General features: G+C 39.7%; 2 protein-coding genes across 3 annotated transcripts; both read left to right on the forward strand.

Moving 5' to 3' along the window:
* Window positions 1-7,341: 7,341 nt before the first annotated feature.
* Window positions 7,342-15,585, forward strand: LOC308389861 (14-3-3 protein zeta-like). 2 transcript variants are annotated; one of them, XM_080871443.1, is made up of 6 exons: window positions 7,342-7,492; window positions 7,976-8,386; window positions 12,116-12,239; window positions 12,426-12,589; window positions 12,693-12,788; window positions 14,091-15,585. In XM_080871443.1, the coding sequence occupies exons 2-6, from the start codon at window positions 8,093-8,095 to the stop codon at window positions 14,154-14,156; spliced, it is 744 nt and encodes a 247-aa protein (XP_080727569.1). In that variant the 5' UTR covers window positions 7,342-7,492; window positions 7,976-8,092; the 3' UTR covers window positions 14,157-15,585. The 2 variants fall into 2 exon arrangements, with proteins under 2 accessions (XP_080727569.1, XP_080727570.1); XM_080871444.1 differs by having other exon boundaries at window positions 7,357-7,482.
* Window positions 15,586-16,597: 1,012 nt separating this feature from the next.
* Window positions 16,598-32,063, forward strand: adam17a (ADAM metallopeptidase domain 17a). Its single transcript, XM_080871692.1, has 19 exons — window positions 16,598-16,816; window positions 17,092-17,224; window positions 18,491-18,624; window positions 18,785-18,873; window positions 19,460-19,643; window positions 21,928-22,058; window positions 22,238-22,324; window positions 22,891-23,010; window positions 23,387-23,531; window positions 23,817-23,908; window positions 24,276-24,428; window positions 26,853-27,052; window positions 27,140-27,243; window positions 27,342-27,476; window positions 27,794-27,921; window positions 28,092-28,170; window positions 28,350-28,438; window positions 28,562-28,621; window positions 30,466-32,063. Exons 1-19 carry the CDS (start codon window positions 16,711-16,713, stop codon window positions 30,880-30,882), a joined length of 2,586 nt encoding a protein of 861 aa, XP_080727818.1. The 5' UTR covers window positions 16,598-16,710; the 3' UTR covers window positions 30,883-32,063.
* The last annotated feature ends 40,026 nt before the right edge of the window (window positions 32,064-72,089 follow it).

The raw sequence follows: 72,089 nt of genomic DNA on the forward strand, positions 1-72,089 counted from the left end.
GAATTCTTTGACCACATTATCATAATTACATCATCTTGTGATGCCGTGCCTATAATGTCAACTGTAAACATACCAAATTAGTTCACAGTTTCAGCACACCATGCCAAGATATGCCTAGTTATTGCCTAAACATTTCGACCTGGAGTCCAGATCTAAGTACAACTGTACTGACCTGAGAGAGACAGGATCATGGCTAAGCTGGAAAGCTGGACCCTCCGTGGCCACTTACCAGTACTACGTGAAGCACCCTCTGTAACCGACCAGCTGCAGCACCACAGCAGCAGTGATCACTGAGATACATGGCTACAAGATGAACACTCACAAGGAGCAGTACCCTCCATGACAAAGGAGACTAGAGAAGAAGATCAAGGCAGCAAGGAGGGACGCTGACCAGCTCTTCATACTGGAGACCCTTTCTTGGATGTCTGCCAATATGATGGTTACTGGATCCTGTTCAGGGAGGTTGCTGTGGTCTGCACTTACATCCACTAGCCACTGAGAATTGCTGTTATGGGTTGCATCCGTCTCCCAGATGCTCTTCCAGTATTGCTCCATCACTGTTTATGTTTCTTACATCTGGTTGTGCATTTTAGTAAACCTTTTTTTCACCTACAGAATTGAAAAGGGAGTCATTCTAATCAAAAAGTGGTCATCATGATCATCTACTTTAATCAATTACCAAAGCAAATAAGAAACAAGCATTTTTCAATGTTTTCTCAAACCTTGTCATCCCCATTATTTCCCTTTGATTCAGCAGCAGCTTTCTCTGCAGGCATGTTGTGGCAGTGTCTGTTTGCTTTCTGTCCCAGTGGTTGTGCGGTGCCCTCTGATGACTCATAAAAAAAACTCAAGAGAAAAAAAAGAAAATAAAAGGACCTCTGCGCATGCTTCTGCGTTTTGCATTTGTCTCTTGGTCAAAGTGTTGCTATAGTGTTTGCCACAAACAAACAATAATATTCATCCTCAGTTGCATTGCGGCCACATAGGATACAGACTCTGTGACAGTTTACAATTCATGCCTGGGGCACACAGCAGTGGGCCACTCATCTCACCTTTGGGTAAACCACAGGGAGTGGCCAGAATCAAACCAGCTTTAGTAAGTTTCCATTTTAGTTCATTACAGTTGAAGAAGAAAAAGGCCCGTTTGATGTCTGCGCAAGTGTATTTCTTGAACTTTTAATGCGTTTAAAAATTTACTTTCATAACATTAATTATGCATACCTAACATTTCTGCTCAACATTTTTGATGAACAAATACAGAACAGCTTATTTTTACTTTTTCTTTTAATGACAATTTTCTATCAATCCTTTAACTGCATAAAAGCAGCTTAACAATCACAAGAATACAGACTTGATGCTCACTGTGTTGAACTACAAATCTCTAGCAAGATTCAAGCAGGATGTGATTGGCATGCTAGACAAAAATTCCCAGAATGACACATCCAATGCATCCAAACGAATAATATGTTTATACAGGAAGCATATCGGTCCAAGGATTAAACAGAAGGTGGATGTGTACAGAAAATACTTTCATGCAGAGCCTTTGGTTTGTGGTACAACTGAAAAATATATTCCTACTAGGACACCAACGCCTCTCCCCTAAGAAGACACGCGTCCTCGTAATCGCACTTCCTGGGAGAAAGCATTCACTCTCTCCTCTGCTTTCATTCTTGGCTGCATTCCTGTGCAGAGTTGGTCACGTTTCAACTCAGCAAGTCGACACAGAAGCCCATCAGCCCTTCTGTCTCCTCTCCTAAGAATATGCATGCAGGGTGTTGGTAGCTGGGCGTGTACCTTGCAAACACAGAGTAACAATGCTTTTTACACAGATAAGTAGATGTTTGTGCTCATTGTTAATACCATGTGCGTGTTTCCAACTTTCCATGCAACAATAAAGCAAAAATAAATGGATGAAAAAGAGCCCATGAAGATGAAACAATGAAAAAGAGACAGATGGCAACTGGGAGAGAAAGAGGAGCACTTCAGCCTACTCTTATCTCTGTTTCATTTGGCTGAGTCTTCGGTACTGTAGCACCCTGGGTGGGAGTTTTTGGAAGCCCGCTTGTTGTGTAACACCATTTGCTTCCTCCACACAATCTATACTACAGCAAGGTTGAATTACACCGGCTTTAATCTTTATGGGGAAGGGTATTAAAATGTTTTGCTGGCTTCATGCTATCCCTTCCGACTTCCTCTTTAATACAGTGTAAAAGGGAATCTACAAAATTCAATGAATGCATTAGTTAGAAGGCCCAGTGTGTGAAATTCTTCCCTTTTCAGTCCATCTACCCTGCTGAATACACCGACTGACTGATTGGGCATTCTGATGTGAAATTACAGCTTCTCAATTTAAAAATACAATCTGTTCAATAAGTGCTGTGGGAGGACTGACAATTAGCCAATCAGCGCCATGGACAGTATCAATGTTGTTGTCAAGCTGAGTGCCAGACTGAGTGGACAATTCTGTGTGATATCAAACAAAGTCAGCCTGAATTCAAAATCAAAAACTGCATTTTTTACTTCAGTATGTCCGGGGAAGGTCTTTGTGCTTAGGAAGCACTGCAGACTGGGAGCGCTATGATCTCATTCTGAACACTGGGCTTGGATTCCCTTTGGCTGCTAGTCAAGGTCAAGACACCAGTTATCCTCTTTTTCATAACAGTCAGCACAACTTTGTATATATTTCACTTGGACGGATGATTTCTGCCTGCATCACATAAGGTTTTGAGAGGAAAAGTCTGAGGGGAAAAAAGTGTCTCTGTGGGATTTGAATCATAGTCTCTTGCGTAAATGACACAGATCACAGATCAAAGGTGAACTTTGACCACCGTTTCAAGAAATGAGAGCAACAGGAGCTGTCATACATTTTCTTGACTGACACAGCTTGGTGTGAACAGGGCTGCTCAGGTGCTATATCCTGTCATCGCATAGCAACAGTCAACTCTAAATCTATGCTAAAGCCTTATCGGGGATTCACTACACTAAAAGCCTGTTTGGACTAAAAAGACTTGATTAGATTTAAAAATTGCAGAAGTGACATATTAGCCTTGTAGTTAGCCTTGTAGTTAAGTCGCACTCACAGCACCTTGAATATATTACTTGTTTTCTGAAGAGAACTGAAGCTGAGGTCTGGTATAAGGCTTGGGTTTAAGTCTCAGTTTTTGGACTAGATTTTTAGAGTAATGAAACATTTCCACTACAGTATAGTAGTTATATTTTTTCCTAACTTCACATTGTGGCTGCTCGTTATATCGGATATAGCAACAGGAAATGTGAACCTGAGCAAGAGAAGCCGCCACACTGCAGGGTAGAGACAGCTCAAAACTAGAGCTGAAGCTATGGGAATTCCCAACCTTTTAACCAGTGCTTTTTATAGCATCTTGTCTATTGTGAACAGGAGACACTTCATCTAACAGTGGCATCTCTAAAGACAAAAATAGCCACCTTATTTGTCACCTACAGAGGCAATGCGTAAGTGTTAAATCAAATATGGACTTTTTGTTTGAAGGTCCATATTTATCTTCATTAAAGGGGACCAGTTGGGCTTTTTGTTTCCTGTCATGTGACAGAGTGCTCATATGGTGATTCGAATGATCAGTTTCAGGCAATTCATTTCCACTCTTGCCTCTATATGATGTCAATGAGGGCAGATATGCACACAGCCCATCTCCACAGTTCAAGCCAGAGGCAGCCAATCACAAGACAGCTGGCTTAAAAAAAAGGCGGTAGCAGGGGGCGGGGGGTTGTGGCACACTGTAGTGAGATAATGCTTTGAGGTCAGAGATTCATGACTGTGGTTACTATAGCATTTTGTATATGTGCGCATGTATGTATGGGTTGGACTGCTTGGGAAAACACAGTTAATAAATATTTTAACTCACACTTGGTGAGCAAAGAGTGATGAACCAGCAGTGTGATTGTTTTAGTCAGTACATATGTATGTGTCTGAGCATGTTTGACTGCTGGGCATCCCTGGAAAGGCTGAGTCAGTCGAGAACCACAGGGTGAGTGAAAACAGGGTTGGGAGGGAGAACAGGTACTGAGCGTTATGAAAGCAGAGTACGTGGGAAAGGGAAAAGAAACTCGAGGACACTGTGTGAAGGGTATGCTGCAACCTAAAAAAAGCCCTTCTCTTTTCTATCACGCAAATGAGAAGGACAAAAGCCATCAGTACATATCCCAAACTCCTCTTTAGCTCTTAATACAACACAAAGATGTGTTTTACATTTTTTTTATCCACATGGCATGCTTATCTTGAAAGACATTTCCTCTTCTTTTTCTTTCCCATCTGCTGCTGGTTCTAAGAACAGAGGACCTGTATAGTAAAACAGATTAGCTGACTTTAATGGAGTACATTTTCTACCAATAGCCTATTTTAGCACACATGTTGTGTTTAAAGAGAGCAGATGAAGGGCGAAGGAAGCTCTGATTGTCCAAAATCTGTGATTTTGGAGAACTAGAATTACTGTCATGTCCATCGTAAAGCACTAGCTAAAGAGCGTGAGTGACTAAATTTAACTGAAATCCTAGGTCCATCTGTTTGCTTAGCCCATGTTCACACCCAGCAGGCATGTTTGTGCAAATTATTTTGTTTTTAAGCTTGTGATTTTAATAGGAACCAGAAACTTTAAAAAGTACTCCATGAGGCATGCTGAAAGTGCAAAAAAACTATGAACAGTTATTACAGTTCTAATAAAATAAGAACATATGGATAAATTTGAGTTTAAATCTCATATTCACTATGTTTGCATATATGTCGATATTTTACATTAGCTGTAATAACATCTAGCACTGAAATACTCAGAGATTCAGCTATTTGTGACACATTCCAGAAAGTGCATTATGTTTTTATAAATGATAAATCGTGATCTTAAATCTTCCTTTAATCGCCTGTGACTCTATAAACAAGACCTCTAAAAACAAGACCTCTAAAAGCTAAGATTCTGAAAGAAAGTGTCTATTGCTCAATTGTTGTTCTGACCTTTTCCATTTATGTCTTGGATTAAAAGGCCCCGTTAGCTTGCTTTAGGTCTGTTAGGAGTGGTAACTAATGCATCTACACTAACCCACTCATATATATGACTAAGGTACACAGACTATATGTAAAAGATTTTTAAATCGGGATGTGACCATATTTGGATGAAAGGGTAGACCTGTGCAGGGTTACATAACTATCTTGATGATTAAGGTGCATCAGTGCAGTAGGTGTGGCGAGGAAAATCCCAAATATTTGGCCAATAGAGGGGATTTAATTAGTGTCTTTTAGCAGAACAAAAAAACAATGTTACCAGACTTTCATTCAAAACACACAATTGCTTAACAATGGAAAAAAAATGCACACATAAGTGTTTGTAATGTGTCACTCGGACACATTAAACTAAGCTGTCATGTAGTTTTGTAATAGTCTGTAGTTAAAGTGAGGTAGCAATTCTTGACACCAGCACTTGCCAGAATTGGGTTTGGTCTGAAATTTACCCGTTAAAACCTGAAATATGAAATAATTGCTAGAAATATTTGAAAATGGGGAGTTTATTGAACCATCTGACAAATTTGTTTTAAAAAATGAATTCAATTTTAATATACATATATGACTTAATTATATCATGTTTGTTATATCTGGCATTTAAAAAAAAGAGATCACACTGATGATGTAGAAGTCTAAAAAACTGTATGTATCAAATATGATAAGCTTCTATGTTATAGTTTGACATGAAAGTGATGAAGGAAATGCAAAGCAGTACACTGTTTCTTGAAGCCCCTGTGGGCGATGCAACAGGTTACCAATTTTTTTTTTCTTCCTATAGTGCCAAATCACAACAGGAGGCACTGCAAGGCACATTATATTAAAAGGTAAAGGCCCTTCAATAATACAGATAAAACCTCAACAACCAGACCCCCACTTGGTTACAGTGAGTAGGAAAAACTCCCATTTTACAGAAAGAAACCTCTGGCAGAACCAGGATCAGGGAGGGGCAGTCATCTGCCTCAGCCAGTTGGGGGTGGGGGGAGGGAGACGGGACAAGGGTTACTGCTGACATACAGTTCACCCTGGCTTAAAAGCTCAGTTATCTAGAAGCTGGAAATTAGTTTAAAAAAAGAAAAAAAAAGAAAAAAGAAACGTCTTTTGTTGAAGGCTTTAAACACCTTTAATTTTGCTGTTTAGTTCGGCATTGTAAAATGGAGGTTCATGAGATTTTCACTATAATTTGGAGCTGGTCTTAAGTGGTCAATTGGGAAACTGAAGTTTTGACATGTTACTGCTTGTCAAACATACAAGAAATCAAATCAACTAATACAAAGTAAGTAAGGAAAGTCATTTTTGACAGACAATTTGCACTGCAAGCCCAGCCCAGATACAAAATTAGAAGTATCAGGTAAACTACAGATCATAGTCATTTTTTAAGTGTCAGGGAAACTGAGAGAGAGAGAGCGAGCTGTTATCTGTTGTTATCAGCTGTCATACAGGTTTTAGATGAGAGCAGCCTCACAAGGTTTTCAACACATTACGTAAGCCCACTCAGCCTATTCTGTATTGTCCTCGACATCAAAAGCAAAGACACCTTTGCACTGTATCTTTGTATTATTGTATAATAATTAATGCGGTCATAAAAGTGTAATCCCATTTACTTCAGTCAAAAGCTGATCACTTTCTTTTACCATGTGAAAGCAACAACTTTATTTAGTTGCTGCAGAATAATCTCTTCCATTGTTAGAGGGCATTACTGGGAGTTTTAAAGATGATATTTAAATCATTTAAATCAATCCTGGTGACAGTTGAAGTAGCTTAAATCCAGGCAAAAAAGCAGAATGAAAATCAAAATAAACAAGGCTGCTGACTTGTCTTCATATGTGAAAGTGGATTCAGCATTGCTATTTGATTAACTGACATACTTATGCCTGGATTTAAAGCCTACTGGATTTAAAGCTGGATAGATTTCAACACAGAAATTAGCCACAGTAATTAAAATGTGCAGATATCGACTCAAGTTCTCAAGTGATTTCTTTAAAATAAGAAAGAACCAATGAAATATTATCCAAAACACTTAAAAAGGCAAATTTCTAGTCATGAAAAAAAGCCAGAACCACACCCGCCTACAGTGCCCACAGCTTGTGGAAGGCAAGGGCGTGATTGGATAAGCATCACCATGGCAATGCGATGACGTCTTCATCCCTTGGTCTCATTGGAGGAAACCCCGTGGGCCTCAGTCTCTGCAGCGTTCCGCTCAACCAAACTACCACCATAAGCCCGCCTTTTCCCCCCGCGCTAAACAGCTACAGGTTTACAGAGCTTACTATTCCTGTCAATCAAATGCGAGACGGACTTATGATTGGAGAGTCAACACTCAGATGACTTCCCCCCCCCACACCCCCCTTTATTTTAGCAGTTCAGTTGGGTTTTTTCTGCTGCCACCGCCGTTCTTCTCCTTTCTAGTCACTATCTCATAACGGAGCATTTTGGGGAGAAAATTTAGACTTCATTAGGTCAGCAACAGTGAGTATTTATTTTTTTCCTGGAAAATATACGGTTAGTGGTGGATTGCTTTAGTGACACGTTGTGGGTACGTTTAGGCTTTTCTGGAACTAGTGACTTTTTTTTCATAATGAAAGGAGTGGCCGTTGTAGCCAGCTAGTTCTTTTGCTAACTCGCTAGCTAGGTGCAGCAGACAGCTTTGTGGCGGGTTCAATTGTGAGACGGGCTTGCCAGTAGATCTCCTACTTCCGATGCTCGCAGCAAACCGCAGCTTTAAAAGAACCGTATAGCGAGATCAAGTGTCTTTACTGTTAACACTACAGGTTACTTATGTTTGGGATCGGAAATTTCTGTACGCTAAAGCGATTTAACGCGTTCAGTTTGGAAAAATTGTGCTATTTTAAACCCGTTTTTACGCCCCGTTACGGTTATCGTTGGGATATCTTGTCCTCCAGTTGTATATTGATATGTCCCATCGTACTAATTGTTAACGTCTTTCCGCAGCTTGTGGGGATTGCCACAGTCCATCCCATCCTACGGCCATTCTAAAGCGTAACAGTCCTCGACTGTCACTCACCTTCCCGGGATTTCTCATTTCTCGCTTCAATAAATATATAAACTATGGCTAAAACGGATCTTATCCAGAAAGCCAAGCTGGCAGAGCAGGCTGAGCGCTACGACGACATGGCAGAATGTATGAAGGCTGTTACAGAGATGGGAGAGGAGCTGTCAAACGAGGAGAGGAACCTGCTGTCCGTCGCCTACAAAAACGTGGTTGGGGCGAGGCGGTCCTCATGGAGGGTGATATCCAGCATCGGACTGAAGACCGAGGGTTGCGAAAAGAAGCAGCAGATGGTCAAAGAATATCGCGAGAAAGTGGAATCAGAACTGGATGAAATCTGCAGATGTGTTTTGGTAAAGTGTATATATATATATTTTTAATTGTACTTATTTTTTTTTTCTTTAAATCGCGCAGCATAGCGCATGTTGCTTATATGTGAGATGGAGACCACAGTCTTGGAATATGTACTCTGGAAGCTAAGCTGTAATGTCTTATTGCTGACTAAATTATAATTATTGTAACCAACTTTAGTTAGTGGTGACTAAAACTGCAGCGTTTCTTTTTTTAGAATCTACGTTTGCTCTTGAGGGGAGTGGCAAATGCTTGATGTGTTTTGTTGTAAGGAGAGATTTCCACAAGATTTTTTTTTCTTTTAAGAATGCACTTAATTAAGCAAATAGACTTTTTACCTGAGATCTAAATATGATACGCACACACATTTTAATTTTGCATTTTAAAATTTTTTATTTTTTTTTTTTAAATTGAATTCAATGCTCTTTCCTGTAAGTTGTCCTGTAAATATGGACTCTAAAACCAGTGGGGACAAGGAAGTATTATGTTGTCCTCCCACTGTTCCTGTCTTTTGGGAATCTGGATTTCAAACAATGGGCTTAAACTTGTGAGGGTGTGCTGTAACTGAGGAAAGGTCAGATTAGCTGCACCAAAAAGGTGTGTCTAAATGGGTAAAGGCTTAACCTAGGAAATGCACTGCATGTATGCTGTAGATGATAGTCAGTGTAGTCTATAATATTATTGGTGCCATTTATACATGCAGAAATGCCTCACTCTTCCTCAAGTTCAGCTTGATTGGTTTAAAAAAAAAAAAAAAAAAAAAAAAGTCATCCTTTGTTGTGCAGATCCACCTATTAAAACCAGTCCAATTAAATACCTTCTCAGACTTTGCTTGCTGCATTTCAAGGCTTATCATTACAAAGTTGCTGGAGTATGCTTTACTACTTAACCCAATGCTACATCACAGATTGGTTCTTTACATTGTTTCTAGCTGGCCTTGATAATGGATTAGAGGGGATCAAAGTGAAACCTTAGTTATAAGATTGAAATAATTTTTCTGAGCTGATGCCTTTTTCAAATGTGTTGCAAAGACGTAGAAAGCATTCATTTTCCACCATCTTCCATGCGTGTTCATGAGGATGTGCGCTTGCATGGCAGTGACTCAGCTTTCAGCTTTCTCCCTACTGAGTCTTGACTGAGGGTCTGTCAGCAGAGAAGGGCGTGTCAGTGCTCATGCCTTAACTTGTCTGCTGAAGCCTTACAAGTTGGTAATGCACCCACAAAGAAGAGCAAAGACGGCAATAGACGAGTAAGCTGCTTATGTGCCGCCTTATTTGATTTCCTGCACAGTGACAAGTGCTAGACTTTTCACTGTGCAGACAGCAGAGGTGTGGAGATGCTTTGCTCCGGTTTTCACGCATGTGCATTTAGAGCTTTAAAACACAACTATAGGCTTGTCAGCTGAGCAGATGCAGGCTATTGAAAAGTTTTAAACCCTAAATTGTACACAGTCTAAAAAAATTAAAGCCTTCAGCAAAACTCTTAATTTCCAGCGTAGGCATCTTTGATATTCTAAAGGGAGGACACAGACACATTGCGTTATTCTGCCTGATTAACCTTTGCTATGTAAAAAGTAAAGGAAACACCCTGCAGCTAATAGTGAAATGATAAGGGATCCGCCCATACTCTGAAAGCACATCAATTCACATTAAAAATGTGAAGACACTTGCACAGTTGGGATTAAATGTAACAACACCATGCTGTGTGTGTGTGTGTGTGAGCACTGGTGACTGAAATCAGAGCTTTGTGTGAAAGCTCTGAAGGGAAATGCACTCCTCTTCTTGTCTATTGTGTAGAATATGCAATGAAAGAGGAACGCTTAGCACTTGTGTGTTTCAGCTGAGCGTGTTTGGAAATGGCGGGTATGGACCTTTTTGTTTGAAAACGGTTTAAATTTGTAAAACGGAAGTTGTAGGTAAAATTGATGTTTGTCTGCAGAGTATCAAGCTTTTCATTTAGTCAAACAGTTAATCTGCACTTTCAATCGGTTAAGCCATGTGAGTTTCACTGACAGATTAGCCAAAGTAATCCTCTGTACATATCCACTCAAAGATGAATGACTTAGCCTAGCTTAATCATCACGAAGTTGGGGAAAATACTGTTAGGTGACCGAAACGTAACAGTTGATAGTAATTTAACTTGGAAATAGAATCTAGTAGCTAAATGCAATATTTGCACAAAGCAAGGCAATTGGTAAATGGAAAAATACGCAAATACAAATTTAAAACTAACAGTTTAAAAAGCTAAAAATAAAGTTTTAAGTAAAATGTAAGCAAAATGGCTAGATGTGGTTGGTAAGACTTTCTACATTGGTCTTTGTTGCAGATGGATGGTAAAAAGGAGTCATTTATGTCTTAAGTAACTAGTTATTTACTCAAAACTGCAAAAAGTAGTTTGCAAGTACAGTTTTTAAAGCTTAAGATGGTTTTACAACCAAAGCTTATTGCTCTAGGCAAGTAGTAAGTTAAAGAACTTTGGCTTTATTTATAAAAAAAACCCATACGAAATTAGAAAGGAGAAGGTAGCTGTAAACTAGCCACTGAGCATCAGGGCTCGCGTTTCCTTCTCTCGCAAACTTGATTCAATTTCAGGCAGATTCTGAATTTGCCAGCTAGAGATGGACAGCATTTTCTTTCTTTCTCCTTTTTTTTTTTTTTTTTTTTTTTTTTAAATGAGTATGCAGTATGCACATGGAGCAAGTATGGGTCTTTTCTGAACTTTGTGGTTTCAAGTAGTAATTATGGGAATGATCCATTGCAGCCAGAGCTTCTGTTTCCCTAGACTTTGCTCATGGAATTTCTGTGGGGATTGTGGTATATGGGGGAAAAAAATCAAAAATTTTATACCGTTAAACCATTACCGTATACCTCTCAGCACTAGTCGGGATGGAGTTTGTTTAGGCATAACATGCAGGTGGAGAAATGATCAGCTTGTAGTTTCTGCTGTTACCCCAGTATGTTATGTATAGCCCACACAAATGGTTAACTTATGTTAATGTGGGTTGTATGTAGCTTTTTATTTTTATTGAAAGAAATAAACTTTGGGCACCTGATTGTATATCTTACCATAACTATATCAGATGTAGTTATCATCTAAACTGTTCAAATTCAGATGAGGTGGATTTAATTAGTTTTCTTAGTTTTCTTTGTTATCTGTGCAAAGATGCTCATTGTTAGTCTTTACTGCATGTGCTAAAATTGGGGGGGGGGGTGCAAATGGACCATTGTAATGGGAGTATTGTAAAAACATAGTACCTTATAAAATATCTGAGAAAATCTCTAGCCTATAAGCAATGCCATGGCTGTTTCAAAATGGCAATAACGGCAGTGTCAGCAATAAGATGTGAAACCATGCTGCACAGTCCTTGCACAAAATGCAAGTATCTGGGGCAGCTGGGGACACACCAGAGGCCTGGCCTGGTTCTGTGCAATTTGGAGCAACTTCAGCTGAAATTACCACAAAGTAAAATGATCCTTCAAAATGACAGTGTGAGCATATGCACTTGACTCCTGATGGATACAGAATGTACTCGTAAAGAGCAAAGGCAGGAGAGCTTTCTAATGGATGTAGGCCAGCATGACACTTGGATGAACCATTGCTCATCCAGTGGTGTTGAATGTTGCAGTCCTCATCTTTTAACTTGGGGCTCAATAAATAATATTCATACTGAAGTTTTGCTGTTCAGTATTTGGTCTGTAAACTTGAAATTAATCTCACATTTATTTTCACAGAAACTGCTGGAGGACCATCTAATTAAAAATGCTTCAAATTCGGAGAGCAAAGTCTTCTATCTAAAGATGAAGGGTGACTACTATAGATACCTTGCTGAAGTTGCCAGTGGAGAAAACAAAACAAGTGAGTTAACATCAGTACTACAGTTATTTTATTCTCACACTAGCATTTGTAAGTTTTCATTTATTTAAGTTTACAGTTTTGCTTCCTGCTGAAAGTGGAGTGTAGTCTTTAAGTTGAACAATTTCTGTTCAATGGATTTGTTTGGGAACTTTGATAATTACACAAATGATTTATTTTTTCCTTTAGATACCATTGAAAGCTCACAGCAAGCATACCAGGAAGCATTTAACATCAGCAAGGCTGAAATGGAACCCACACATCCCATTCGTTTGGGCTTGGCACTTAACTTCTCGGTCTTCTTCTATGAGATCCTGAACTCCCCAGAAAAAGCCTGTGAATTGGCCAAACAGGTACAGACTTTAATAGTAATCTGACAACTAATTGAGGTCTTAAGTTGTAAACAGCTGGAAATGGATCAGTTCTAAGTGTTGCTGTTTATCTTTGCACTTGCAGGCATTTGATGATGCTATTGCAGAGCTCGACAATCTACAAGAGGAGTCCTACAAAGACAGCACTCTTATCATGCAGCTCCTCAGAGATAACCTGACAGTGAGTGCTTTACTCTTTTGACATAAAACAGTTTTCACTGAACCGAATGTATCATAGTTGTTTCAGTGTCATGAACCTGATGTTCAGCCACACCTAAAATATTGCTGGGCAGTATTTTTAATTTCTAATTCAAGTTTCAAGCAAGAAGAAGGGGAATTTTTTTTTTTTTTTCTTTTTTTTTTTTTTTTGTGTGTATCACTGTGGTTGTTGGTTTTGTGACTTTGGTGCTTTTTAAACCACAAAACTGATGTGTTAAACACTAAGTCGCACCAAGGCAAGGTAATATGTTAGCGCTGGTTAAGCTCCTATTACTCCTACAGTAGTAAGTTTTTTTTTTTTTTTTTTTTTTTTCTTCCTCCTTCCCTGTACAGGAGACATCTTATATGTTGCTTAAAGATGTATATCATATATTGCCATTGAATCGTGTGCACTGACCCTTACAAAGAGTTACAAACATCTGGGGAAAAGACACACAACCTGCAAAAATTAGAAATGTAAACTTTTCCTTTAAAGAAAATTGACAAAGTATGATCACAACTAGTAAGGATGTCTTAAAGCAGTGCTGTCACTCAGTTTGCAGTTTCAGTGATAACCCAGACTGTTAATTTGCATCGAGATACCCATAAAACAACTTTGCTTGGGCAGCTGCCTTTTTTTTTTTTTTTTTTTTTTTTTTTTTTTTTTTTTTTTTCCCCAGTGTCCCACCCCAATGTATGACAAGGAGTGTTGTAATTTAATTTTTTTTTTTTTTAAGGTTTGTTTGGAAAAAACAATCAATACTTAGCCACAAACATTTAAATACCATTACTCTTTATCCCAAGTGACAAATCTGCAGTGTACAGATCCTTTTTGATGAAAGATGCAAGCATAAGCATGAATCGGCTATTTCTGCACATGCACAGACTTCCTGTGGTTATCCAGCCAGTCTGTGTGCTGAGGGGAAGAAGGCTTTCTGTCACTTGACAAGTCAGTGTAGCAAAGGCCAGAGCATGACTTGTCTTTGGCTTATGTATGTTGTGTGACATTGAGGTTATAAAGTCACGATTACTTTTAATTGGCTTAAAAGAAACATGTCATTCTTCAAAACCGTATCCCTTCATGATAAAATGGCTGAGACTGTCAGGTTGCGTGTTCGGATAAGTGTTGGACCCCACCCAATCAATTAAAAATGCCTTTTAACAGTGTCCCTGTTTTTTAGTGTGTACAATACAGTAAATTTTCATTAAATTGATCATAATCTGTGAATGAATCTGGATATTTGCCTGTCTTAAATCTCTCTGTCTCTCTCTCCCCCTCCCATAGTTATGGACATCAGACAGCGCCACTGAAGAGGGAGAGGGAGAAGAGGGCTCCAAGCCATCGAACTAAGAAGCCCAAGCCCATGCTGCTGGGGTTGACTCCAAAAAATAAAAGGAAAAAAAACAACAACTTTTTATACATCCTTCATTCCTTAAAATGCTCCACTTAAACATTCTACCATGAAAACATTGCTGAAAACGGTTGTGTATTAATATGGGGGGGAGAAACGACAAAAACACACACTTGATTTGGACACAAGAGAGAACCCTCCATTCCTGTACTTTGTGGTCTCAGCCATCCCCTTTGTGTGCAGTTTACCGTGAATGCTAGCTCAACATGATATCAGATTCCCTACCTCAATTAGAGGCAAAACAACTGGAAAGCTAAACTTCATAAAATGGTTGTATTTTGTTCCAATAACAAATATTACACACATACTAATTTCCTTGTATATCTTACTGTAGTACACCTGTCGCTACATAGCAGTTTTAATTTTTTTGGCCTTTTTATTTTGATACACCCAGTGAAGAAAGGACAGGAAAGCGGGGGCAGAGAGAGGGGAAGACATGCGTCAAAGGGTTGTGGGTCAGATTCGAACCCGGGCCGGCCGCTCTCAGACTTATGGCATGTGGTCGCCTGCTCGACACACTGAGCTAAACCGGCGCCCAGCAACAGGTTTAACTTCCCTCACTTTGTCCTGGGTCTGATGAAGCATTTATACTTGGTGGGTAATAGTGGGCCTCGTGTGATCAAATTCAGGGACATGCTTGTCTCTTAAACCTTGTGGTGTTGATACACTTCCTAAATATAATAAGTTGTTAATGCGCATCACTTCCTTTAAACCTCTCTGGTGTGGCGAGTTCGAGAACAGCGCTCAGAGGCAGCCAGCTTGTGGATGTCGAGGACTCTGATGTCCATGCACTAGACCCCGATGGACAGCTGGTTGAATTTCAGTGAACTTGTCTTTTCATCACTCATACACCGTGATGAGACTTGAAGTTTCCTGTAATGTCCTTAATGCATCACTGTCTTGATACTTGATGTCCACTGGGAACTAGTTGGACTTTGTTTATTTTCTCTCGTTGTAAATTTCACGTCACAGAAGGAAAACCAGACTGAGATGTGGATGTTGAAGTAGATGTTCACACTCCAGTCTGTTATATTCTGATTTATTTATAATGTCAGTCCTCCTCATCCTCCAGCAGAGAGGCCACCTTGATCTTCTGGGTCTTGTGCATCTTCAGACTGACATGGGAAACTGCTGTAACACAAACCTGTCCAAATGTCAAGTTTATCCATTTCCAATGCAAGTTTGTACACATCCTAGAAAGGGTGAAATGTTAGTCTGTCCAGTGATTGTCACTAGAGATTTGGACCACTATTTTGCTATTCATTCAGTTGTAGACACCCCCCCCCCCCCCCAGAAGCCTTGTTGAACAGTCTGTTGAATCTGTATGTATCGGCTATGTTAACATAAATAAAACCTTTTATAAACCAAGTTCAGCCTTTGCCCTTTTCTTTTTTTTTTTTTTTTAACTTGGTGCTTATAAACAAAAGGAAAAATGAGGAATTTTTAACTGTACTTAAAACTCCCTGTAGGATTAAATCAATAAAAAGCGAACTTGAGATGACTCAAACAGTGAATTATGACATTAAATTTGCATTTACAATTGACATTTTCCACATTTGATATGGGTTAAATGTTTACCTTTACTGCAATAAAACTTAAGCTAGCAATATTGATCTCCGCATTAGCACAGCTTGAGGTAAAATGCTTTAACAAACACTGGTGGAAAATACAGATGAAACATGAATATATTTGAAATGAAAATGTTTTGTCCCAGTGAGTTAAGTGCAATACATGACAACATATTGGCATAGAGGAAAACCTGAGATGTTTTCGATGTGTGAGAAACTTAGAATAGTGGATGTAATGGAGGACATGCAGAGAGGGTTGGCATGTCAGAAGAGGATGCTAGGGAGTGAGATGGAGGCAGATAATTTTCTGTGGCGACCCCTAAAGGGAGCAGCAGTATGTACATTTGTTCATACTCCGATTTGAAGGTAAACTCGGGATGACCTGGGCTTGTAATTTGGTGTGTTCAGTTTTATTTTGGTTATAGTTTCACTATTGGTTTTAGTTTTCAGTCACGGAGAGGATTTCTTTTTCTCGGATGCAAGATGTACTTTACTCAAGTGGTATAAATACACACTGAGGAGTATGATAAGACGATCTCAGTCATATATCAACAACTCCTCATGCTTATGTTTACGGAATTGAGATTTTCTGTGTATTTAAAATTTTAAATGCAAAATGGCATTTACATTATTTCTATAGGTTTATTTATAAACTACAGATTATATATATATATATATATATATATATATATATATATATATATATATATATATATATCTCAAAATCAAGCGTTTTATCTAATGTCGTACATCAGTTTTGCTCTTCATGTGTCTGACGTCATTCGTCACTCCTTTCCAACGGCACATTAGCTTTTAGCGGATGTTTTCCATTCGGTGGACTTCCGGGTAGCTTAGCTAGCTGTCGAAACAAACGGATTATTTACCCCCGACAATGACAGCACATGTATAGAGAGCTCTGCTTAAAATGGAGAGCATACTTTTATTTACCCTTCTGGCTCCTTGCTGGGTAAACGCTGCAATTAAGCCAATGACTGCTACCGATGGGGACCACGAAGACCACCCCGAGTTTGGTAAGAAGCTAATTTAGCAATTCAGCCTAAGCAGAAGTTAGTTTACGGTAACATTAAAGCTATCTTCTGGATAATTTTGGTAAATAATAAATACTTTAAAGCAATGCCACTTATATTTTCTCGATTTTAGATATGTTATAACTTATTAACTCACGAAATCCCGAACAGTTGTTAATTGCGAGCACAGGGGCGTTTTCACATGTGCAGACTTTTGTAAATGAACGAACTCAGTATGTCCTCGGTCTTATGTGACAGTTTTCCCCTTCATATTCCAGATTCTCTGAACTCAGTCCTGTCAGATTATGAGGTGCTGCCTTTGTCAGGCCTCCAGTTGCACTCTCTGAGGAAGAGGGACGTCCACACCCAGTCCCACCTTGAGCGTCTGGTGAGCTTCAGAGCCCTGCACAGGTACAACAATGAGCTCTTTTAAGCGATGTTGTTGAGTCGCTTCACTTTTCCTTTAGGTTTGTGTTAAAACAAAGACCCCTATAGCTGTGCACATGAGGTAAAAATCTTGATCAAATCTATGAGCAGATTTCCACTGTGATATTATACATTGGTTTTGGAGTAATGAGGACCTGGTAAAACATCTCTAACGTGTTTGACATGTTTTTTTTTTTTTTTTTATCAGTCTCTTTAGAAACACAAATTTGTGTTTGTGGCTCAGAGATTATAACACTGATCTGCTGTTGTCTCACTAGTCACTATATTCTAATAATAATAATGATCACAATCAGTGGCACAATCAGGTCTCCAAGTGTTACAGAGAGGGTAAAAATTAATCTCATAGGAGCTTTGTTTTCTTTAAGCCATTTTTCTTGCACTTTCCTGATAATTCTTTCCTGATTTTCTCAAAGCATGCTTTGTTTTTCTTTCGTTTAGTCTTAACTGGGCTGCTTTTTTGCCCGAAGCACTCAGAACCTTTTCTTTTATTGGTGAATCCTACATGTGCATTACTGCCATCATTGCCAAATAGCAGTAATGGCAGAAACTGTGTAAGTCTTGGAAAAAGCTAAATGTTTTGCGTTTTACCTTTTAGAAACTGTTAAAAATCCACACAGCCATGGCTCAGTACAAACCTAATAGACTGTTGTGGCTGTTATAGACTGTTTTGTAAGAAGTGTTATTTGTAAAAAGAAAAGGCTCAGTTGAAGCGGTGAGTTCGTGCCTAGTTCCCTTTGTCTTGAAAGGGGAACAAGAAAGGTTTCAGTTTTGTTAGTTTTGTTAAATCCTCTCACGTCAAAAATAATTGAGATGACAATTCTAAATTTACACAAACTGTAAAATCGAAATGTGCCCAAAGACTATTTTTTTGCCTGCTCTATTTAATAATTGCAATTTATATTTACTAGCAAACTCCTGTGCGAGGTGTTTGGTGCTCAATTGAACTGTCAAATGTACAAATATATACAATTGTGGGATTTTTATAGAATATTTGTATATGCTATATAGATGTTGGCCCTCACACTGGATGTTCTACAGTGTTCCAATCTAGGAGGAGATACAGACACATACACACCGTGACACCAAAGTATCGAACCGAACCGTGAATTTTGTGTATCGTTGCACCCGTAGTGAATACTATGTCTGCTAAACCCAGTTTGATGTCTCACACAGGACCAAACAGCCATTTATTAGTTAAGTAAAATATGTTATCTTCTTTTCCAAATCCAGACATTTCAAACTTTACTTGACCACAAACACAGACCTTTTCACGGACAACTTCCAAGCTGTGTTTGTTGACAAACACGGGATGAAGGAAAATTATGATGTTCACCTCCAAAACTATTTCACTGGCCATGTTGTTGGTGAGTGAATGAAAAAAAAACATATTTTCAGAATATAATTTTTCCAGTCTTTCATTTTAGAAGAGTTACAGTTTATATGTGGAAATCAAGCAAATTTTTATATATCTGAAGTAAATCCATATTTATTAAATGTTACTAATAATTTGTTTTATGTTCACAGGGGAGGAGAATTCGCGTGTGCAGGCACACATAGACGGAGATGAGTTTTCTGCTCACATTCTGACTGATGAAGCAGAGTACAATGTAGAGGTATGCATCTGTATACCTGCTGTCTCCGTGCCAAAATAGAGGGAGAATTTAAATTCAGTATTTTTCTTTGTAAGACGCTTAACCTTAGCTGTTTCACATCATCAAGCCCGCACTCCTGAAGCATGTAACGGCAGCAATAACAAAACCAATACAAAACCCCAAAATCTATATGTATACAACAACTGAGTACAACGTGCTGGGCTTGCTTGCTGAGATATCATAAAATATTACCAGTATAGAGCTTACCTATAGTGTCAGTTGAAAAAGATGCTAGATTAGTAGAAAGTGAGGCAGCTAAATAATCGATGCCTTGTAGAAATGAGCTTATTTTGTGTGATTAAAAATGCCCAATATCTGTTCTAATTATTCACAACTAACATGTGAAACTACACAGAAGTAAACGATACAGTGCATTTTTCATATTGTGTAAATCTGACACACCTGCCAGTCCATTCCCACCACACCACTACCCTTACTGTCTTTTTTTCTCCAGCTATCAATACTCACGTTTCATCAAGCTCTGTGATTTTTTTCTCTCTAATACCAGCTCTTTCTTTCTCTCTTTAAAAAATTTATAAAAATGCAGCCCCTGTGGAGATTTACCGATTCCCCAACTGATGGGAGGTTGCTGGTTTATCGCTCAGAAGATGTCAAGAATCTGAGCCGCATTGCTTCTCCAAAAGTGTGTGGCTACGTCAACGCTGAGCCCCTTTTGCCACAGAATACCAGAGGGGACTGGGAAGGGCAGGAGAGGGTGGACCAGGAAGAGGGTGAGCTGTGCTTTTTAACTCTCTTGAAGTGGTGAATCTCGCAAATCTGTGCAGATATTTGTGCTGTTACAGCGTGGGCTCTGTGCTGGTGTGGATTATAGGAGTAGGTGAAAAAGAGTAGGAGGATAGCAAATGTTTAAGGTGGAGAGAAGGAAAGAGGAGCCTGTAGTGAGACAAAGGAGGTGGGTGTTGGATTCAGTCACTTTAATACAAGCCTTTCTATCTCCATCCTGTGTTATGCACATACACACTGATCACAAGTAGGCATTATGTAAAAACCAAATGCCTCTTCATTCTTTTGTGCTGCTTTGGAAATGTAAAGAATATAACAGCGCGATGTGCCAGAGGAAATGTATGCAACAGCTCTCACTGGTTCCTGGTTGAAAATGCTCTTTGGGGAAATGAGCTGAGGTGAAGGTTCGTATGGAGGAGGAGGCATTAAAATTCATGGATGCTCCTCTGCCCAATGAGCGGACTCTGAGTCGTCACTGGTCTCCCACTGCTTGTTGTGGAGGACAGTGAAGCGCACACCCACACTTTTGAATAGTGTCGAGTGTACTGTGTGATGTAATGCCCCAAAGGATGTCTTCCTGTTTTCCTTTTCTGTAATGCATTATTTAGGGTGTGTGAGTCTCACTTAAACATTTCTAGGTAGAATATTCAGATTTTTATGACGAACATACTGTGACCGTTACACGGTAAAATGACTTTGCACATGCATTCGAATAATTTATTTATTTATTTTTAAATTGTATTAATCGTCATTCTTTCCTAAAGGATTTGCTGTTGATTTTATCTTGGGTAGTAGGTTGTAGATTTTTAGTCTATTAAAAGCACAGATTTATAATGAAGGATCGCCTTAGTTTATATGGAGGGCTGCAAGAGCCAAAATGAGTTAAATAAATTATATATTAATATGAATTGTAACATTTAATGTGTAAGTAATTAAATATTATTTTATTTAAAAAATGTAAAAGATTGTTTATGTATTTATTTTAAATTTTAATTAAATATTGACTCATATTTAATTAATTATCTAATGATGTGTGTTGTTGCCAACTTAGTCATCCAGATGAGGAAATCCCCAAAAGTTGGTTTTGTTCATCTGGATTTTATCAAAGTGACAAAACGTTCGTTCCACTGAAAGCGCTACGTCCAGGTGAACAGAACCAACTTTTGGATGTTTAATGATGTGATTGTTTAATTTATTTTTGCACTCATGGCCCTCCACCTTTTATAGAAGAGTTTTTTTTAAAGCTGGGTGATGTAGGGCTCTTTGCACAATCAGAGGAATTGTGCAAAGAGCCCCTTAAAATAACCCCCAAAACCCTTAAAAATAACCCAAAAAATAAAATAAATAAATGAATAAAATAAAGCCATCTTCTGTTTAGTTTGAAAATCCTTGCAGCAAGAGAACTTTGTTTCCTTCGTGTCTAAACACATATTTGGCTTATATTTGAAGGACCCTGCTGAGAAACATGATTAATTGAATATTGACAATGAATGCAGGGGCAGCAGACTGGTGCAGCGGTTAGCACTGTTACCTCACAGCATGAAGGTTCTGGTTCTGTGCCCGTGTGGGTCGTCTGTCTTCTTCACACAGTCCAAAAACATGCATATTAGTTTAGCTGTTGATTCTAAATTGTCCGTAGTTGTGAGTGTGAGCGCGAATGGTTGTTTGTGTGTCTGTGTTAATGTTGTTGTAAACCGCCAACCTGTCAGGGGTGTACCTCGTGATGGCTAGGTTGCGACCTTAAATTGGAAAAGTGAGTGGGTAGATGGATTAATGCTAGACTTTTAATAAAGGAAGAACAAAGCAACTTAAGCGGACTAAAAATAAATAACTGAGTATATCATGAATACCTACGCTTAAGGTAGGTGATGGAGCCCAACACTGTATGATCTGCGCATTAAATTACCTTGTGTTTACAGTGGCTTTGTTCCTCCCTGTAAAGTACACCTCATCCACATTTATTGTGCTGTTAAACCTCTATAATAAGGCTAAATCTGCTATTTAAATCTGGCCTGAACAGAGGTAGAGCTTAATCAGATCACAGCCAAGCAAAAAAAGAGAAGTCATGTTACTATATCTGAAAATGAGGACAATTAACAATGGGATATTGGAGCGTGGCCTCATTGTCCAGCATCTTTATGTACTTTGTACTTAATCTGTCTTACCTGAGACTTATCTGGTGAGGCAATGCTACAAAAAAAGATTCTACTTTTCTGAATCTTTTGCTTGTACTTATTCTTCCTCTCTGCTTCTGTTGCTTCGTCCTGGCAGAATACCACCACAGAGAGAAGAGACAAGTTCACGATCACAAGAAGAATACCTGTCCCCTGTTGCTGGTTGCAGACTACCGCTTCTACAGACACATGGGCCGCAAAGAAGAGAGCATTACTCTGAACTACCTGGTCTGATTTTCTAATGTGTTATTATACATGTATATTTCAGCAGAATAACTTTTGTCACATTTTGTTTCCCGTTGAAAGAGTAATTGTAAATAAAGCCAGCAGGAATTTTGTTGTTTGCATATTCAGGTGTGTCAAAATGCTTTATTTGTATGTCTGATTATTTACTTTTCCTATCCCAGATTGAGCTAATTGATCGAGTTGACGATATTTATAGAAACACAACATGGAGTAAGGAATTTAAAAACTATGGGGTCCAGATCCATCAGGTGTGTACGTGGCTGTGTGTCATAACATTACAGTACTGTCAAATATTGACATTTTGATCCACTTGTGTCAGTCGGTGCTGCTCCCAGCCTCACGATGGCTGATGTTTTATATTGCGTCACTCCGGAAATGAGGCTGAGAATAACGCTGCCCCCTCAGTGGCTTTGAGAAGTGCATTTTTAGGAGAAACTGGAAGCTTTTGTGCATTCCTCGTTGGGTAATTTAATTTGTTCCACTGGCTTTGGGAATGAATAGAAACACTGTTTGTCACACTATGAACTCAGTGCGTTCTCACTGAAAAGATATGCATTCATTTAGCTGCTTAATGACTAATTTTCTTCACAATAAATGTCAAGAGGAACTTGAACTGTGTCACATTTAACCCCCAGTAAGGGTCTGAAAGGGAACGCCCAACACATTGCTCTTATTACTTTAATAGCTTTTCAGATAAAATGTTCCACGTAGCACTTATTATTAGCATTACACTTAGGGGCATGGCTTTAATTTAAATTTTGTATTACTCAGAAATGACACTTACTGAAATTGTGTCTTTGGTTACTATTCGCAGATCATTATTAACAAGGAGCCTACAAAGCCTCCCCCTAACCAGCCCAACTGGGTCCATTACAACATGGAGGACAGCCCTGTAAAAGGAAAGGAGGTCTGGGACGTGAAGAGACTTCTGGAGGTACAAAAGCAAGAAAACCAAAGTGTATAGATACACAAAGTTCAAAGGGGCCTTTTCAGGCAAAACTGACTGGATTCATATTTCCAAGATTAGTTTTGGAAATCATTCAGTTCAACTCAATCAGGTTGTTTAATCCATTTACACAAATGCATAAAAATAGTGAGTTCAAGTAGCTGAGCACAGGTTTGTTTGAGGTAATATGGTAAATAAGTTGAGTGCATCATGTAAAATGTCCTGGTATAAGATAAATATTGTTCCAAATCAAAGAGTTTTACACAGAGCTCAGTTTCTGAATGTCCAATATTTTTGTATTGCCATTGAAAAATAATTAGGATTTACAGAAATGGTGACAAATAAGAATGCTCTTGTCCTGCAGCAATTCAGCTCGGATATTGCTGACAATGCCTCTAGTGTGTGTCTGGCCCACCTGTTTACATACCAGGACTTTGATGAGGGGACACTGGGTCTGGCGTATGTGGCCCCCTCCAAACCTCAGGCTCTAGGTGGACTCTGCCCAAAACGTAAGATCACTTTTTGATTATTTGCATGGAGGATTTTTCTAATGTCATTTTGAAAGCCTAACTTTTAGCGTTTCCCTGTTAGGACAATTAGCTCCATTAAAATTTACTGCACTGGCACAGCTCTTGACCAGATGGACAAACTATGATTTCTACTCTGTGAAGCTAAAAACAAAAAGAAAAACGAGCCATAATATTGAAAAGAAACCAAACAAAAAGCCATGTGTTGGAGGCTTTTTTTAGAACAAACAAAAAAAGGTACTGACACTTTCCTTTGTAATTTTCTAGCTTACTATCCATCTCATTCTTCAAAGAAGCCGAGTTATCTCAACACAGGCCTGACAAGCACCAAGAACTACGGCAAAACCATCCTCACAAAGGTCTGTTTCGTCTCATTTCTTTAGTCATAATTTCAGAATAAAACGAGTTGCTGGGTGCAGTTCAGCCAAGATGTTACGCAACATGTCAGTCTGCCAAGCTGAGGTTCTAGGTAGAGCAGACACACCTTTTTGTGTGGGTGTGATGAGTATCGATGTCAAGTCAGGCTGCATTTTGACACCCCAAGTAGCGTTATGCTCCACGCTCATCTGCAAAACGCTTACTGTTATAAATATAATGTGCAAAACTTAACTATGTAATTATAACTTTTACCTTTATTTTAAACAGAATGGATTTTAGATTCTAGATTTATTCTTAGGTAGCTTAAAAATTAAGCATTAAAAATTAATGTTGTTTTTGTCTCATCAGGAGGCGGATTTGGTAACTACTCATGAGCTGGGCCATAACTTTGGAGCAGAGCATGATCCTGATAATATACCGTACTGTGCCCCCAGTGATGACCAGGGGGGGAAGTTTGTCATGTACCCTATTGCTGTGAGTGGAGATCATGTCAACAACAAGGTAACTATCCATTCATGTAATATAAAAACATATATGCTTGGTAAGCCTGACATCATTAGCTATTTCCAGGGTTCAGATGCTTCTTCACTTCCCAAAGTAAACACAGTGAAGCAACACTGAGAGTTAAATAGTCCAGGTTCTTTCAGCTACAGTATCATGATCAATGTGTCTGTCGTCCAAGGTGTTACAATAAAGTTTAACATCCAGGTATCCATGAAAAAGCAGCCTTAGAAATGATCGAGAAGCTAGTTAGCTAGTTTCCACCTAAAGAGGAGATGCCATGTTATGATTAAAGAGAGAAAAAACAAAACTACACTGTACATCTTTGCACACTAAACATAAAAAACTAAATGTCAATGACCTTTGGAGGATTAGTGAAATTGCGCTACTTGAAATAAAGTTGAGACCTAAACACCAGGAAGATGAAGGAGGAGGGTTAAACTGTTCTTCGTGAAAGTCCATGTTGACACAGAGACAAATACAGTCACATACCAGGAAGAGAGAACGTCTGCAATGACCCACAATGTTAGTCATTAATACATAGTTGTGTGAATTAGTATTACTCACTATGAATAAGACCTGATCCTAAGCTTAATTAAATCTTGACCCAACAATACTTCAGCTGTGCTTGTAGTTCAGCTACTACTTGATTTTCTTTGATCAAAAAGTTGTGGGAATGGACAAACTATTGGTTATAAGTGATTGGCATCATCTTTTTGTGCAACTCTGTGGTGAAATCAAACGGTGTACAGTGTGAGAGGTCAGAACAGCAAGTCCACAACAGAAACAGAATTATTATCGTTTTGATTACTTTCATTTGGACTTTTTGTTTTTCATTTGGTTAAGTTTCAGTAAGTTTCCAGAGTGAGTTTGCTCGTTTCAGTTATCGTTGAAAATGTTTCGTTTCCATCCATCCATCCATCTTCATCCGCTTTATCCGGAGCCGGGTCGCGGGGGCAGCAGCCTAAGCAAAGAGGCCCAGACCTCCCTCTCCCCAGCCACCTCCTCCAGCTCATCCGGGGGAACACCAAGGCGTTCCCAGGCCAGCCGAGAGATATAATCTCTCCAGCGTGTCCTGGGTCTGCCCCGGGGCCTCCTCCCGGTGGGACACGCCTGGAACACCTCACCCAGGAGGCGCCCAGGGGGCATCCTTGTCAGATGCCCGAACCACCTCAGCTGGCTCCTTTCGATGTGGAGCAGCAGCTGCTCTACTCTGAGCCCCTCCCGGATGGCCGAACCTCTCACCCTATCTCTAAGGGAGAGGCCAGCCACCCTTCGGAGGAAGCTCATTTCCGCCGCTTGTATCCGCGATCTCGTTCTTTCGGTCACTACCCACAGCTCGTGGCCATAGGTGAGGGTAGGGACGTAGATCGACCGGTAAATTGAGAGCTTCGCTTTTACACTCAGCTCCCTCTTCACCACGACGGACCGGTGCAGCGTCCGCATTACTGCAGCCGCAGCCCCAATCCGTCTGTCGATCTCCGGCTCCCTTCTCCCATCACTCGCGAACAAGACCCCGAGATACTTGAACTCCTCCACTTGGGGCAGGAACTCATCCCCGACCCGGAGTGGGCACTCCACCCTTTTCCGGCTGAGAACCATGGCCTTTTGTTTCGTTTCCATTTAGTTTTTATTTGTTTCAGTTTTAGTCTGTAATGTTATTATTGTATCGATGGATTATGCCAGAGGCAAGGTTTAGGAAAATCAGTTTCAGCTTTACATTTTAAACACAGAACTTGTAGAAAGCAGTCGACTTAAAGTCCCCTTTTGTTACAGCCAAACAAATAAAAATCTGACCAGTTTTAATTATTTTCGAAAGTCTAGTTTTTATTTTAGTTAGCTAAAATGTCACATTTTGTTTTAGTTAACCATAATAACCTTGCCAACAAGTTGTACTTGAGGGGGCAGATCAATCAAATTTACAGCAGGTAGCATTGTTTATTTATTTTTTTAAATAGGCTATGATGCCGTTTAGTTTGAATAGACTGCTGCATACCAGGATATATGTCTGCAAGATGAGCTGAGATGATACAGAATGTGATGGGCAGAATGGATGGCAGCTTCTGGTTGTGCAGAAGGTGGGATAACTGAGTCACAGTTGTTCCTGTGAAATTAACAACACACGCAAAATCTTATGCGCTTCCTCCATCATTGGCCTTATGATTTCTGCAGCTTCACATCAACCACGTTAGGTGTTTGAGGAGAAGCATAAAACAAGATAATTGCATAAACTGTTAAACCTTTTGAGATTCAGGTTTGGAAAATTTAGAGGCAAGTGATTTGCGTATGTCATTATTTCAGCGTTAAAGATTCATGACTATTCTTTGTCACATCACCTTTAATCACACACACAAAATAACAGTAAAAATTTAGTCCTCTTTAACCTGTTACAGATTAATTCTTATCTTCTTGTTTTTCCTCAAGCATTTCTCCAACTGCAGCAAGGCTTCTGTAGAGAAGACATTAAGTCACAAGGCACCGCTGTGCTTCAAAGAGAGGAACAGCAAAGTCTGTGGAAACTCCAGAGTGGAGAATGGGGAAGATTGCGACCCTGGGCTTCTCCACCTCAATGATGACCCCTGCTGCACCTCCAATTGCAAGTTCAAAAGTCATGCAAAGTGCAGGTATGAAATCCAAAAGATGGATCTATAAGGAATTTTTTTGAAAAACAACAATCGAATCAAATGTTGGATTAATTGATTTCTTTACAGTGACAGAAACAGCCCTTGCTGCAAGAACTGCACTTATGCAAAGAGAGGAACAGTGTGCCAGGAGCCCATCAATGCTACCTGTAAAGGCAAATCAGTCTGCACAGGTGATCGCCTCCTGCTGGTGTAACACGAGAACTGCAGCAGTTATTCAACCCTGCCTATTAAAAAACTAGATAAATTAACCCTTTTCTTCACATAACAGGTAACAGCAGTGAATGCCCACCTCCTGAAAATGCTGCTGACAAAACAGTGTGTGTTGACAAAGGCCTGTGTCGCAATGGAGAGTGTGTGCCCTTCTGTGAGGCTGAGCTGAACCTTCAGCCTTGCGCTTGCAATGGTGATTTTTATTTCTTTCAACAACATTTGAAAATGTCTGAGATTTGCTGAATAAGCCTGGAGACTCTCACTGATTATAGAGGTAATCAGATGGAGGAGTATCTAGACAAGCAAAAATCAATGAGTTTGGAAAGAAATGACAAGATCACAGATGAATTTTTCTTTTTTGGATTTACAGCTGGAAGTAACATATTAAGAATAAAAGGGACTGTTTGAATAAGCTTGGATATTCTTTCAATATATCCAGGATATAAATGAATAACAGTTCTCAATATTTTTTTAAATGCTTCTTGTGTTGATCGTCTCTTCTGCTTCCAGATACTGAGCACTCCTGTAAAGTGTGCTGCAGGAGTAAAAATGGCACCTGCTCTCCCTACTCTAAAGGTGGCAACTTTCTATTCCTTCGCAAAGGAAAACCCTGCACCGTGGGCTTCTGTGATGAAGGCGTGAGTTACCAAACCTTTATACTTCTCTGCTCTGCAATCAAGAAACCTGCTGATCCTATCATATTTCTGTATTTCTGAACTACAGTAGTGCTGACAAAACTGTGTCAGCGTTACAACATTTTGGAGATATTATTTTTATTTCAATGTCAACTTTGTTTTCGGTCATAAAGGGAAAGTGCATGAAGCAGGTACAGGATGTGATTGAGAGGCTGTGGGACTTTATTGACAAGCTGGACATAAACACATTTGGTAAGTCGGCGTTAAAAAGTGTGTGAAAATGCTTCCAGATACAATAAAACTCTGAATAATTGTGATATTGTTTTAATGTTTATGACTGTAGTAGCTTAGCTTAGTCAAATTCAAAGTTTTTCTTCTTCTTCTCCTCTTTTGTGTGTTTATCACTATCCTCCACCTCATCACCACATCAGGGAAGTTCTTGGCTGATAACATAGTGGGCTCAGTCGTGGTGTTTTCCCTCATCTTCTGGATTCCTCTCAGTATCCTGGTTCACTGTGTGGTAAGAAGCTGCTGAATATCCATTTGCACTGATCCCCATTGTCTTCAGTGTACAATGAGCAGCTGATATTTGCATCATTAGCACTATGCTTATGCTGTCCTTTTCTGTTACCTCTATCTTTAGGACAAGCGACTCGACCAGCAGTATGAGGAGAACACAAAGTCATTTTATTATCCTCCAAATGTAAGTTCTTCAACTTTCCAGTGCTCACACACGCTGATCCTGTGCACCACCGTTGCTCTCTTGCACCAGACTAACCAAACTAATCCAGTTCCATATTGCTTCTTAAAAACTGACCTCTTTAATCAAGCAGGGAGAAGAAACAGGAAGGACTGTAACTGAGGATCAGGGATTGGCCTTTTTTCATTGCAAATGAGAAATTAAGACATAAATTCAAAACTGCAGTGTAACATTTAAAGTTCAAAGTATTGCTTATATCTTATGCTGGAGCATACGGCAACCCCCTCATTGCCAGAAAACAAGATCTGTTTTTAGCTCCTCTTCTTTCCAGCTGACTTTCCTCTGATTGGCTGAGCCTTTTAAACAGAAGGTTTAACCAAAAGTCTTGTGTGTCTGCTGCTGATTTTCCTTCTCTGATCATCCTGCAGCACCAAGAGTAAAAGGAAACATGATGAAATTAGCATTTAGAGCATCTTAAGCCTGAGCTTTTAGTTCATAGGGAGCCTGGCCATGTTTTATATGTGCTTCCCACATTGAAACGGTATATGTGTGACAAAAGATGAGAAAAATCAAAATAGGCCAACTTTAAAATTTGCTAACAGTTATGGTTTTTGTTGCTGAGCTGGGAAATTGTGGTTTTACCTTTAATATCATTATTTGATGTTGGAAAAGGCTAGTGGTAAACCAGCCCAGACCTGGAAAAATAAAAGGGTAAGAATGAGAATCAGAAGACTCTCTTTAAATTGTATAAACCAGTGGTCAGATAATCCACAAGCAATGGCCTCACTGTCACTGCTGGGTTTTCTGAATGACCTGTCCATCACTCTTTGCCTTGGAACTGCAGCAGATGGTGGAAATTTGTAGTAGAGCTCCCGCCATAGGTGAGTGTGTGTGCGACGGCTTGGTGTTGCAATGCGTTGCCATTGAGTCCATGACGGTGCATGGTCAGTGGCCCACGTTTGGGATACTCTTGCAGTCACTTACTGCTTGATGGTAATCACTGATCCAGCTGCACATTTGCAGCCCCTCGAACTCGTCTTCATCTGACAAATAAAGCGAGGGAGGCTCGCACAGCTTCATGTGACTGAACAGCTGTGGAGCAGCAGATCAGGAATTGCCTCAAGTAAGCAAGATTGCACTTTTGGAGTATTCAAACATCGAGACGACCAAACGGGTTTCACATTGTTGTCGTTCGTGAAATTGGATGCAGTGTGTGTCGACATTTTTCAGTTTTTAGTTGCTCTTCAAAGCCAAAACAAGAAGCGTTTAGGTGACTGTTTTTATTTTTTGTTTAGTGGCTGTGTGCACTGTGTGAGGTCCTTCTTTGGGTTTGATTGGAGGGAGAAGAAAAAGACTGGGGGGTACATTCCTCTTAAGACCTTTCTTGCAGACATTTTGACTTGTTAGAGCATTTTTAAGCGCTCGCACAAATGATCAAATTAATGATGGCTTAGTTCCATTTAGGTTTGCTTTTAAATCCTGCAGCTGAACCAATGTGTTTAATATCAGGGTGCTGGTAACCCTAAATGGATTGCAGTCATAATTAATAAATCACATTTGCCTGACACTTCAAAATGGCCAAAGGCAGAAAGGTTTTTGTTTTTACTCATTCCCACCTTAAGATATTGGGTGTGTTATAAGAGTAGATAGGAGCTACTTAAAGGTAGCGCAATCAGCAACATGAGGTTATTATTATAAAACATATGTTGGGGAGTTAAACTGTAAAGTTCTGGGATACATGTGATGCTCTGAATTAAACAGAATGTAGTAAAAAGGGAATGGGTGCCACCTCAGTCACACACAGCTGTGACTTGCCTCCGTCCTCACATGCTGTTCTCCCTCTTCAGAATCAAGACGTGCTGAGCAACCTCGAGTCAGCATCCGTGCGCATCGTCAAGCCTCTTCAGCCTCCCTCCTCCTCCGGCGGCCGGACCGTGCCCTTCATCCATCAACAACAGCCTCAGCCGCAGAGCCAGGTCCGGGCCACACTCGCAACCAACACCAGTACCCCGGCCCCCGATCTGAACTCCGGCCCCACCCCGGACAGCGCAGGGGGGCTGCGGATGGCCACCATCCAGGAGGACACCAGCAGCGGCTCTCACCTGGGAGAGGAGGGCCTGCTGGAAGATTTCACAACCGCAGGAGCCTGCTCGTCGGCTACGAAATCCTCCTTCGAGGATCTGACCGAACAGAACCTACCAGCCAAGGACCGACGGCGCCTTAAGAGGCAGGAACGCATTGATACTAAAGAGACAGAGTGCTGAGAGAGGAAAAACAAAAAACAAGTGCGTTTGCACAAGCGTCCTGATATTTGTTTTGTTTTTTTTAGGGAACACGAACAAATGTGCAGCATCATATGCTTTTCTTTCTTATTGCAACCGGTATTAAAGCGTAACATATCTTTCTCAGATCTTAGTGCTCTAAAAGTGTTTATTCAGTCACATGAAATTAGATTGAGCCACTGAACAAATACAACACAGGAAGTCTCAAAGCCCTCTAACACTAAATCCAAATAAGTTCATGTTTTTGTGCCTTTTTCACTAAGGTATCTATTTCCATGGCCATTTGAAGCTTTTGAGTGTCTGTGGAAATAAACCTGCCAGTTCTTTAAACAATGTTCATTTTGTTTAACCTAATGGCTAAATGTGTTTCTGACAATGCAAATATTGGTCAGGAACAAAAAGAGATTATATTAAATATTTAACTGTAATCCCTGCAGATTGAAAATGATTACACAAATACTTATTCGTAGGTTTATTATGTGTTATATGGTAAGTAACCGTAACATTTCTTGCTCCAAACAGCGCCTAGAAGCAGAACAAACCTTAGCAGTACGATGCAGAATTCTCTATATTAATGTTGTAAGTGTAACTATTTTTCAGTAAAGGAAACATTTACTGGAAGTGCAAACAACACATAAAGGAGGAGTTGGTCTAGAAGTATTTAAACATCACTGGAGAATTGAAGTTTACATGCTTACACATTCTGTCTCATCAGCTGTTTCTTTGAGGTACTGTGTAAGTAGCATTATTGTGTTATTTGGTAGGTGGAGCTTAAAGTGGGGAGAAGTAATATCAGCTTTGCTAAAGCTTCAGTATTGTGATGTTTGAACCTGTAGAAAACAATATGGTGCTTTTTTAGATTTTGTGACCAACTATCCCACGGTGACTCTCATCTATATACAATTCCCAGCAGCAGACAACTCCAACATTCTGTATTTAATATTTGAATATATATTTTTTAATTTTCTGTCTGTGTGCCAAGGTGAGCTATGCACCTGTTTATTGTTACCTGCTGTGTCTCATGTTAAGAAAACATGTATGGTCAAAATAAAAACACTAGCTTTTAGTGTACAGGATGGATGTGAATGTTAGTGAACAAAACAGGCCTGCTGTATATCAGATGATGTGTATATTCTTAATGTTTTTATGCTTACAAAACTCTACTCAAGTTTCTTTTAAAGTTTTTGCTTGCATTTCCTACACAAATGTCAAAATAATAAAAAATCTTTGTGCACTGATACATGGTCTCACATTTTTATCTATTCAGCTGCTGTGTGATGCACACCAGTGGTCCTCACTGCGCAATGTTAAAAGAAAGGCTTCATTTTTATCAGCTGGTTTTCACATAGGCCAAACATCTCTAAGGATATTTCTCCATTGTCTATAAATACATGTCAACAACATGTAGCAACAACTACTACTGATTCATACATGTCCATCACTTTGGATGAGTGCATGTTTTTTTGCACACTGTCATCCTGTGCACTGTCCCAGCATGATTAGACCTTAGCGATGAACCTTGTTGCCAAAAAGCAAAGCCAGTGGGAGCAACATCTTCCAGAGCTAAAGCTCCGTTCACCAGCACTACTGGTGAGCCTTGTCTATAACAATGCCATGTTTACATCACATACCAAATGTAGTCATTTTTTTTAAATTAACAGAATGATATATAGGATGTGATACTGATTACATAGTACTGATCCTCACCTGAGTACATTTTGTTTTATAATTTCCCTGAGGTCCAGAGCATCTCCATCATAATGATCATATCTTGTTTGGGGATGCTGCCCTGCCACACAGGTTGTAGGCCTCAAAAACCTGTTGATCTCAGTACACCTGCAGATTCAAGGAGACATACTTTTACAGGTGACAGTATGTACTAAAGTATATGTAATTTAAACTTTTTTCATAACATTATGAAGTTGTGTGATATGCGAGTGAGAGATTATGACAAACATCCAGAAAAGTCTTGTGATCATGCAGTCATGTCTGAAACTTCTCCCACACCGAGTGCAAGACAGGGTGGAAAAACCCTTTAATTCATAGTGTTCTTGTTGCAGTGAAACGCTAAAAGATTTAAAACAAAAAATAAGGGCACATAAAGTGACACTGCTTGCTTTTTGCAAACTACTTTCACAAAAAGCCCATTATGGATTATGCTCAAGTACACTGTTGTGTAAAATTTACTTTAGTAAATTTACTTGTTTCATGCTTGGTCATGCAAGTTCTGTAAGTGAGTGAAAATAATTCCACAATTTTTTTTTAGACATTTTTAGACACTCTAAGCTTTTTGAAAAAGAAAATTATCAAATTGTAACACAGAGTGTGGTCAGACTGCTTTTGTTACACACAAATACCTGTACACGTTTGTAAATCTTAGTTTACGCTAAGAGATCAGAGGAGAAGGGTGGAGTGCCCACTCCAGGTCAGGGATGAGTTCCTCCTCCAAGTGGAAGAGTTTAAGTATCTCAGGGTCTTGTTCACGAGTGATGGGAGAAGGGAGCAGGAGATCGACAGACAGATTGGTGCTCTCAATTTACTGGTCAATCTACGTCCCTACCCTCACCTGTGGTCACGAGCTGTGGGTAGTGACTGAAAGAACAAGACTGCAGATACAAATGGCTAATATGAGCTTCCTCAGAAGCGTGGATGGCCTCTCCCTTAGAGGGGAGGCCAAGTGGCTTCTTTCCACATGGAAAGAAGCCACTTGAGGTGGTTCGGGCATCTGAGAAGAACACCTCCTGGGGTGAGGTGATCCGGGCATGTCCCACTGAGAGGAGGCCCCCGTGCCTTGGTGTTCCCCCAAACAAGCTGAAGAAGGTGGGTGGGGAGAGGGAGGTCTGGGCTTCTTTGCTTGGGCTGCTGCCCCCGTGATCCGCGATCCAGTAGAGTTGAGTATGTGGGTTACGCCCATTAAAAACTTGCCAGATTTTCTAATACAATACCAAACAGCACATTCTGCTATTCACTCTTGCTTTGAGCTTTGATACCCAGGTGCTCCAGTCATGTTCCTGATTGATACAAGTTTGATTTACTGAATACTAGCTAAGCAATCTAAGCAATCTACAGAATCTACAGAATCAACAAATTTCTTCCAGTCAGCGAATGCTGCATATAATTTTATTTTTTGCTTGTTGCAACGTGCATAAAATTAAAAGGTTAAAACTAATGAAACTAGTTTTGAATTTTTTTTTTCAGTTGATTCAATTTTATATCATGAAATATGCAGAAAAAATAGAATTGGGCTGAAAGGTCTAATGCTTCATAACGTATTCAGGTTGTGTATCATATTTTTTAAAAGTAACTAAGTAAGAAAGTAACAAATTACTTACAAAAATAAGCAATCAGTAAAGTAATGGGATTAATTTCTTGGAGAAGTAATCAGTAATTAGTAAATAATTACTATTTTCAAGTAACTTGACCAACACAGGGTATTACCGTATGAAGTGGCAGATGTTAAAGAAACTGTTCGGCTACATGTCCAGTAGGTGGTGCAGACGACTGTCAGGATCCACTAATTCACCACAGTCAGAGTCTTTTGGATTACCTCTGCATCAGCTGAAGGAGTTAGTTTATTTAGTTTTTTGGTTATGTCATAGAATAAAAAGGCCCACATTTTGGAAGGATTTAAGCCCATAAATAAACAGCAGAAATATCCATGTATAGAAAACCTTTTTCTATTAGAAAAAATTCTAATAATGTATAGATACATATCAATACTCAATAACTCATTGTTCCACTTACAATAGCTGTAAGTGCAGCTTACCATGACTTGAGTGTTATCTCACACATCAACCACGGTAAAGCGTGTTATAGACAAGCCAGCCCACTGTGACCATTTCATGCTTTGCCTCTTTCAAAGTGTGAAATATACATGCATGCAAAAATTGCAGTAAGCTGTGGTTACAGCAGAGGGAGACATTTTATTTCAAGCCAAAGTGAAAAGAACCACAGGAAAGCATTTAAAAATGAAATTATTAACACATTTACAATTAAATATACATCAGCTGCCTAGCACTGCTCTGCTCACTACTGTGATATGGAGTTGCACACAAGTGTTTCTGTTTGCAACACTTTGCAAGATGTTGAAAGAGATGGAAGGAAAGATCTTACTGTAAACTAGCTCTGGCCTTGAGTTGAATTATTTCTTCAAGAAGTCACTTGGATGAGTGACGAAATGTTTCTCCCACACATAGGGTTTTAGATAGCACCTCCTCTCCTGACTTAGCTTGTTTTTGTTTGTTATTTTGGCCTGTGTTCACCAGGGAGTTAAGTTTTCAGTGGAGACAAATAAACCACCATTCACTTAATAAATTGTTTTTTCTTCCCAAACCGTCACTTCCTTTTTAACCCTTATGCTACGTTCCTGTACCCCTAGACTGGGGCGTAACACATCTGAAATGAAAAGCCTGTAAACGTGTGTTCCAGCCTCCTGACTTTGCTGGCACTCGGTCTTCATACTCGACTCCAGATCTGGACTTGTGTTGAACTCGACTGAGGTGGTCTGATCAGACACAGCGCTGCTGTTTGCTGCAGCTGTCCAAAAATCACAGACAAAGTCAGGAATGTTTTTACCTCGTCTAGCTGCTCTGTGTGTGTGTGTGTGTGTGTGTGTACAGGTCACATGACAGCACAGCATTTTCTACCCACAGTTTGAACTGAGCAAGAAATAACAAATGTATTTATTCAACTTACAGACAATAAAAAAACAAACAGAAATCAGTGTAAAATTTAATAACTTTTATTGATGTTAACTTTTTAAAAAGTTATTAAAAAGAAAACCCCAACAGAAAAACCCCTCTGAGCAAGCACTTGGCGACAGTGGGGAAGAAAAACTCCCTTTTAAGAGGGAGAAACTTCCGGCAGAACCAGGCTCAGTGAGGGGACAGCCATCTGCCGCGACCGTTCCAAGGGGTTATCACAATTTTTTTCTACAATGCATCAACCTTGTTTTGTCTCCTGGTGAAACAAAACAGTCGGCCTATAGATGAGAAAAACCGACGTATGCAACTTGGCTTCTTCGAAAGTTTGGCTGCCTCTTCTATGAAAATTTTAACAATCGTATTGTCGACTGTTGGTTCATTTAATTCCATGTTTTGCAGAACTACTTCTGCCTCTTGCCACTGTTTACACAGGGCTTTGAAAATCACCTTCTCAAAGTTTTTGAACTTCCTTAAGGGGATTTGATCAATTTCATCCCTGATTTTAGCCCAGATTTTTTCGCTAAGCCTCTTGTAGATGGTTAAAACTCTTTCTGGACTTATGACGTTACCTGATTTTTTTATAACCCGCTTAACTAGTTCTTCCATACATGTTTCCACAAAAAATCGGTATTTTTCTTTGTTTTGAGACAATTCATCCTTTGCTACCAAAGGGTGTTTTTTGAATTGATTTTGCATGCTGGCTTCATGTTGAGCCGAGGATTTCTTTGGGGTTACATCATTTTCCAAAGAGGTTCCTGCTTTATCTACAGCCTGCGTGGTGTCACGGTTTTTCTTGTCTATTGGAGTTCTGGGCTCGTCAGATGTATCAGTGATATTTGTGGCAACATTTTCTGCTGTGTTGTTCACGTTGACTGTTGTTTTCTGTTGTTCAGGAGCTGTCTGTGTCTCCTTTGAGGCCACTGTTGTTGTGATGTTTTCTGTGATGTTGATCAAATCCCTTGTTTTCTGTAGAATCACAGCCTTAATGTGATCTGCCAGCGATGCATTATCCTCTGAGTTTTCAGGTGTTTCCATGGTATTTTGGATATTAGTGATAAGTGTGGCACCAGCGGAATTTTCTGCTGTGCTGTTCACGTTGACTGTTGCTTTCTGTAAAATAACAACTGGCACACAGATTAGATTTCCCATGATGCGGTCACCTGTGTTAGAGGTCTGTGCAAGTTCAGGAGCTGTTTCTGTCTCCTCTAAGGCCACTGTTGTTGTGCTATTTTCTGGGATGTTTAACAAATCCATTGCTTTCTGTAGAATCACAGCCTTAATTTGATCTGCCAGCGATGCATAATCCTCTGAGTTTTCAGTTGTTTCCGTGGTATTTTGGATATTAGTGATAAATGTGACATCAGCGGAATTTTCTGCTGTGCTGTGCAAGTTGGCTGTTGTTTCCTGTGAAATATGAGCTGGCATTTCCGTGTTGCGGTCAACTGTGTTAGAGGTCTGTGCAAGTTCAGGAGCTGTCTGTGTCTGCTTTAAGGCCACTGTTGTTGTGCTAGTGACAGCAGTGTCCTGGCAAAACCTCAGTTCTGCACCTGCTGACAGTGAGCATAGGGCAATGACATTATCTACAAAATTACATAGCCTTCCTATGGTGGCATTTTCGGCGTAATCAGACCGCAACTGTTGCCACTGCTCATGTGTAACATTATTTAGCAATTCCTCTAGCAGTGGCCTAACATCATTTGCAGGAGTGGAATGACTCCTGACATTGTCTGGATTGCTCCTAGCTGTGTTGTTGTCCATTTTGCTTCAATATCTATTTGTTTGCTGTTAATGTCTTCTCTCTGTTTGTTAAAGCGGGCGTTAGAAAAAACAGAGTTGCAGAGGGCTATTTATAGGTTTTTGTCTGTATGACGTCTTTGAAGCCCCGCCCACTTCAAGTGTGACGTCTTTGAAGCCTTTGATCTAAGCCCCGCCCAGTTCGAGCAAAAAAAGAATGCGCTCGGAGAGTGTGGTTTGTTTGTCTCTCTCTCTCTCTCTCTCTCTCTCTCTCTCTTCCCCCCCCCAAGCGTCATCACAGCCTCCCATAATAATAACTTTAGTAATGGTAGCAGTTAAAATATTGTCTGGTTTCATTTGGAACAACGATAGTTGTTTCGTTTATCGTTGATTGTTGATCTATTACAGTCGACCAGGTGACAACAATCACGTTGAAAAATCATTTATTTATAGTTGGCCGGAAACTAAAGCTGCTGTCACTTGGACTATTCCGTAGCACCCACCCGAGTAGTCGTCCTCGTCCCTGCACTGCACGTCGATCTCAGGTAAGAATGTATTTATTTAGTCATTGTTTGAATGCTGAATTTGGAAAAACAGTCAAGTTTGCTTGATATTTATAGTCTATTAAAATGTATATTATAGTATATTTAAAATGTGGGGAAAATTTCTCAATAGAAATGTCTAAAATATCATAATTTGGTTCCCAAGTATAAATAACATTTAAAGCTATCTTGGACAGAAGGAAAAGAGTATGTATTTCTTAGAAAACGCGAAATCTGCACAAACATACCATTTTCATGTCATAATGTTCTTTCTGTTATAAAGCTATATTAGCAAAGGTGCTGTAAAGTTGTTAGCAGTGTGTCAGCTTGGTGACCTGCCACAGAGTACCTTTGTGACGTCATTCGCTATGCTCCAGATCGGATGGGTGGTGCAGGACGCCCGACGACTCTCATCTATATACAATTCCCAGCAGCAGACAACTCCAACATTCTGTATTTAATATTTGAATATATATTTTTTAATTTTCTGTCTGTGTGCCAAGGTGAGCTATGCACCTGTTTATTGTTACCTGCTGTGTCTCATGTTAAGAAAACATGTATGGTCAAAATAAAAACACTAGCTTTTAGTGTACAGGATGGATGTGAATGTTAGTGAACAAAACAGGCCTGCTGTATATCAGATGATGTGTATATTCTTAATGTTTTTATGCTTACAAAGCTCTACTCAAGTTTCTTTTAAAGTTTTTGCTTGCATTTCCTACACAAATGTCAAAATAATAAAAAATCTTTGTGCACTGATACATGGTCTCACATTTTTATCTATTCAGCTGCTGTGTGATGCACACCAGTGGTCCTCACTGCGCAATGTTAAAAGAAAGGCTTCATTTTTATCAGCTGGTTTTCACATAGGCCAAACATCTCTAAGGATATTTCTCCATTGTCTATAAATACATGTCAACAACATGTAGCAACAACTACTACTGATTCATACATGTCCATCACTTTGGATGAGTGCATGTTTTTTTGCACACTGTCATCCTGTGCACTGTCCCAGCATGATTAGACCTTAGCGATGAACCTTGTTGCCAAAAAGCAAAGCCAGTGGGAGCAACATCTTCCAGAGCTAAAGCTCCGTTCACCAGCACTACTGGTGAGCCTTGTCTATAACAATGCCATGTTTACATCACATACCAAATGTAGTCATTTTTTTTTAAATTAACAGAATGATATATAGGATGTGATACTGATTACATAGTACTGATCCTCACCTGAGTACATTTTGTTTTATAATTTCCCTGAGGTCCAGAACATCTCCATCATAATGATCATATCTTGTTTGGGGATGCTGCCCTGCCACACAGTTTGTAGGCCTCAAAAACCTGTTGATCTCAGTACACCTGCAGATTCAAGGAGACATACTTTTACAGGTGACAGTATGTACTAAAGTATATGTAATTTAAACTTTTTTCATAACATTATGAAGTTGTGTGATATGCGAGTGAGAGATTATGACAAACATCCAGAAAAGTCTTGTGATCATGCAGTCATGTCTGAAACTTCTCCCACACCGAGTGCAAGACAGGGTGGAAAAACCCTTTAATTCATAGTGTTCTTGTTGCAGTGAAACGCTAAAAGATTTAAAACAAAAAATAAGGGCACATAAAGTGACACTGCTTGCTTTTTGCAAACTACTTTCACAAAAAGCCCATTATGGATTATGCTCAAGTACACTGTTGTGTAAAATTTACTTTAGTAAATTTACTTGTTTCATGCTTGGTCATGCAAGTTCTGTAAGTGAGTGAAAATAATTCCACAATTTTTTTTAGACATTTTTAGACACTCTAAGCTTTTTGATAAAGAAAATTATCAAATTGTAACACAGAGTGTGGTCAGACTGCTTTTGTTACACACAAATACCTGTACACGTTTGTAAATCTTAGTTTACGCTAAGAGATCAGAGGAGAAGGGTGGAGTGCCCACTCCAGGTCAGGGATGAGTTCCTCCTCCAAGTGGAAGAGTTTAAGTATCTCAGGGTCTTGTTCACCAGTGATGGGAGAAGGGAGCAGGAGATCGACAGACAGATTGGTGCTCTCAATTTACTGGTCAATCTACGTCCCTACCCTCACCTGTGGTCACGAGCTGTGGGTAGTGACTGAAAGAACAAGACTGCAGATACAAATGGCTAATATGAGCTTCCTCAGAAGCGTGGATGGCCTCTCCCTTAGAGGGGAGGCCAAGTGGCTTCTTTCCACATGGAAAGAAGCCACTTGAGGTGGTTCGGGCATCTGAGAAGAACACCTCCTGGGGTGAGGTGATCCGGGCATGTCCCACTGAGAGGAGGCCCCCGTGCCTTGGTGTTTCCCCCAAACAAGCTGAAGGAGGTGGGTGGGGAGAGGGAGGTCTGGGCTTCTTTGCTTGGGCTGCTGCCCCCGTGATCCGCGATCCAGTAGAGTTGAGTATGTGGGTTACGCCCATTAAAAACTTGCCAGATTTTCTAATACAATACCAAACAGCACATTCTGCTATTCACTCTTGCTTTGAGCTTTGATACCCAGGTGCTCCAGTCATGTTCCTGATTGATACAAGTTTGATTTACTGAATACTAGCTAAGCAATCTAAGCAATCTACAGAATCTACAGAATCAACAAATTTCTTCCAGTCAGCGAATGCTGCATATAATTTTATTTTTTGCTTGTTGCAACGTGCATAAAATTAAAAGGTTAAAACTAATGAAACTAGTTTTGAATTTTTTTTTTCAGTTGATTCAATTTTATATCATGAAATATGCAGAAAAAATAGAATTGGGCTGAAAGGTCTAATGCTTCATAACGTATTCAGGTTGTGTATCATATTTTTTAAAAGTAACTAAGTAAGAAAGTAACAAATTACTTACAAAAATAAGCAATCAGTAAAGTAATGGGATTAATTTCTTGGAGAAGTAATCAGTAATTAGTAAATAATTACTATTTTCAAGTAACTTGACCAACACAGGGTATTACCGTATGAAGTGGCAGATGTTAAAGAAACTGTTCGGCTACATGTCCAGTAGGTGGTGCAGACGACTGTCAGGATCCACTAATTCACCACAGTCAGAGTCTTTTGGATTACCTCTGCATCAGCTGAAGGAGTTAGTTTATTTAGTTTTTTGGTTATGTCATAGAATAAAAAGGCCCACATTTTGGAAGGATTTAAGCCCATAAATAAACAGCAGAAATATCCATGTATAGAAAACCTTTTTCTATTAGAAAAAATTCTAATAATGTATAGATACATATCAATACTCAATAACTCATTGTTCCACTTACAATAGCTGTAAGTGCAGCTTACCATGACTTGAGTGTTATCTCACACATCAACCACGGTAAAGCGTGTTATAGACAAGCCAGCCCACTGTGACCATTTCATGCTTTGCCTCTTTCAAAGTGTGAAATATACATGCATGCAAAAATTGCAGTAAGCTGTGGTTACAGCAGAGGGAGACATTTTATTTCAAGCCAAAGTGAAAAGAACCACAGGAAAGCATTTAAAAATGAAATTATTAACACATTTACAATTAAATATACATCAGCTGCCTAGCACTGCTCTGCTCACTACTGTGATATGGAGTTGCACACAAGTGTTTCTGTTTGCAACACTTTGCAAGATGTTGAAAGAGATGGAAGGAAAGATCTTACTGTGAACTAGCTCCGGCCTTGAGTTGAATTATTTCTTCAAGAAGTCACTTGGATGAGTGACGAAATGTTTCTCCCACACATAGGGTTTTAGATAGCACCTCCTCTCCTGACTTAGCTTGTTTTTGTTTGTTATTTTGGCCTGTGTTCACCAGGGAGTTAAGTTTTCAGTGGAGACAAATAAACCACCGTTCACTTAATAAATTGTTTTTTCTTCCCAAACCGTCACTTCCTTTTTAACCCTTATGCTACGTTCCTGTACCCCTAGACTGGGGCGTAACACATCTGAAATGAAAAGCCTGTAAACGTGTGTTCCAGCCTCCTGACTTTGCTGGCACTCGGTCTTCATACTCGACTCCAGATCTGGACTTGTGTTGAACTCGACTGAGGTGGTCTGATCAGACACAGCGCTGCTGTTTGCTGCAGCTGTCCAAAAATCACAGACAAAGTCAGGAATGTTTTTACCTCGTCTAGCTGCTCTGTGTGTGTGTGTGTGTGTGTGTGTACAGGTCACATGACAGCACAGCATTTTTCTACCCACAGTTTGAACTGAGCAAGAAATAACAAATGTATTTATTCAACTTACAGACAATAAAAAAACAAACAGAAATCAGTGTAAAATTTAATAACTTTTATTGATGTTAACTTTTTAAAAAGTTATTAAAAAGAAAACCCCAACAGAAAAACCCCTCTGAGCAAGCACTTGGCGACAGTGGGGAAGAAAAACTCCCTTTTAAGAGGGAGAAACTTCCGGCAGAACCAGGCTCAGTGAGGGGACAGCCATCTGCCGCGACCGTTCCAAGGGGTTATCACAATTTTTTTCTACAATGCATCAACCTTGTTTTGTCTCCTGGTGAAACAAAACAGTCGGCCTATAGATGAGAAAAACCGACGTATGCAACTTGGCTTCTTCGAAAGTTTGGCTGCCTCTTCTATGAAAATTTTAACAATCGTATTGTCGACTGTTGGTTCATTTAATTCCATGTTTTGCAGAACTACTTCTGCCTCTTGCCACTGTTTACACAGGGCTTTGAAAATCACCTTCTCAAAGTTTTTGAACTTCCTTAAGGGGATTTGATCAATTTCATCCCTGATTTTAGCCCAGATTTTTTCGCTAAGCCTCTTGTAGATGGTTAAAACTCTTTCTGGACTTATGACTTTACCTGATTTTTTTATAACCCGCTTAACTAGTTCTTCCATACATGTTTCCACAAAAAATCGGTATTTTTCTTTGTTTTGAGACAATTCATCCTTTGCTACCAAAGGGTGTTTTTTGAATTGATTTTGCATGCTGGCTTCATGTTGAGCCGAGGATTTCTTTGGGGTTACATCATTTTCCAAAGAGGTTCCTGCTTTATCTACAGCCTGCGTGGTGTCACGGTTTTTCTTGTCTATTGGAGTTCTGGGCTCGTCAGATGTATCAATGATATTTGTGGCAACATTTTCTGCTGTGTTGTTCACGTTGACTGTTGTTTTCTGTTGTTCAGGAGCTGTCTGTGTCTCCTTTGAGGCCACTGTTGTTGTGATGTTTTCTGTGATGTTGATCAAATCCCTTGTTTTCTGTAGAATCACAGCCTTAATGTGATCTGCCAGCGATGCATTATCCTCTGAGTTTTCAGGTGTTTCCATGGTATTTTGGATATTAGTGATAAGTGTGGCACCAGCGGAATTTTCTGCTGTGCTGTTCACGTTGACTGTTGCTTTCTGTAAAATAACAACTGGCACACAGATTAGATTTCCCATGATGCGGTCACCTGTGTTAGAGGTCTGTGCAAGTTCAGGAGCTGTTTCTGTCTCCTCTAAGGCCACTGTTGTTGTGCTATTTTCTGGGATGTTTAACAAATCCATTGCTTTCTGTAGAATCACAGCCTTAATTTGATCTGCCAGCGATGCATAATCCTCTGAGTTTTCAGTTGTTTCCGTGGTATTTTGGATATTAGTGATAAATGTGACATCAGCGGAATTTTCTGCTGTGCTGTGCAAGTTGGCTGTTGTTTCCTGTGAAATATGAGCTGGCATTTCCGTGTTGCGGTCAACTGTGTTAGAGGTCTGTGCAAGTTCAGGAGCTGTCTGTGTCTGCTTTAAGGCCACTGTTGTTGTGCTAGTGACAGCAGTGTCCTGGCAAAACCTCAGTTCTGCACCTGCTGACAGTGAGCATAGGGCAATGACATTATCTACAAAATTACATAGCCTTCCTATGGTGGCATTTTCGGCGTAATCAGACCGCAACTGTTGCCACTGCTCATGTGTAACATTATTTAGCAATTCCTCTAGCAGTGGCCTAACATCATTTGCAGGAGTGGAATGACTCCTGACATTGTCTGGATTGCTCCTAGCTGTGTTGTTGTCCATTTTGCTTCAATATCTATTTGTTTGCTGTTAATGTCTTCTCTCTGTTTGTTAAAGCGAGCGTTAGAAAAAACAGAGTTGCAGAGGGCTATTTATAGGTTTTTGTCTGTATGACGTCTTTGAAGCCCCGCCCACTTCAAGTGTGACGTCTTTGAAGCCTTTGATCTAAGCCCCGCCCAGTTCGAGCAAAAAAAGAATGCGCTCGGAGAGTGTGGTTTGTTTGTCTCTCTCTCTCTCTCTCTCTCTCTCTCTCTCTCTTCCCCCCCCCCCCAAGCGTCATCACAGCCTCCCATAATAATAACTTTAGTAATGGTAGCAGTTAAAATATTGTCTGGTTTCATTTGGAACAACGATAGTTGTTTCGTTTATCGTTGATTGTTGATCTATTACAGTCGACCAGGTGACAACAATCACGTTGAAAAATCATTTATTTATAGTTGGCCGGAAACTAAAGCTGCTGTCACTTGGACTATTCCGTAGCACCCACCCGAGTAGTCGTCCTCGTCCCTGCACTGCACGTCGATCTCAGGTAAGAATGTATTTATTTAGTCATTGTTTGAATGCTGAATTTGGAAAAACAGTCAAGATTGCTTGATATTTATAGTCTATTAAAATGTATATTATAGTATATTTAAAATGTGGGGAAAATTTCTCAATAGAAATGTCTAAAATATCATAATTTGGTTCCCAAGTATAAATAACATTTAAAGCTATCTTGGACAGAAGGAAAAGAGTATGTATTTCTTAGAAAACGCGAAATCTGCACAAACATACCATTTTCATGTCATAATGTTCTTTCTGTTATAAAGCTATATTAGCAAAGGTGCTGTAAAGTTGTTAGCAGTGTGTCAGCTTGGTGACCTGCCACAGAGTACCTTTGTGACGTCATTCGCTATGCTCCAGATCGGATGGGTGGTGCAGGACGCCCGACGACTCTCATCTATATACAATTCCCAGCAGCAGACAACTCCAACATTCTGTATTTAATATTTGAATATATATTTTTTAATTTTCTGTCTGTGTGCCAAGGTGAGCTATGCACCTGTTTATTGTTACCTGCTGTGTCTCATGTTAAGAAAACATGTATGGTCAAAATAAAAACACTAGCTTTTAGTGTACAGGATGGATGTGAATGTTAGTGAACAAAACAGGCCTGCTGTATATCAGATGATGTGTATATTCTTAATGTTTTTATGCTTACAAAACTCTACTCAAGTTTCTTTTAAAGTTTTTGCTTGCATTTCCTACACAAATGTCAAAATAATAAAAAATCTTTGTGCACTGATACATGGTCTCACATTTTTATCTATTCAGCTGCTGTGTGATGCACACCAGTGGTCCTCACTGCGCAATGTTAAAAGAAAGGCTTCATTTTTATCAGCTGGTTTTCACATAGGCCAAACATCTCTAAGGATATTTCTCCATTGTCTATAAATACATGTCAACAACATGTAGCAACAACTACTACTGATTCATACATGTCCATCACTTTGGATGAGTGCATGTTTTTTTGCACACTGTCATCCTGTGCACTGTTCCAGCATGATTAGACCTTAGCGATGAACCTTGTTGCCAAAAAGCAAAGCCAGTGGGAGCAACATCTTCCAGAGCTAAAGCTCCGTTCACCAGCACTACTGGTGAGCCTTGTCTATAACAATGCCATGTTTACATCACATACCAAATGTAGTCATTTTTTTTAAATTAACAGAATGATATATAGGATGTGATACTGATTACATAGTACTGATCCTCACCTGAGTACATTTTGTTTTATAATTTCCCTGAGGTCCAGAACATCTCCATCATAATGATCATATCTTGTTTGGGGATGCTGCCCTGCCACACAGTTTGTAGGCCTCAAAAACCTGTTGATCTCAGTACACCTGCAGATTCAAGGAGACATACTTTTACAGGTGACAGTATGTACTAAAGTATATGTAATTTAAACTTTTTTCATAACATTATGAAGTTGTGTGATATGCGAGTGAGAGATTATGACAAACATCCAGAAAAGTCTTGTGATCATGCAGTCATGTCTGAAACTTCTCCCACACCGAGTGCAAGACAGGGTGGAAAAACCCTTTAATTCATAGTGTTCTTGTTGCAGTGAAACGCTAAAAGATTTAAAACAAAAAATAAGGGCACATAAAGTGACACTGCTTGCTTTTTGCAAACTACTTTCACAAAAAGCCCATTATGGATTATGCTCAAGTATACTGTTGTGTAAAATTTACTTTAGTAAATTTACTTGTTTCATGCTTGGTCATGCAAGTTCTGTAAGTGAGTGAAAATAATTCCACAATTTTTTTTAGACATTTTTAGACACTCTAAGCTTTTTGAAAAAGAAAATTATCAAATTGTAACACAGAGTGTGGTCAGACTGCTTTTGTTACACACAAATACCTGTACACATTTGTAAATCTTAGTTTACGCTAAGAGATCAGAGGAGAAGGGTGGAGTGCCCACTCCAGGTCAGGGATGAGTTCCTCCTCCAAGTGGAAGAGTTTAAGTATCTCAGGGTCTTGTTCACGAGTGATGGGAGAAGGGAGCAGGAGATCGACAGACAGATTGGTGCTCTCAATTTACTGGTCAATCTACGTCCCTACCCTCACCTGTGGTCACGAGCTGTGGGTAGTGACTGAAAGAACAAGACTGCAGATACAAATGGCTAATATGAGCTTCCTCAGACGCGTGGATGGCCTCTCCCTTAGAGGGGAGGCCAAGTGGCTTCTTTCCACATGGAAAGAAGCCACTTGAGGTGGTTCGGGCATCTGAGAAGAACACCTCCTGGGGTGAGGTGATCCGGGCATGTCCCACTGAGAGGAGGCCCCCGTGCCTTGGTGTTCCCCCAAACAAGCTGGAGGAGGTGGGTGGGGAGAGGGAGGTCTGGGCTTCTTTGCTTGGGCTGCTGCCCCCGTGATCCGCGATCCAGTAGAGTTGAGTATGTGGGTTACGCCCATTAAAAACTTGCCAGATTTTCTAATACAATACCAAACAGCACATTCTGCTATTCACTCTTGCTTTGAGCTTTGATACCCAGGTGCTCCAGTCATGTTCCTGATTGATACAAGTTTGATTTACTGAATACTAGCTAAGCAATCTAAGCAATCTACAGAATCTACAGAATCAACAAATTTCTTCCAGTCAGCGAATGCTGCATATAATTTTATTTTTTGCTTGTTGCAACGTGCATAAAATTAAAAGGTTAAAACTAATGAAACTAGTTTTGAATTTTTTTTTTTCAGTTGATTCAATTTTATATCATGAAATATGCAGAAAAAATAGAATTGGGCTGAAAGGTCTAATGCTTCATAACGTATTCAGGTTGTGTATCATATTTTTTAAAAGTAACTAAGTAAGAAAGTAACAAATTACTTACAAAAATAAGCAATCAGTAAAGTAATGGGATTAATTTCTTGGAGAAGTAATCAGTAATTAGTAAATAATTACTATTTTCAAGTAACTTGACCAACACAGGGTATTACCGTATGAAGTGGCAGATGTTAAAGAAACTGTTCGGCTACATGTCCAGTAGGTGGTGCAGACGACTGTCAGGATCCACTAATTCACCACAGTCAGAGTCTTTTGGATTACCTCTGCATCAGCTGAAGGAGTTAGTTTATTTAGTTTTTTGGTTATGTCATAGAATAAAAAGGCCCACATTTTGGAAGGATTTAAGCCCATAAATAAACAGCAGAAATATCCATGTATAGAAAACCTTTTTCTATTAGAAAAAATTCTAATAATGTATAGATACATATCAATACTCAATAACTCATTGTTCCACTTACAATAGCTGTAAGTGCAGCTTACCATGACTTGAGTGTTATCTCACACATCAACCACGGTAAAGCGTGTTATAGACAAGCCAGCCCACTGTGACCATTTCATGCTTTGCCTCTTTCAAAGTGTGAAATATACATGCATGCAAAAATTGCAGTAAGCTGTGGTTACAGCAGAGGGAGACATTTTATTTCAAGCCAAAGTGAAAAGAACCACAGGAAAGCATTTAAAAATGAAATTATTAACACATTTACAATTAAATATACATCAGCTGCCTAGCACTGCTCTGCTCACTACTGTGATATGGAGTTGCACACAAGTGTTTCTGTTTGCAACACTTTGCAAGATGTTGAAAGAGATGGAAGGAAAGATCTTACTGTGAACTAGCTCCGGCCTTGAGTTGAATTATTTCTTCAAGAAGTCACTTGGATGAGTGACGAAATGTTTCTCCCACACATAGGGTTTTAGATAGCACCTCCTCTCCTGACTTAGCTTGTTTTTGTTTGTTATTTTGGCCTGTGTTCACCAGGGAGTTAAGTTTTCAGTGGAGACAAATAAACCACCGTTCACTTAATAAATTGTTTTTTCTTCCCAAACCGTCACTTCCTTTTTAACCCTTATGCTACGTTCCTGTACCCCTAGACTGGGGCGTAACACATCTGAAATGAAAAGCCTGTAAACGTGTGTTCCAGCCTCCTGACTTTGCTGGCACTCGGTCTTCATACTCGACTCCAGATCTGGACTTGTGTTGAACTCGACTGAGGTGGTCTGATCAGACACAGCGCTGCTGTTTGCTGCAGCTGTCCAAAAATCACAGACAAAGTCAGGAATGTTTTTACCTCGTCTAGCTGCTCTGTGTGTGTGTGTGTGTGTGTGTGTGTGTGTGTGTGTGTGTGTGTGTGTGTGTGTGTGTGTGTGTGTGTGTGTGTGTGTGTGTGTACAGGTCACATGACAGCACAGCATTTTCTACCCACAGTTTGAACTGAGCAAGAAATAACAAATGTACTTATTCAACTTACAGACAATAAAAAAACAAACAGAAATCAGTGTAAAATTTAATAACTTTTATTGATGTTAACTTTTTTAAAAGTTATTAAAAAGAAAACCCCAACAGAAAAACCCCTCTGAGCAAGCACTTGGCGACAGTGGGGAAGAAAAACTCCCTTTTAAGAGGGAGAAACTTCCGGCAGAACCAGGCTCAGTGAGGGGACAGCCATCTGCCGCGACCGTTCCAAGGGGTTATCACAATTTTTTTCTACAATGCATCAACCTTGTTTTGTCTCCTGGTGAAACAAAACAGTCGGCCTATAGATGAGAAAAACCGACGTATGCAACTTGGCTTCTTCGAAAGTTTGGCTGCCTCTTCTATGAAAATTTTAACAATCGTATTGTCGACTGTTGGTTCATTTAATTCCATGTTTTGCAGAACTACTTCTGCCTCTTGCCACTGTTTACACAGGGCTTTGAAAATCACCTTCTCAAAGTTTTTGAACTTCCTTAAGGGGATTTGATCAATTTCATCCCTGATTTTAGCCCAGATTTTTTCGCTAAGCCTCTTGTAGATGGTTAAAACTCTTTCTGGACTTATGACTTTACCTGATTTTTTTATAACCCGCTTAACTAGTTCTTCCATACATGTTTCCACAAAAAATCGGTATTTTTCTTTGTTTTGAGACAATTCATCCTTTGCTACCAAAGGGTGTTTTTTGAATTGATTTTGCATGCTGGCTTCATGTTGAGCCGAGGATTTCTTTGGGGTTACATCATTTTCCAAAGAGGTTCCTGCTTTATCTACAGCCTGCGTGGTGTCACGGTTTTTCTTGTCTATTGGAGTTCTGGGCTCGTCAGATGTATCAATGATATTTGTGGCAACATTTTCTGCTGTGTTGTTCACGTTGACTGTTGTTTTCTGTTGTTCAGGAGCTGTCTGTGTCTCCTTTGAGGCCACTGTTGTTGTGATGTTTTCTGTGATGTTGATCAAATCCCTTGTTTTCTGTAGAATCACAGCCTTAATGTGATCTGCCAGCGATGCATTATCCTCTGAGTTTTCAGGTGTTTCCATGGTATTTTGGATATTAGTGATAAGTGTGGCACCAGCGGAATTTTCTGCTGTGCTGTTCACGTTGACTGTTGCTTTCTGTAAAATAACAACTGGCACACAGATTAGATTTCCCATGATGCGGTCACCTGTGTTAGAGGTCTGTGCAAGTTCAGGAGCTGTTTCTGTCTCCTCTAAGGCCACTGTTGTTGTGCTATTTTCTGGGATGTTTAACAAATCCATTGCTTTCTGTAGAATCACAGCCTTAATTTGATCTGCCAGCGATGCATAATCCTCTGAGTTTTCAGTTGTTTCCGTGGTATTTTGGATATTAGTGATAAATGTGACATCAGCGGAATTTTCTGCTGTGCTGTGCAAGTTGGCTGTTGTTTCCTGTGAAATATGAGCTGGCATTTCCGTGTTGCGGTCAACTGTGTTAGAGGTCTGTGCAAGTTCAGGAGCTGTCTGTGTCTGCTTTAAGGCCACTGTTGTTGTGCTAGTGACAGCAGTGTCCTGGCAAAACCTCAGTTCTGCACCTGCTGACAGTGAGCATAGGGCAATGACATTATCTACAAAATTACATAGCCTTCCTATGGTGGCATTTTCGGCGTAATCAGACCGCAACTGTTGCCACTGCTCATGTGTAACATTATTTAGCAATTCCTCTAGCAGTGGCCTAACATCATTTGCAGGAGTGGAATGACTCCTGACATTGTCTGGATTGCTCCTAGCTGTGTTGTTGTCCATTTTGCTTCAATATCTATTTGTTTGCTGTTAATGTCTTCTCTCTGTTTGTTAAAGCGAGCGTTAGAAAAAACAGAGTTGCAGAGGGCTATTTATAGGTTTTTGTCTGTATGACGTCTTTGAAGCCCCGCCCACTTCAAGTGTGACGTCTTTGAAGCCTTTGATCTAAGCCCCGCCCAGTTCGAGCAAAAAAAGAATGCGCTCGGAGAGTGTGGTTTGTTTGTCTCTCTCTCTCTCTCTCTCTCTCTCTCTCTCTCTCCCCCCCCCCCCCCCCCCCCCCCCCCAAGCTTCATCACAGCCTCCCATAATAATAACTTTAGTAATGGTAGCAGTTAAAATATTGTCTGGTTTCATTTGGAACAACGATAGTTGTTTCGTTTATCGTTGATTGTTGATCTATTACAGTCGACCAGGTGACAACAATCACGTTGAAAAATCATTTATTTATAGTTGGCCGGAAACTAAAGCTGCTGTCACTTGGACTATTCCGTAGCACCCACCCGAGTAGTCGTCCTCGTCCCTGCACTGCACGTCGATCTCAGGTAAGAATGTATTTATTTAGTCATTGTTTGAATGCTGAATTTGGAAAAACAGTCAAGATTGCTTGATATTTATAGTCTATTAAAATGTATATTATAGTATATTTAAAATGTGGGGAAAATTTCTCAATAGAAATGTCTAAAATATCATAATTTGGTTCCCAAGTATAAATAACATTTAAAGCTATCTTGGACAGAAGGAAAAGAGTATGTATTTCTTAGAAAACGCGAAATCTGCACAAACATACCATTTTCATGTCATAATGTTCTTTCTGTTATAAAGCTATATTAGCAAAGGTGCTGTAAAGTTGTTAGCAGTGTGTCAGCTTGGTGACCTGCCACAGAGTACCTTTGTGACGTCATTCGCTATGCTCCAGATCGGATGGGTGGTGCAGGACGCCCGACGACTCTCATCTATATACAATTCCCAGCAGCAGACAACTCCAACATTCTGTATTTAATATTTGAATATATATTTTTTAATTTTCTGTCTGTGTGCCAAGGTGAGCTATGCACCTGTTTATTGTTACCTGCTGTGTCTCATGTTAAGAAAACATGTATGGTCAAAATAAAAACACTAGCTTTTAGTGTACAGGATGGATGTGAATGTTAGTGAACAAAACAGGCCTGCTGTATATCAGATGATGTGTATATTCTTAATGTTTTTATGCTTACAAAGCTCTACTCAAGTTTCTTTTAAAGTTTTTGCTTGCATTTCCTACAGAAATGTCAAAATAATAAAAAATCTTTGTGCACTGATACATGGTCTCACATTTTTATCTATTCAGCTGCTGTGTGATGCACACCAGTGGTCCTCACTGCGCAATGTTAAAAGAAAGGCTTCATTTTTATCAGCTGGTTTTCACATAGGCCAAACATCTCTAAGGATATTTCTCCATTGTCTATAAATACATGTCAACAACATGTAGCAACAACTACTACTGATTCATACATGTCCATCACTTTGGATGAGTGCATGTTTTTTTGCACACTGTCATCCTGTGCACTGTCCCAGCATGATTAGACCTTAGCGATGAACCTTGTTGCCAAAAAGCAAAGCCAGTGGGAGCAACATCTTCCAGAGCTAAAGCTCCGTTCACCAGCACTACTGGTGAGCCTTGTCTATAACAATGCCATGTTTACATCACATACCAAATGTAGTCATTTTTTTTAAATTAACAGAATGATATATAGGATGTGATACTGATTACATAGTACTGATCCTCACCTGAGTACATTTTGTTTTATAATTTCCCTGAGGTCCAGAACATCTCCATCATAATGATCATATCTTGTTTGGGGATGCTGCCCTGCCACACAGTTTGTAGGCCTCAAAAACCTGTTGATCTCAGTACACCTGCAGATTCAAGGAGACATACTTTTACAGGTGACAGTATGTACTAAAGTATATGTAATTTAAACTTTTTTCATAACATTATGAAGTTGTGTGATATGCGAGTGAGAGATTATGACAAACATCCAGAAAAGTCTTGTGATCATGCAGTCATGTCTGAAACTTCTCCCACACCGAGTGCAAGACAGGGTGGAAAAACCCTTTAATTCATAGTGTTCTTGTTGCAGTGAAACGCTAAAAGATTTAAAACAAAAAATAAGGGCACATAAAGTGACACTGCTTGCTTTTTGCAAACTACTTTCACAAAAAGCCCATTATGGATTATGCTCAAGTACACTGTTGTGTAAAATTTACTTTAGTAAATTTACTTGTTTCATGCTTGGTCATGCAAGTTCTGTAAGTGAGTGAAAATAATTCCACAATTTTTTTTAGACATTTTTAGACACTCTAAGCTTTTTGAAAAAGAAAATTATCAAATTGTAACACAGAGTGTGGTCAGACTGCTTTTGTTACACACAAATACCTGTACACGTTTGTAAATCTTAGTTTACGCTAAGAGATCAGAGGAGAAGGGTGGAGTGCCCACTCCAGGTCAGGGATGAGTTCCTCCTCCAAGTGGAAGAGTTTAAGTATCTCAGGGTCTTGTTCACGAGTGATGGGAGAAGGGAGCAGGAGATCGACAGACAGATTGGTGCTCTCAATTTACTGGTCAATCTACGTCCCTACCCTCACCTGTGGTCACGAGCTGTGGGTAGTGACTGAAAGAACAAGACTGCAGATACAAATGGCTAATATGAGCTTCCTCAGACGCGTGGATGGCCTCTCCCTTAGAGGGGAGGCCAAGTGGCTTCTTTCCACATGGAAAGAAGCCACTTGAGGTGGTTCGGGCATCTGAGAAGAACACCTCCTGGGGTGAGGTGATCCGGGCATGTCCCACTGAGAGGAGGCCCCCGTGCCTTGGTGTTCCCCCAAACAAGCTGAAGGAGGTGGGTGGGGAGAGGGAGGTCTGGGCTTCTTTGCTTGGGCTGCTGCCCCCGTGATCCGCGATCCAGTAGAGTTGAGTATGTGGGTTACGCCCATTAAAAACTTGCCAGATTTTCTAATACAATACCAAACAGCACATTCTGCTATTCACTCTTGCTTTGAGCTTTGATACCCAGGTGCTCCAGTCATGTTCCTGATTGATACAAGTTTGATTTACTGAATACTAGCTAAGCAATCTAAGCAATCTACAGAATCAACAAATTTCTTCCAGTCAGCGAATGCTGCATATAATTTTATTTTTTGCTTGTTGCAACGTGCATAAAATTAAAAGGTTAAAACTAATGAAACTAGTTTTGAATTTTTTTTTTCAGTTGATTCAATTTTATATCATGAAATATGCAGAAAAAATAGAATTGGGCTGAAAGGTCTAATGCTTCATAACGTATTCAGGTTGTGTATCATATTTTTTAAAAGTAACTAAGTAAGAAAGTAACAAATTACTTACAAAAATAAGCAATCAGTAAAGTAATGGGATTAATTTCTTGGAGAAGTAATCAGTAATTAGTAAATAATTACTATTTTCAAGTAACTTGACCAACACAGGGTATTACCGTATGAAGTGGCAGATGTTAAAGAAACTGTTCGGCTACATGTCCAGTAGGTGGTGCAGACGACTGTCAGGATCCACTAATTCACCACAGTCAGAGTCTTTTGGATTACCTCTGCATCAGCTGAAGGAGTTAGTTTATTTAGTTTTTTGGTTATGTCATAGAATAAAAAGGCCCACATTTTGGAAGGATTTAAGCCCATAAATAAACAGCAGAAATATCCATGTATAGAAAACCTTTTTCTATTAGAAAAAATTCTAATAATGTATAGATACATATCAATACTCAATAACTCATTGTTCCACTTACAATAGCTGTAAGTGCAGCTTACCATGACTTGAGTGTTATCTCACACATCAACCACGGTAAAGCGTGTTATAGACAAGCCAGCCCACTGTGACCATTTCATGCTTTGCCTCTTTCAAAGTGTGAAATATACATGCATGCAAAAATTGCAGTAAGCTGTGGTTACAGCAGAGGGAGACATTTTATTTCAAGCCAAAGTGAAAAGAACCACAGGAAAGCATTTAAAAATGAAATTATTAACACATTTACAATTAAATATACATCAGCTGCCTAGCACTGCTCTGCTCACTACTGTGATATGGAGTTGCACACAAGTGTTTCTGTTTGCAACACTTTGCAAGATGTTGAAAGAGATGGAAGGAAAGATCTTACTGTGAACTAGCTCCGGCCTTGAGTTGAATTATTTCTTCAAGAAGTCACTTGGATGAGTGACGAAATGTTTCTCCCACACATAGGGTTTTAGATAGCACCTCCTCTCCTGACTTAGCTTGTTTTTGTTTGTTATTTTGGCCTGTGTTCACCAGGGAGTTAAGTTTTCAGTGGAGACAAATAAACCACCGTTCACTTAATAAATAGTTTTTTCTTCCCAAACCGTCACTTCCTTTTTAACCCTTATGCTACGTTCCTGTACCCCTAGACTGGGGCGTAACACATCTGAAATGAAAAGCCTGTAAACGTGTATTCCAGCCTCCTGACTTTGCTGGCACTCGGTCTTCATACTCGACTCCAGATCTGGACTTGTGTTGAACTCGACTGAGGTGGTCTGATCAGACACAGCGCTGCTGTTTGCTGCAGCTGTCCAAAAATCACAGACAAAGTCAGGAATGTTTTTACCTCGTCTAGCTGCTCTGTGTGTGTGTGTGTGTGTGTGTGTGTGTGTGTGTGTGTGTGTGTGTGTGTGTGTGTGTGTGTGTGTGTGTGTGTACAGGTCACATGACAGCACAGCATTTTCTACCCACAGTTTGAACTGAGCAAGAAATAACAAATGTATTTATTCAACTTACAGACAATAAAAAAACAAACAGAAATCAGTGTAAAATTTAATAACTTTTATTGATGTTAACTTTTTTAAAAGTTATTAAAAAGAAAACCCCAACAGAAAAACCCCTCTGAGCAAGCACTTGGCGACAGTGGGGAAGAAAAACTCCCTTTTAAGAGGGAGAAACTTCCGGCAGAACCAGGCTCAGTGAGGGGACAGCCATCTGCCGCGACCGTTCCAAGGGGTTATCACAATTTTTTTCTACAATGCATCAACCTTGTTTTGTCTCCTGGTGAAACAAAACAGTCGGCCTATAGATGAGAAAAACCGACGTATGCAACTTGGCTTCTTCGAAAGTTTGGCTGCCTCTTCTATGAAAATTTTAACAATCGTATTGTCGACTGTTGGTTCATTTAATTCCATGTTTTGCAGAACTACTTCTGCCTCTTGCCACTGTTTACACAGGGCTTTGAAAATCACCTTCTCAAAGTTTTTGAACTTCCTTAAGGGGATTTGATCAATTTCATCCCTGATTTTAGCCCAGATTTTTTCGCTAAGCCTCTTGTAGATGGTTAAAACTCTTTCTGGACTTATGACTTTACCTGATTTTTTTATAACCCGCTTAACTAGTTCTTCCATACATGTTTCCACAAAAAATCGGTATTTTTCTTTGTTTTGAGACAATTCATCCTTTGCTACCAAAGGGTGTTTTTTGAATTGATTTTGCATGCTGGCTTCATGTTGAGCCGAGGATTTCTTTGGGGTTACATCATTTTCCAAAGAGGTTCCTGCTTTATCTACAGCCTGCGTGGTGTCACGGTTTTTCTTGTCTATTGGAGTTCTGGGCTCGTCAGATGTATCAATGATATTTGTGGCAACATTTTCTGCTGTGTTGTTCACGTTGACTGTTGTTTTCTGTTGTTCAGGAGCTGTCTGTGTCTCCTTTGAGGCCACTGTTGTTGTGATGTTTTCTGTGATGTTGATCAAATCCCTTGTTTTCTGTAGAATCACAGCCTTAATGTGATCTGCCAGCAATGCATTATCCTCTGAGTTTTCAGGTGTTTCCATGGTATTTTGGATATTAGTGATAAGTGTGGCACCAGCGGAATTTTCTGCTGTGCTGTTCACGTTGACTGTTGCTTTCTGTAAAATAACAACTGGCACACAGATTAGATTTCCCATGATGCGGTCACCTGTGTTAGAGGTCTGTGCAAGTTCAGGAGCTGTTTCTGTCTCCTCTAAGGCCACTGTTGTTGTGCTATTTTCTGGGATGTTTAACAAATCCATTGCTTTCTGTAGAATCACAGCCTTAATTTGATCTGCCAGCGATGCATAATCCTCTGAGTTTTCAGTTGTTTCCGTGGTATTTTGGATATTAGTGATAAATGTGACATCAGCGGAATTTTCTGCTGTGCTGTGCAAGTTGGCTGTTGTTTCCTGTGAAATATGAGCTGGCATTTCCGTGTTGCGGTCAACTGTGTTAGAGGTCTGTGCAAGTTCAGGAGCTGTCTGTGTCTGCTTTAAGGCCACTGTTGTTGTGCTAGTGACAGCAGTGTCCTGGCAAAACCTCAGTTCTGCACCTGCTGACAGTGAGCATAGGGCAATGACATTATCTACAAAATTACATAGCCTTCCTATGGTGGCATTTTCGGCGTAATCAGACCGCAACTGTTGCCACTGCTCATGTGTAACATTATTTAGCAATTCCTCTAGCAGTGGCCTAACATCATTTGCAGGAGTGGAATGACTCCTGACATTGTCTGGATTGCTCCTAGCTGTGTTGTTGTCCATTTTGCTTCAATATCTATTTGTTTGCTGTTAATGTCTTCTCTCTGTTTGTTAAAGCGAGCGTTAGAAAAAACAGAGTTGCAGAGGGCTATTTATAGGTTTTTGTCTGTATGACGTCTTTGAAGCCCCGCCCACTTCAAGTGTGACGTCTTTGAAGCCTTTGATCTAAGCCCCGCCCAGTTCGAGCAAAAAAAGAATGCGCTCGGAGAGTGTGGTTTGTTTGTCTCTCTCTCTCTCTCTCTCTCTCTCTCTCTCTCTCTCTCCCCCCCCCCCCCCAAGCTTCATCACAGCCTCCCATAATAATAACTTTAGTAATGGTAGCAGTTAAAATATTGTCTGGTTTCATTTGGAACAACGATAGTTGTTTCGTTTATCGTTGATTGTTGATCTATTACAGTCGACCAGGTGACAACAATCACGTTGAAAAATCATTTATTTATAGTTGGCCGGAAACTAAAGCTGCTGTCACTTGGACTATTCCGTAGCACCCACCCGAGTAGTCGTCCTCGTCCCTGCACTGCACGTCGATCTCAGGTAAGAATGTATTTATTTAGTCATTGTTTGAATGCTGAATTTGGAAAAACAGTCAAGATTGCTTGATATTTATAGTCTATTAAAATGTATATTATAGTATATTTAAAATGTGGGGAAAATTTCTCAATAGAAATGTCTAAAATATCATAATTTGGTTCCCAAGTATAAATAACATTTAAAGCTATCTTGGACAGAAGGAAAAGAGTATGTATTTCTTAGAAAACGCGAAATCTGCACAAACATACCATTTTCATGTCATAATGTTCTTTCTGTTATAAAGCTATATTAGCAAAGGTGCTGTAAAGTTGTTAGCAGTGTGTCAGCTTGGTGACCTGCCACAGAGTACCTTTGTGACGTCATTCGCTATGCTCCAGATCGGATGGGTGGTGCAGGACGCCCGACGACTCTCATCTATATACAATTCCCAGCAGCAGACAACTCCAACATTCTGTATTTAATATTTGAATATATATTTTTTAATTTTCTGTCTGTGTGCCAAGGTGAGCTATGCACCTGTTTATTGTTACCTGCTGTGTCTCATGTTAAGAAAACATGTATGGTCAAAATAAAAACACTAGCTTTTAGTGTACAGGATGGATGTGAATGTTAGTGAACAAAACAGGCCTGCTGTATATCAGATGATGTGTATATTCTTAATGTTTTTATGCTTACAAAACTCTACTCAAGTTTCTTTTAAAGTTTTTGCTTGCATTTCCTACACAAATGTCAAAATAATAAAAAATCTTTGTGCACTGATACATGGTCTCACATTTTTATCTATTCAGCTGCTGTGTGATGCACACCAGTGGTCCTCACTGCGCAATGTTAAAAGAAAGGCTTCATTTTTATCAGCTGGTTTTCACATAGGCCAAACATCTCTAAGGATATTTCTCCATTGTCTATAAATACATGTCAACAACATGTAGCAACAACTACTACTGATTCATACATGTCCATCACTTTGGATGAGTGCATGTTTTTTTGCACACTGTCATCCTGTGCACTGTCCCAGCATGATTAGACCTTAGCGATGAACCTTGTTGCCAAAAAGCAAAGCCAGTGGGAGCAACATCTTCCAGAGCTAAAGCTCCGTTCACCAGCACTACTGGTGAGCCTTGTCTATAACAATGCCATGTTTACATCACATACCAAATGTAGTCATTTTTTTTAAATTAACAGAATGATATATAGGATGTGATACTGATTACATAGTACTGATCCTCACCTGAGTACATTTTGTTTTATAATTTCCTTGAGGTCCAGAACATCTCCATCATAATGATCATATCTTGTTTGGGGATGCTGCCCTGCCACACAGTTTGTAGGCCTCAAAAACCTGTTGATCTCAGTACACCTGCAGATTCAAGGAGACATACTTTTACAGGTGACAGTATGTACTAAAGTATATGTAATTTAAACTTTTTTCATAACATTATGAAGTTGTGTGATATGCGAGTGAGAGATTATGACAAACATCCAGAAAAGTCTTGTGATCATGCAGTCATGTCTGAAACTTCTCCCACACCGAGTGCAAGACAGGGTGGAAAAACCCTTTAATTCATAGTGTTCTTGTTGCAGTGAAACGCTAAAAGATTTAAAACAAAAAATAAGGGCACATAAAGTGACACTGCTTGCTTTTTGCAAACTACTTTCACAAAAAGCCCATTATGGATTATGCTCAAGTACACTGTTGTGTAAAATTTACTTTAGTAAATTTACTTGTTTCATGCTTGGTCATGCAAGTTCTGTAAGTGAGTGAAAATAATTCCACAATTTTTTTTAGACATTTTTAGACACTCTAAGCTTTTTGAAAAAGAAAATTATCAAATTGTAACACAGAGTGTGGTCAGACTGCTTTTGTTACACACAAATACCTGTACACGTTTGTAAATCTTAGTTTACGCTAAGAGATCAGAGGAGAAGGGTGGAGTGCCCACTCCAGGTCAGGGATGAGTTCCTCCTCCAAGTGGAAGAGTTTAAGTATCTCAGGGTCTTGTTCACGAGTGATGGGAGAAGGGAGCAGGAGATCGACAGACAGATTGGTGCTCTCAATTTACTGGTCAATCTACGTCCCTACCCTCACCTGTGGTCACGAGCTGTGGGTAGTGACTGAAAGAACAAGACTGCAGATACAAATGGCTAATATGAGCTTCCTCAGACGCGTGGATGGCCTCTCCCTTAGAGGGGAGGCCAAGTGGCTTCTTTCCACATGGAAAGAAGCCACTTGAGGTGGTTCGGGCATCTGAGAAGAACACCTCCTGGGGTGAGGTGATCCGGGCATGTCCCACTGAGAGGAGGCCCCCGTGCCTTGGTGTTCCCCCAAACAAGCTGAAGGAGGTGGGTGGGGAGAGGGAGGTCTGGGCTTCTTTGCTTGGGCTGCTGCCCCCGTGATCCGCGATCCAGTAGAGTTGAGTATGTGGGTTACGCCCATTAAAAACTTGCCAGATTTTCTAATACAATACCAAACAGCACATTCTGCTATTCACTCTTGCTTTGAGCTTTGATACCCAGGTGCTCCAGTCATGTTCCTGATTGATACAAGTTTGATTTACTGAATACTAGCTAAGCAATCTAAGCAATCTACAGAATCAACAAATTTCTTCCAGTCAGCGAATGCTGCATATAATTTTATTTTTTGCTTGTTGCAACGTGCATAAAATTAAAAGGTTAAAACTAATGAAACTAGTTTTGAATTTTTTTTTTCAGTTGATTCAATTTTATATCATGAAATATGCAGAAAAAATAGAATTGGGCTGAAAGGTCTAATGCTTCATAACGTATTCAGGTTGTGTATCATATTTTTTAAAAGTAACTAAGTAAGAAAGTAACAAATTACTTACAAAAATAAGCAATCAGTAAAGTAATGGGATTAATTTCTTGGAGAAGTAATCAGTAATTAGTAAATAATTACTATTTTCAAGTAACTTGACCAACACAGGGTATTACCGTATGAAGTGGCAGATGTTAAAGAAACTGTTCGGCTACATGTCCAGTAGGTGGTGCAGACGACTGTCAGGATCCACTAATTCACCACAGTCAGAGTCTTTTGGATTACCTCTGCATCAGCTGAAGGAGTTAGTTTATTTAGTTTTTTGGTTATGTCATAGAATAAAAAGGCCCACATTTTGGAAGGATTTAAGCCCATAAATAAACAGCAGAAATATCCATGTATAGAAAACCTTTTTCTATTAGAAAAAATTCTAATAATGTATAGATACATATCAATACTCAATAACTCATTGTTCCACTTACAATAGCTGTAAGTGCAGCTTACCATGACTTGAGTGTTATCTCACACATCAACCACGGTAAAGCGTGTTATAGACAAGCCAGCCCACTGTGACCATTTCATGCTTTGCCTCTTTCAAAGTGTGAAATATACATGCATGCAAAAATTGCAGTAAGCTGTGGTTACAGCAGAGGGAGACATTTTATTTCAAGCCAAAGTGAAAAGAACCACAGGAAAGCATTTAAAAATGAAATTATTAACACATTTACAATTAAATATACATCAGCTGCCTAGCACTGCTCTGCTCACTACTGTGATATGGAGTTGCACACAAGTGTTTCTGTTTGCAACACTTTGCAAGATGTTGAAAGAGATGGAAGGAAAGATCTTACTGTGAACTAGCTCCGGCCTTGAGTTGAATTATTTCTTCAAGAAGTCACTTGGATGAGTGACGAAATGTTTCTCCCACACATAGGGTTTTAGATAGCACCTCCTCTCCTGACTTAGCTTGTTTTTGTTTGTTATTTTGGCCTGTGTTCACCAGGGAGTTAAGTTTTCAGTGGAGACAAATAAACCACCGTTCACTTAATAAATAGTTTTTTCTTCCCAAACCGTCACTTCCTTTTTAACCCTTATGCTACGTTCCTGTACCCCTAGACTGGGGCGTAACACATCTGAAATGAAAAGCCTGTAAACGTGTGTTCCAGCCTCCTGACTTTGCTGGCACTCGGTCTTCATACTCGACTCCAGATCTGGACTTGTGTTGAACTCGACTGAGGTGGTCTGATCAGACACAGCGCTGCTGTTTGCTGCAGCTGTCCAAAAATCACAGACAAAGTCAGGAATGTTTTTACCTCGTCTAGCTGCTCTGTGTGTGTGTGTGTGTGTGTGTGTGTGTGTGTGTGTGTGTGTGTGTGTGTGTGTGTGTGTGTACAGGTCACATGACAGCACAGCATTTTCTACCCACAGTTTGAACTGAGCAAGAAATAACAAATGTATTTATTCAACTTACAGACAATAAAAAAACAAACAGAAATCAGTGTAAAATTTAATAACTTTTATTGATGTTAACTTTTTTAAAAGTTATTAAAAAGAAAACCCCAACAGAAAAACCCCTCTGAGCAAGCACTTGGCGACAGTGGGGAAGAAAAACTCCCTTTTAAGAGGGAGAAACTTCCGGCAGAACCAGGCTCAGTGAGGGGACAGCCATCTGCCGCGACCGTTCCAAGGGGTTATCACAATTTTTTTCTACAATGCATCAACCTTGTTTTGTCTCCTGGTGAAACAAAACAGTCGGCCTATAGATGAGAAAAACCGACGTATGCAACTTGGCTTCTTCGAAAGTTTGGCTGCCTCTTCTATGAAAATTTTAACAATCGTATTGTCGACTGTTGGTTCATTTAATTCCATGTTTTGCAGAACTACTTCTGCCTCTTGCCACTGTTTACACAGGGCTTTGAAAATCACCTTCTCAAAGTTTTTGAACTTCCTTAAGGGGATTTGATCAATTTCATCCCTGATTTTAACCCAGATTTTTTCGCTAAGCCTCTTGTAGATGGTTAAAACTCTTTCTGGACTTATGACTTTACCTGATTTTTTTATAACCCGCTTAACTAGTTCTTCCATACATGTTTCCACAAAAAATCGGTATTTTTCTTTGTTTTGAGACAATTCATCCTTTGCTACCAAAGGGTGTTTTTTGAATTGATTTTGCATGCTGGCTTCATGTTGAGCCGAGGATTTCTTTGGGGTTACATCATTTTCCAAAGAGGTTCCTGCTTTATCTACAGCCTGCGTGGTGTCACGGTTTTTCTTGTCTATTGGAGTTCTGGGCTCGTCAGATGTATCAATGATATTTGTGGCAACATTTTCTGCTGTGTTGTTCACGTTGACTGTTGTTTTCTGTTGTTCAGGAGCTGTCTGTGTCTCCTTTGAGGCCACTGTTGTTGTGATGTTTTCTGTGATGTTGATCAAATCCCTTGTTTTCTGTAGAATCACAGCCTTAATGTGATCTGCCAGCGATGCATTATCCTCTGAGTTTTCAGGTGTTTCCATGGTATTTTGGATATTAGTGATAAGTGTGGCACCAGCGGAATTTTCTGCTGTGCTGTTCACGTTGACTGTTGCTTTCTGTAAAATAACAACTGGCACACAGATTAGATTTCCCATGATGCGGTCACCTGTGTTAGAGGTCTGTGCAAGTTCAGGAGCTGTTTCTGTCTCCTCTAAGGCCACTGTTGTTGTGCTATTTTCTGGGATGTTTAACAAATCCATTGCTTTCTGTAGAATCACAGCCTTAATTTGATCTGCCAGCGATGCATAATCCTCTGAGTTTTCAGTTGTTTCCGTGGTATTTTGGATATTAGTGATAAATGTGACATCAGCGGAATTTTCTGCTGTGCTGTGCAAGTTGGCTGTTGTTTCCTGTGAAATATGAGCTGGCATTTCCGTGTTGCGGTCAACTGTGTTAGAGGTCTGTGCAAGTTCAGGAGCTGTCTGTGTCTGCTTTAAGGCCACTGTTGTTGTGCTAGTGACAGCAGTGTCCTGGCAAAACCTCAGTTCTGCACCTGCTGACAGTGAGCATAGGGCAATGACATTATCTACAAAATTACATAGCCTTCCTATGGTGGCATTTTCGGCGTAATCAGACCGCAACTGTTGCCACTGCTCATGTGTAACATTATTTAGCAATTCCTCTAGCAGTGGCCTAACATCATTTGCAGGAGTGGAATGACTCCTGACATTGTCTGGATTGCTCCTAGCTGTGTTGTTGTCCATTTTGCTTCAATATCTATTTGTTTGCTGTTAATGTCTTCTCTCTGTTTGTTAAAGCGAGCGTTAGAAAAAACAGAGTTGCAGAGGGCTATTTATAGGTTTTTGTCTGTATGACGTCTTTGAAGCCCCGCCCACTTCAAGTGTGACGTCTTTGAAGCCTTTGATCTAAGCCCCGCCCAGTTCGAGCAAAAAAAGAATGCGCTCGGAGAGTGTGGTTTGTTTGTCTCTCTCTCTCTCTCTCTCTCTCTCTCTCTCCCCCCCCCCCCCCCCCCCCAAGCTTCATCACAGCCTCCCATAATAATAACTTTAGTAATGGTAGCAGTTAAAATATTGTCTGGTTTCATTTGGAACAACGATAGTTGTTTCGTTTATCGTTGATTGTTGATCTATTACAGTCGACCAGGTGACAACAATCACGTTGAAAAATCATTTATTTATAGTTGGCCGGAAACTAAAGCTGCTGTCACTTGGACTATTCCGTAGCACCCACCCGAGTAGTCGTCCTCGTCCCTGCACTGCACGTCGATCTCAGGTAAGAATGTATTTATTTAGTCATTGTTTGAATGCTGAATTTGGAAAAACAGTCAAGATTGCTTGATATTTATAGTCTATTAAAATGTATATTATAGTATATTTAAAATGTGGGGAAAATTTCTCAATAGAAATGTCTAAAATATCATAATTTGGTTCCCAAGTATAAATAACATTTAAAGCTATCTTGGACAGAAGGAAAAGAGTATGTATTTCTTAGAAAACGCGAAATCTGCACAAACATACCATTTTCATGTCATAATGTTCTTTCTGTTATAAAGCTATATTAGCAAAGGTGCTGTAAAGTTGTTAGCAGTGTGTCAGCTTGGTGACCTGCCACAGAGTACCTTTGTGACGTCATTCGCTATGCTCCAGATCGGATGGGTGGTGCAGGACGCCCGACGACTCTCATCTATATACAATTCCCAGCAGCAGACAACTCCAACATTCTGTATTTAATATTTGAATATATATTTTTTAATTTTCTGTCTGTGTGCCAAGGTGAGCTATGCACCTGTTTATTGTTACCTGCTGTGTCTCATGTTAAGAAAACATGTATGGTCAAAATAAAAACACTAGCTTTTAGTGTACAGGATGGATGTGAATGTTAGTGAACAAAACAGGCCTGCTGTATATCAGATGATGTGTATATTCTTAATGTTTTTATGCTTACAAAACTCTACTCAAGTTTCTTTTAAAGTTTTTGCTTGCATTTCCTACACAAATGTCAAAATAATAAAAAATCTTTGTGCACTGATACATGGTCTCACATTTTTATCTATTCAGCTGCTGTGTGATGCACACCAGTGGTCCTCACTGCGCAATGTTAAAAGAAAGGCTTCATTTTTATCAGCTGGTTTTCACATAGGCCAAACATCTCTAAGGATATTTCTCCATTGTCTATAAATACATGTCAACAACATGTAGCAACAACTACTACTGATTCATACATGTCCATCACTTTGGATGAGTGCATGTTTTTTTGCACACTGTCATCCTGTGCACTGTCCCAGCATGATTAGACCTTAGCGATGAACCTTGTTGCCAAAAAGCAAAGCCAGTGGGAGCAACATCTTCCAGAGCTAAAGCTCCGTTCACCAGCACTACTGGTGAGCCTTGTCTATAACAATGCCATGTTTACATCACATACCAAATGTAGTCATTTTTTTTAAATTAACAGAATGATATATAGGATGTGATACTGATTACATAGTACTGATCCTCACCTGAGTACATTTTGTTTTATAATTTCCCTGAGGTCCAGAACATCTCCATCATAATGATCATATCTTGTTTGGGGATGCTGCCCTGCCACACAGTTTGTAGGCCTCAAAAACCTGTTGATCTCAGTACACCTGCAGATTCAAGGAGACATACTTTTACAGGTGACAGTATGTACTAAAGTATATGTAATTTAAACTTTTTTCATAACATTATGAAGTTGTGTGATATGCGAGTGAGAGATTATGACAAACATCCAGAAAAGTCTTGTGATCATGCAGTCATGTCTGAAACTTCTCCCACACCGAGTGCAAGACAGGGTGGAAAAACCCTTTAATTCATAGTGTTCTTGTTGCAGTGAAACGCTAAAAGATTTAAAACAAAAAATAAGGGCACATAAAGTGACACTGCTTGCTTTTTGCAAACTACTTTCACAAAAAGCCCATTATGGATTATGCTCAAGTACACTGTTGTGTAAAATTTACTTTAGTAAATTTACTTGTTTCATGCTTGGTCATGCAAGTTCTGTAAGTGAGTGAAAATAATTCCACAATTTTTTTTAGACATTTTTAGACACTCTAAGCTTTTTGAAAAAGAAAATTATCAAATTGTAACACAGAGTGTGGTCAGACTGCTTTTGTTACACACAAATACCTGTACACGTTTGTAAATCTTAGTTTACGCTAAGAGATCAGAGGAGAAGGGTGGAGTGCCCACTCCAGGTCAGGGATGAGTTCCTCCTCCAAGTGGAAGAGTTTAAGTATCTCAGGGTCTTGTTCACGAGTGATGGGAGAAGGGAGCAGGAGATCGACAGACAGATTGGTGCTCTCAATTTACTGGTCAATCTACGTCCCTACCCTCACCTGTGGTCACGAGCTGTGGGTAGTGACTGAAAGAACAAGACTGCAGATACAAATGGCTAATATGAGCTTCCTCAGACGCGTGGATGGCCTCTCCCTTAGAGGGGAGGCCAAGTGGCTTCTTTCCACATGGAAAGAAGCCACTTGAGGTGGTTCGGGCATCTGAGAAGAACACCTCCTGGGGTGAGGTGATCCGGGCATGTCCCACTGAGAGGAGGCCCCCGTGCCTTGGTGTTCCCCCAAACAAGCTGAAGGAGGTGGGTGGGGAGAGGGAGGTCTGGGCTTCTTTGCTTGGGCTGCTGCCCCCGTGATCCGCGATCCAGTAGAGTTGAGTATGTGGGTTACGCCCATTAAAAACTTGCCAGATTTTCTAATACAATACCAAACAGCACATTCTGCTATTCACTCTTGCTTTGAGCTTTGATACCCAGGTGCTCCAGTCATGTTCCTGATTGATACAAGTTTGATTTACTGAATACTAGCTAAGCAATCTAAGCAATCTACAGAATCAACAACAAATTTCTTCCAGTCAGCGAATGCTGCATATAATTTTATTTTTTGCTTGTTGCAACGTGCATAAAATTAAAAGGTTAAAACTAATGAAACTAGTTTTGAATTTTTTTTTTCAGTTGATTCAATTTTATATCATGAAATATGCAGAAAAAATAGAATTGGGCTGAAAGGTCTAATGCTTCATAACGTATTCAGGTTGTGTATCATATTTTTTAAAAGTAACTAAGTAAGAAAGTAACAAATTACTTACAAAAATAAGCAATCAGTAAAGTAATGGGATTAATTTCTTGGAGAAGTAATCAGTAATTAGTAAATAATTACTATTTTCAAGTAACTTGACCAACACAGGGTATTACCGTATGAAGTGGCAGATGTTAAAGAAACTGTTCGGCTACATGTCCAGTAGGTGGTGCAGACGACTGTCAGGATCCACTAATTCACCACAGTCAGAGTCTTTTGGATTACCTCTGCATCAGCTGAAGGAGTTAGTTTATTTAGTTTTTTGGTTATGTCATAGAATAAAAAGGCCCACATTTTGGAAGGATTTAAGCCCATAAATAAACAGCAGAAATATCCATGTATAGAAAACCTTTTTCTATTAGAAAAAATTCTAATAATGTATAGATACATATCAATACTCAATAACTCATTGTTCCACTTACAATAGCTGTAAGTGCAGCTTACCATGACTTGAGTGTTATCTCACACATCAACCACGGTAAAGCGTGTTATAGACAAGCCAGCCCACTGTGACCATTTCATGCTTTGCCTCTTTCAAAGTGTGAAATATACATGCATGCAAAAATTGCAGTAAGCTGTGGTTACAGCAGAGGGAGACATTTTATTTCAAGCCAAAGTGAAAAGAACCACAGGAAAGCATTTAAAAATGAAATTATTAACACATTTACAATTAAATATACATCAGCTGCCTAGCACTGCTCTGCTCACTACTGTGATATGGAGTTGCACACAAGTGTTTCTGTTTGCAACACTTTGCAAGATGTTGAAAGAGATGGAAGGAAAGATCTTACTGTGAACTAGCTCCGGCCTTGAGTTGAATTATTTCTTCAAGAAGTCACTTGGATGAGTGACGAAATGTTTCTCCCACACATAGGGTTTTAGATAGCACCTCCTCTCCTGACTTAGCTTGTTTTTGTTTGTTATTTTGGCCTGTGTTCACCAGGGAGTTAAGTTTTCAGTGGAGACAAATAAACCACCGTTCACTTAATAAATAGTTTTTTCTTCCCAAACCGTCACTTCCTTTTTAACCCTTATGCTACGTTCCTGTACCCCTAGACTGGGGCGTAACACATCTGAAATGAAAAGCCTGTAAACGTGTATTCCAGCCTCCTGACTTTGCTGGCACTCGGTCTTCATACTCGACTCCAGATCTGGACTTGTGTTGAACTCGACTGAGGTGGTCTGATCAGACACAGCGCTGCTGTTTGCTGCAGCTGTCCAAAAATCACAGACAAAGTCAGGAATGTTTTTACCTCGTCTAGCTGCTCTGTGTGTGTGTGTGTGTGTGTGTGTGTGTGTGTGTGTGTGTGTGTGTGTGTGTGTGTGTGTGTGTGTGTGTGTGTGTGTGTGTGTGTGTGTGTGTACAGGTCACATGACAGCACAGCATTTTCTACCCACAGTTTGAACTGAGCAAGAAATAACAAATGTATTTATTCAACTTACAGACAATAAAAAAACAAACAGAAATCAGTGTAAAATTTAATAACTTTTATTGATGTTAACTTTTTTAAAAGTTATTAAAAAGAAAACCCCAACAGAAAAACCCCTCTGAGCAAGCACTTGGCGACAGTGGGGAAGAAAAACTCCCTTTTAAGAGGGAGAAACTTCCGGCAGAACCAGGCTCAGTGAGGGGACAGCCATCTGCCGCGACCGTTCCAAGGGGTTATCACAATTTTTTTCTACAATGCATCAACCTTGTTTTGTCTCCTGGTGAAACAAAACAGTCGGCCTATAGATGAGAAAAACCGACGTATGCAACTTGGCTTCTTCGAAAGTTTGGCTGCCTCTTCTATGAAAATTTTAACAATCGTATTGTCGACTGTTGGTTCATTTAATTCCATGTTTTGCAGAACTACTTCTGCCTCTTGCCACTGTTTACACAGGGCTTTGAAAATCACCTTCTCAAAGTTTTTGAACTTCCTTAAGGGGATTTGATCAATTTCATCCCTGATTTTAGCCCAGATTTTTTCGCTAAGCCTCTTGTAGATGGTTAAAACTCTTTCTGGACTTATGACTTTACCTGATTTTTTTATAACCCGCTTAACTAGTTCTTCCATACATGTTTCCACAAAAAATCGGTATTTTTCTTTGTTTTGAGACAATTCATCCTTTGCTACCAAAGGGTGTTTTTTGAATTGATTTTGCATGCTGGCTTCATGTTGAGCCGAGGATTTCTTTGGGGTTACATCATTTTCCAAAGAGGTTCCTGCTTTATCTACAGCCTGCGTGGTGTCACGGTTTTTCTTGTCTATTGGAGTTCTGGGCTCGTCAGATGTATCAATGATATTTGTGGCAACATTTTCTGCTGTGTTGTTCACGTTGACTGTTGTTTTCTGTTGTTCAGGAGCTGTCTGTGTCTCCTTTGAGGCCACTGTTGTTGTGATGTTTTCTGTGATGTTGATCAAATCCCTTGTTTTCTGTAGAATCACAGCCTTAATGTGATCTGCCAGCAATGCATTATCCTCTGAGTTTTCAGGTGTTTCCATGGTATTTTGGATATTAGTGATAAGTGTGGCACCAGCGGAATTTTCTGCTGTGCTGTTCACGTTGACTGTTGCTTTCTGTAAAATAACAACTGGCACACAGATTAGATTTCCCATGATGCGGTCACCTGTGTTAGAGGTCTGTGCAAGTTCAGGAGCTGTTTCTGTCTCCTCTAAGGCCACTGTTGTTGTGCTATTTTCTGGGATGTTTAACAAATCCATTGCTTTCTGTAGAATCACAGCCTTAATTTGATCTGCCAGCGATGCATAATCCTCTGAGTTTTCAGTTGTTTCCGTGGTATTTTGGATATTAGTGATAAATGTGACATCAGCGGAATTTTCTGCTGTGCTGTGCAAGTTGGCTGTTGTTTCCTGTGAAATATGAGCTGGCATTTCCGTGTTGCGGTCAACTGTGTTAGAGGTCTGTGCAAGTTCAGGAGCTGTCTGTGTCTGCTTTAAGGCCACTGTTGTTGTGCTAGTGACAGCAGTGTCCTGGCAAAACCTCAGTTCTGCACCTGCTGACAGTGAGCATAGGGCAATGACATTATCTACAAAATTACATAGCCTTCCTATGGTGGCATTTTCGGCGTAATCAGACCGCAACTGTTGCCACTGCTCATGTGTAACATTATTTAGCAATTCCTCTAGCAGTGGCCTAACATCATTTGCAGGAGTGGAATGACTCCTGACATTGTCTGGATTGCTCCTAGCTGTGTTGTTGTCCATTTTGCTTCAATATCTATTTGTTTGCTGTTAATGTCTTCTCTCTGTTTGTTAAAGCGAGCGTTAGAAAAAACAGAGTTGCAGAGGGCTATTTATAGGTTTTTGTCTGTATGACGTCTTTGAAGCCCCGCCCACTTCAAGTGTGACGTCTTTGAAGCCTTTGATCTAAGCCCCGCCCAGTTCGAGCAAAAAAAGAATGCGCTCGGAGAGTGTGGTTTGTTTGTCTCTCTCTCTCTCTCTCTCTCTCTCTCTCTCTCTCTCTCCCCCCCCCCCCCCCAAGCTTCATCACAGCCTCCCATAATAATAACTTTAGTAATGGTAGCAGTTAAAATATTGTCTGGTTTCATTTGGAACAACGATAGTTGTTTCGTTTATCGTTGATTGTTGATCTATTACAGTCGACCAGGTGACAACAATCACGTTGAAAAATCATTTATTTATAGTTGGCCGGAAACTAAAGCTGCTGTCACTTGGACTATTCCGTAGCACCCACCCGAGTAGTCGTCCTCGTCCCTGCACTGCACGTCGATCTCAGGTAAGAATGTATTTATTTAGTCATTGTTTGAATGCTGAATTTGGAAAAACAGTCAAGATTGCTTGATATTTATAGTCTATTAAAATGTATATTATAGTATATTTAAAATGTGGGGAAAATTTCTCAATAGAAATGTCTAAAATATCATAATTTGGTTCCCAAGTATAAATAACATTTAAAGCTATCTTGGACAGAAGGAAAAGAGTATGTATTTCTTAGAAAACGCGAAATCTGCACAAACATACCATTTTCATGTCATAATGTTCTTTCTGTTATAAAGCTATATTAGCAAAGGTGCTGTAAAGTTGTTAGCAGTGTGTCAGCTTGGTGACCTGCCACAGAGTACCTTTGTGACGTCATTCGCTATGCTCCAGATCGGATGGGTGGTGCAGGACGCCCGACGACTCTCATCTATATACAATTCCCAGCAGCAGACAACTCCAACATTCTGTATTTAATATTTGAATATATATTTTTTAATTTTCTGTCTGTGTGCCAAGGTGAGCTATGCACCTGTTTATTGTTACCTGCTGTGTCTCATGTTAAGAAAACATGTATGGTCAAAATAAAAACACTAGCTTTTAGTGTACAGGATGGATGTGAATGTTAGTGAACAAAACAGGCCTGCTGTATATCAGATGATGTGTATATTCTTAATGTTTTTATGCTTACAAAACTCTACTCAAGTTTCTTTTAAAGTTTTTGCTTGCATTTCCTACACAAATGTCAAAATAATAAAAAATCTTTGTGCACTGATACATGGTCTCACATTTTTATCTATTCAGCTGCTGTGTGATGCACACCAGTGGTCCTCACTGCGCAATGTTAAAAGAAAGGCTTCATTTTTATCAGCTGGTTTTCACATAGGCCAAACATCTCTAAGGATATTTCTCCATTGTCTATAAATACATGTCAACAACATGTAGCAACAACTACTACTGATTCATACATGTCCATCACTTTGGATGAGTGCATGTTTTTTTGCACACTGTCATCCTGTGCACTGTCCCAGCATGATTAGACCTTAGCGATGAACCTTGTTGCCAAAAAGCAAAGCCAGTGGGAGCAACATCTTCCAGAGCTAAAGCTCCGTTCACCAGCACTACTGGTGAGCCTTGTCTATAACAATGCCATGTTTACATCACATACCAAATGTAGTCATTTTTTTTAAATTAACAGAATGATATATAGGATGTGATACTGATTACATAGTACTGATCCTCACCTGAGTACATTTTGTTTTATAATTTCCTTGAGGTCCAGAACATCTCCATCATAATGATCATATCTTGTTTGGGGATGCTGCCCTGCCACACAGTTTGTAGGCCTCAAAAACCTGTTGATCTCAGTACACCTGCAGATTCAAGGAGACATACTTTTACAGGTGACAGTATGTACTAAAGTATATGTAATTTAAACTTTTTTCATAACATTATGAAGTTGTGTGATATGCGAGTGAGAG

The sequence above is a fragment of the Rhamphochromis sp. 'chilingali' genome (assembly GCF_963969265.1).
Source record: "Rhamphochromis sp. 'chilingali' genome assembly, chromosome: 21".
Lineage (NCBI taxonomy): Eukaryota > Metazoa > Chordata > Actinopteri > Cichliformes > Cichlidae > Rhamphochromis > Rhamphochromis sp. 'chilingali'.

Excerpts from the sequence above, each read along its gene's own strand:
- adam17a (XM_080871692.1), top strand. The coding sequence starts at position 16,711 with ATGGAGAGCATACTTTTATTTACCCTTCTGGCTCCTTGCTGGGTAAAC. Across the intron at positions 27,053-27,139 it reads AAAAGTCATGCAAAGTGCAG|TGACAGAAACAGCCCTTGCT; the intron begins GTATGAAATCCA and ends ATTTCTTTACAG. Across the intron at positions 27,477-27,793 it reads TCAGCCTTGCGCTTGCAATG|ATACTGAGCACTCCTGTAAA; the intron begins GTGATTTTTATT and ends TTCTGCTTCCAG.
- LOC308389861 (XM_080871443.1), top strand. The coding sequence starts at position 8,093 with ATGGCTAAAACGGATCTTATCCAGAAAGCCAAGCTGGCAGAGCAGGCT. Across the intron at positions 12,240-12,425 it reads CAGTGGAGAAAACAAAACAA|ATACCATTGAAAGCTCACAG; the intron begins GTGAGTTAACAT and ends TTTTTCCTTTAG. Across the intron at positions 12,789-14,090 it reads TCCTCAGAGATAACCTGACA|TTATGGACATCAGACAGCGC; the intron begins GTGAGTGCTTTA and ends CCCCTCCCATAG.